At 42.7% G+C, this 59,611-nt stretch overlaps 1 protein-coding gene across 2 annotated transcripts; it reads left to right on the top strand.

Moving 5' to 3' along the window:
- The first annotated feature begins 9,472 nt into the window (after window positions 1-9,472).
- LOC141106428 (collectin-43-like) lies at window positions 9,473-53,986 on the top strand. 2 transcript variants are annotated; one of them, XM_073597204.1, is made up of 8 exons: window positions 9,473-9,599; window positions 25,367-25,568; window positions 26,511-26,609; window positions 30,737-30,808; window positions 32,201-32,272; window positions 37,384-37,428; window positions 52,251-52,334; window positions 53,196-53,986. In XM_073597204.1, exons 2-8 carry the CDS (start codon window positions 25,385-25,387, stop codon window positions 53,573-53,575), a joined length of 936 nt encoding a protein of 311 aa, XP_073453305.1. In that variant the 5' UTR covers window positions 9,473-9,599; window positions 25,367-25,384; the 3' UTR covers window positions 53,576-53,986. The 2 variants fall into 2 exon arrangements, with proteins under 2 accessions (XP_073453305.1, XP_073453306.1); XM_073597205.1 differs by lacking the exon at window positions 9,473-9,599 and adding an exon at window positions 12,130-12,230.
- Window positions 53,987-59,611: the final 5,625 nt, after the last annotated feature.

Genomic DNA, 59,611 nt, shown 5'->3' with positions numbered 1-59,611 from the left:
CAACTAGAGTATCTGTGAGGGGTTACAGTGTGGTGGCACCACCACCAGTGTCTAAGGCCCAATTTTTCTGCCCCTGTTTAACAGGGGCATGTAATTACAATATTTGCTCTAATATTTCACAGCAGTGCCAAATCCTGCGCTCAGCAAGAGTTTCTGTGAGGCTTTACATTGTTGTGCCACCACCACCACTGCCTGAGGCCCAATTTTTCTGCCCCTGTTTAACAGGGACATGTAATTACAATATTTGCTCTAATATTTCACAGCAGGGCTCGTTCCTGCACTCAACAAGAGTATCTGTGAGGGGTTACAAGTGTTGTGCCACCACCACCACCGCCTAAGACCCAATTTTTCTGCCCCTGCTTAACAGGGATGTGTAATTACAATTTTTGATCTAATATTTCACAGCAGGGCCCGTTCCTGCGCCCACCAAGAGTAATTGTATGAGCTTACAGTGTTCTGGTACCACCAACACCTAAGGCCCAATTTTCCGCAGAGTGTATAGGGCAGGCTGCATAGTATACAGGCTGTCCTCTATTTTCAAAGATTAAAATTACAAACGATTCCTATTTACAAACGGAGGGAGACAACAGGAAGTGAGAGGAAATCTACCTCTAGGAAGGGAAATTCTCTCTTGTAAGAGTTAATATGGGAAAAAGGTGTCTCCACTGATGCTTTATCACCAATCCTTGTTTCTACAACAACCCAACATTTTTCAAATACAATTCTCATTGGGACAGAAAGTGAGGTTAAATCTTCTGAGCAGGGGCACAGACAGCAAAACAAATGCTACGGGGGTGATGATGACCCTTCCCTATGTTATCGAAAAAGCTTTTAAATAGATTTTTTGGCTGGAGCTACACTTAAAAAATGTACCTGTTCCAAATTACAAACAGATTAAACTTAACAACAAACCTACAGTCCTTATCTTGTTTGTAACCTGGGGACCTCCTGTATACTGCTGCTGTTCAGAGTATATAAGGCCTGGGGGCCCCACGCCTTTTTTTTTTATTTGGGTGCGAGGTTCACCTTAATATCTATACCAGACCCAAAGGGCCCATTAATGGGCGGGGGGGGGGGGGGGGGCAACATTACATTACAGCCACAAGCAGTTTTAAATGACTTTTTTCCTTTAGAAATGTCATTTTGTGCAGGGACTGTTCTAAGTACGGGAAACATGCGCCACTTTACAGGCATACTATAGACACCCCCCAGGTACGATATTTAAAGGAATATTTCTTTTATTTTTTCACTTTAGGCATTATTAAAATCACTGCTCCCAAAAAAAAAAAACGTCCATTTTTAAAACTTTGTTTTACATTGATACATGTCCCCTGGGGCAGGACCTGGGTCCCCAAACACTTTTTAGGACAATAACTTGCATATTAGCCTTTAAAATTCGCACTTTTGATTTTTCACGTTCAAGTCCCATAGACTTTAACGGGGTTTGCGTGTTCGCACAAATTTTTGGTCTGTTTGCATGTTCTGCCGCAAACCAAACCGGGGGGGTGTTTGGCTCATCCCTACTCCGTAATAACATTTTGGGTTTGTTTAAATAACCCTCTAGAGATATTTAAAGGAACCTTCAGGTGTTCTGACTCAGAATTACCTTGGGTTGTTCTGGTGTGACATATTCAGTACTGTATTAAGGATTGCAGAATTTGCTGTTGACATTGCCCCTGTAAAATTTCAAATCAAGAAGAGCTGATGTCAGACCTACAGGAGGAGACTTTAGAATTGTTGCTGCCATTTCAGGATGTGCAGTAAGAAGAATGTGTTTAGCTTAGTTGCTGTCTTAGTTGGTCATCCTGACCAGCACTTAAATTAATCCTGTATGCCTTGCGCAGTCTTCCTCAGGCTGTAATAATGTCTCCTCAGCTAAAAACGAACTGTTTGTACTTCTGAAAAAAAATCGTATGCTAACAATTATGTCATAATATAAACTATTGTGATTATTGTTATTACTGCTGATGGGGAAACCCCAGAACTCAAGGGGTTTCAATAACATGTTGACTGCTGAAGCCACATTAAATAAAAGATGGATTTAATATTCAAGCCTGTACTTGTAAGCTACAGCCAAGGCATTTCAACACAACCAAGACAGCTGTTATACAATATGACTTCTAATGAAATATACATCCAATATATATATATATATATATATATATATATATATATATATATATATATATATATATATATATACTTGATCCTAAATAAATGTTTGATGAAATAAAATTGCTATTCTATTCACCCTATCAATCCCATCTCTTGGCAAAATTAAAAATTGGCCACACAACTAACAAAACATAACAGCGCTATAACAAACAATTCATACACTGCTTGTAAACAGTTGGGTTCTTGACCTGAGACTCTGACTCTAAGACAAGCACCATGGCAGCTGGGAGTGGCATCTCAACTGAAGAAGATGATAGGGTGCGCACATTAAGGGGGGGGGGGGGGGGGTGCACAGCTTGACATCTATACCCTGGGCACTAGATGAGCTTTCCCCAGCACTTCCTCAAATCAATTGACCTGAAGTGCTCCTGCAGGACAACTTAATCTGAAGAACATAAGTTATATTACAAAACATAATTGTATAACATGCTTGTCTTTAATCCTTTGCATTTTAGGAAATGTCAACTTTTTACATCGCCCACTTCAAAAAAACAATGGGCACTCCATAAACTTTTGTATTGCACTTTGATAGTGGTTTGTCTTGGCATGATGGCATGTCAATAGAGTTCTTTGAACAATGTCAGCAATTTGTATTTATTGCCAAGACAAACTTTTATTATAAGACAATACAAAAATATGCACAAGAGTATTGTAAAAGGATGTCGTTGTCACAATAGCTCAGAGCAGTGGTCTCCAAACTGGGGCCCAGGGGTCGAATGTGGCCCTTTGCTTGCCTTTATCTGGCCCTTGGGGCACTATTCCTCCCACTGACAATAACAAGGGGGTATAATTCCACTGACACCAACATTGGGGCACTATACCTCTCACAGATACCAATAATGTGACATGATTCCTCTTACAGACACCAACAATGGGGCACTACACCTCTCACAGATACCAATAATGTGACATGATTCCTCTTACAGACACCAACAATGGGGCACTACACCTCTCACAGATACCAATAATGTGACATGATTCCTCTTACTGAAACCAACAATGGGGCACTATTTCTCTTGCGGACACTGATGATGTGACATTATTCCTCTCACTGACACCAACAACGGGGTAATATTTCTCTCACAAACACCAATGATGGGACACTATTCCTCTCACTGACACAAATGATGGGATACTATTCTTCTCACTGACACCAACAATGGGGCACTATTCCTCTCACTGACACCAACAATGGGGCACTATTCCTCTCACTGACACCAACAATGGGGCACTATTCCTCTCGCGAACACCAATGATGTGACACTATTCCTCTCATGGACACCAAAAATGGTGCACTATTCCTCTCACTGACACCGACGATTGGGCACTATTCCTCTTATGGACACCAATGATGGGGCACTATTCCTCTCACTGACACTAATAGTGGGGCACTATTCCTCTTATAGACACCAACAATGGGGCACTATTATTTTCACTGACACCAATGATGGGGCATATTTCTTTCATGGACCCAAACAATCTGGCACTATTTCTCTCACAAACACCAATGATGGGGCAATATTCATTTGATGAAGATCAATGATGGGGCACTATTCCTCTTATGGACACCAACAATGGGGTACTATTTATTTCACTGATATCAATGATGGGGCACTATTTCTTTCACAGACACCTATGATGGGACACTATTCCTCTCATGAACACCAATGATGGGGCACTATTCCGCTAACTAACGTCAATGATTGGGCACTATTCCTCTCATGGACACCAATGATGGGGCACTATTCCACTCATGGATACCAACGATGGGGCACTATTCCTCTCACAGACATCAATGAGAGGGCACATATCCTCTTTCTGACACCAATGCATTGTTCACTCCCACCGTAGATTAGAGCAGTGGTCTCCAAACTGCGGCCCAGGGTTTGAATCCGGCCCTTTGCTTGTCTTTATCTGGCCCTTGGGGCACTATTCCTCCCACTGACATTACCAAGGGAGCATAATTCCTGCCACTGACACCAACAGTGGGAGACGTTTCCTTTTACTGGTACCAACAATAGGACACTATTCCTCTCACAGACACCAATGATGTGACACTATTCCTCTCACAAACACCAATGATGTGACACTATTCCTCTCACAGACACCAATGATGTGACACTATTCCTCTCACAGACACCAATGATGTGACACTATTCCTCTCACAGACACCAATGATGTGACACTATTCCTCTCACAGACACCAATGATGTGACACTATTCCTCTCACGGACACCAATGATGTGACACTATTCCTCTCATGGACACCAATGATGTGACACCATTCCTCTCATGGACACCAATGATGGGGCACATATCCTGTTACAGACACCAATGATAGGGCACCATTCCTCTTATGGACACCAACGATGGGGCACTATTCCTCTCATTGACACCAACAATGGGGCACTATTCCTCTTATGGACACAATAATGGGGCACTATTCCTCTCACTGACACCAAAGATGGGACACTATTCCACTCATGGACACCAATGATGGGGCGAAAACTATCACCGATCCAGGAGCATTTAGCAGACCAAAAGTGAATCGATCTTGGTTCGGAGACCGTAGGTGCTGGCTAATGCTGATAGCGTTGGACATTTCTGGACAGCCGCACTCATAGATAGCCTTGTTTATTTAGAAGGTGCACATCAAATACAAAAATCACAGCAGACAGGGAAGAGCTGACGTTTCGCACTAGCGTTAGTGCTTACTCATAGCTCAATGATGCGGTGCACTATGATGGGGCACTATTTCTCTCACGAGCGCTAATGATGGGGCACTATTGTTTTTATGAATACCAACGATGGGGCACTATTCCTCTTATGGACTCCAACGATGGGGCAATATTCCTTTCACTGACACCAATGATGGGGCACTTTTCCTTTCACTGACACCAACGATGGAGCAATAATCCTCTCATGGACAACAACAATATGGCACTATTACTCTCACAGACACCAATGATGGGCCACTATTCCTCTCACTGACACCAATGATGGAGCACTATTCTTCTCACGAGCGCCAATGATGGGCCACTATTCCTCTCACTGACACCAATGATGGGGCACTATTCCTCTCATTAGTGCCAATGATGGGCCACTATTCTTCTCACTGACACAAATGATGGGGCACTATTCCTCTCTGAATTCCAATGAGAGGGCACAATTCCTCTTTCTGACACCAATGCATTGTTCACTCCCACCGATGCCAGGACATTTTCTACTTCCACTGGCTGCAGTTCAGTCCCTCAAAAGTCTGAGGGAGAGTAAACTGGCCCTTTATTAGAAAGTTTGGAGACCATTGGTTTAGCGAACTGGTGGTCAACTTACTTTATATAGAGGGTTGATGTGCGGCCCCTGACATCACCAAAGGACTGCACATAATCTTCAGTGTATGTAATGCTGCAGAAAATGGCAAGTACATGGTCATAGACTATGGGGATGCTAAAAGAGATGGTCAAAGACAATATTAATTGAACTGTATTGACATGCCATTGGCAAGTTCTGTATTTACAGAATGGTTTATCAATAAATGTATTATCCTTATTGATTGATCTCCATGGATACAAAGTTCTTCATGACTGAGTACCTTGCAGTGACCTTTCACTAACTTCATCTTAGGCCTGGATGTCCAGTGGACAATGAGCCAGAATGTTTGTTTTAATTTTTGGTAGAGGAGTGAAGTATTGGTACCTGTGTTGGGTTTTCATTGCTGTTGCTTGTTGAGATTTTCTTTCACTTCCTGGTCCTTTGACATTGAATAGAAAATCAGGACAAATCTTCCAAAGGAGATACAGATGGTTAAAAAATTCTAGCAGATACAAAAACACTTCCAACTGTATATTTTAACCACTTCTAGCCCACGGACGTCATATGACGTCCTGGGCTTTGGGCGGGTATATCTGAATGATGCCTGTAGTTACAGACATCATTCAGATATTGCTGGTTTCAGCCGGCAAATCTCTACACCACCGCTTGATCGTACCTATGGGAGGCGAGAGGGGACGTCCCCCCCTCCTGCCGCCCTCCGATGCTTGCTCCGACTCACTGTTACGATCGGTGAGGCGGAGAGTGGATCCGCCGGCGCCGGATGTAGATCATAGAGATTTCCGGCGGACCAGATGGTCCCCGGAGTCTCTATGATCGTCGGAGGCCGGGCACGATGTTATGATGTCACGCCCGGCCTCTCCATTCAAAAAAACGGCGCCGCTTCAGCTGGGAAGCGGCGATCGTTTTATTTTTTATTTTATTTCAGGCTTCCCAGCCTAGTGGTGAGATATGGGGTCTTATTGACGCCATATCTCACTATTAAGAGCACCTGACATGTCATATTGCTATTACAAGGGATGTTTACATTCCTTGTAATAGGAATAAAAGTGATCAATTTTTTTTTTTTTTTTCAAAAAAGTGTCAAAATAAAAAAAATAAAATATAATTAACAATAAAATTTTTTTTTAAAGCGCCGCTGTTCCCGTGTGCTTGCACGCAGAAGCGAACGCATACGTAAGTCCCGCCCACATATGAAAACGGTGTTCAAACCATACATGTGAGGTATCGCCGCGAATGTTGGAGCGAGAGCAATAATTTTGGCCCTAGACCTCCTCTGTAACTCAAAACATGTAACCAGTAAAAAAATTTCAAGCGTCGCCTATGGGGATTTTTAAGTACCGAACATTGGCGCCATTCCACGAGCGTGTGCAATTTTGAAGCGTGACATGTTAGGTATCTATTTACTCGGCGTAACTTCATCTTTCACAAAATGCAAAAACATTGGGCTAACTTTACTGTTTTGTTTTTTTTTTTAACACAAAACAGTTTTTTTCCCCAAAAAAAGCGTTCAAAAATTCCTGCGCAAATACTGTGTGAGATAAAAAGTTGCAACAACTGCCATTGTATTCTCCAGGGTCTTTACTAAAAAAACATATATAATGTTTGGGGGTTCTATGTAATTTTCTAGCAAAAAAATGATGATTTTTACATGTAGGAGCAAAGTGTCAGAATTGGCCCGGTATTGAAGTGGTTAAGTACCAAAAAGCAGCAAATATTCATTTGTTGATTGTTAGGTTTACGTACAATTTATGCAATCATGTTCCCAATCTTGCCCAATGCTCACAGTGATGGAACATTTTGTTTTGGAAGTCTCCCAGGTTCCAGATATACCTATTAGGTTATTACTACTGGGTGTGGTGAGATAAGCCTGAGTTTGGGAGACGCAAGAGGCATTGACTTGGTACCCAAAGGGTAATCAGGCAAGGTTCATATCAACTGATAAAGGTGAAAAAAAAATCATTTTACTTCCTTGGTTTGGGCTTTTCACAGTGCATTGGCTACCTGGATCCTGTTCCTACCAACCCGAGTCTCAAGCCTCACACTCACCAGGGCTGTTACTGGTTCCCTATCTTTCCAGGGCTTCACTAAATATATGTGGTAAACCTGATAAAACTTCCTCTGGTGAATCCTGTAAATTCACATTCCCTACTTTAGCCACAATCTCAAATGGACCTTTCCACCTGGTCAGAAACCTACATTCCACAATGCCTTCTGGACAATTTCCATATTCTCCCTGACCAGTAGCATTACCGCTCCTGCATCTGGAAGACATATTCTAAAACACTCATGAGCGATGGACTCACTCTCTCTCTATTTCTTCACCAGGTCAAACAAATCCTAAATTCTCTGTTAGGGATGAACATTGGTTTGGCCAGGGCTGGTGTAAGAATTTTCGTCTACTGTGAAAGTGCTTTTTTGCCCCCCGTCCATCCCTCCATCCATCCAGCACACCCTCCCCACACCATCTTTCCACCACACCCACCATTGTGACAGGATGACTTACTGAATGACATCTTGGTATGGATGTCACACCACTTTCTCAAACTCAGTCTTTCTTAAACGGAGCTTGTAATATTTCCTCCTTCCCGGTCCCCCCCATGACTTTACCATTAAGATCAACAGCACAACCATTGGTCCCTCCACACATGCCAGGGTGCTGGGTGTAATCCTTGACTCTGACCTCTCCTTCAGCCCCCACATCCAATCACTGGCTAAATTCTGCCACCTTAACCTCTGCAACATCTCCAGAATTCGACCCTTCCTGGCTAATGACACCATAAAGCAACTTATTCACTCCTTGATTATTTCCCGCCTTGACTACTGCAACTCTCTCCTTAATGGCCTACCCTTACGCAGGCTATCCCCCCTTCAGTCTATTATGAATGCTGCTGCTAGACTAATACACCTCACGAACCAATCCGTGACTGCTGCTCCTCTCTGCCAATCCCTTCACTGGCTTCCCTTACCCCACCGTATAAAATTCAAAATGCTAACTACAACATACAAGGCCATCCACAACATTGCCCCCAGTTACATCATCAACCTCATCTGCAGATATCGCCCAAATCATCCCCTCCACTCCTGCCAGGACCTCCTGCTCTCTAGCTCCCTTGTTACCTCCTCTCATGCTCATCTTCAGGACTTCTCCATAGCCTCTCCCATCCTTTGGAATTCCCTGCCCCTGTATATTCGATCAGCCCCTAACTTGTCCACCTTTAGGAGATCCCTGAAAACTCACTTATTCAGGGAAGCCTATCCCACACCCACCTAACAACCCCATCAAATCATTCCCCGCATCTATTACCTTTTGTACCACCACCCCCTTCCTTTAGAGTGTAAGCTCTATGAGCAGGGCCCTCCTGTTCCTTCTGTATTGAACTGTACTGTAATTGTGCTGTCCCCCCTCTACATTGTAAAGCGATGCGTAAACTGTTGCCGCTATATAAATCGTGAATAATAATAATATAAGGAGCATAACAATTTTCATCTTCATTGTTCTCAGAGGTTTTTCAGGAGAAGGGTGTGATCTTTATTAACAACAATGCAATACTCCCAACGCACACGTACCCGCACAAACGGCTGTATCTTAAATTGGGTGCTGAAATGACCAACGGCTGGAACCGACTGCAATCGTGAGAAGGAAGTGTCGCCATCACACCAGGATCTCCAAAATTGGGTCAAAAATTTGAATCATAGTATCAAAAAATAAATAGAAGCGACATTTCGGAGCCACGCAGGACTCCTTCATCAGGCAGGTCACATGCCTTATGAAGGGGTCCTGCTTGGCTCCGAAACGTCGCGTCTATTTTTTTTTGATACTATGGGATTAAAATTTTGGACCCAGTTTTGGAGCTGCTGGTGTGCTGGTGACACTTACTTCTCATCTTTATTACCAAGGACACAATAACACAATCAATTTCATACTCTAGAACATACTTCCTTACAAATATTTGCATATTGAGTTTGTACATATTTGTCATCAGTTCATTGTTTAGTTGGATTGTGCAAGTAAGGCAATATCCTATCAGTATATATAGAGGCATTTTGGATCTATTGCACTACACTTGATTCAGATTTCTAAGTGCTGGTCGGTGAGTAAAATAATACTATCGGGTACTATTTGAATTATATTTTTAGGATTCCATTTCTATATACTTGCAACACAGGATAATTTCTGCAGCCTCTTTGTAGCCACTTCAACAAGCACTCCAACATGGCATTTTCTCAGGATAGGTTTCAAGATGGTAACAAGAGTGGACTATACTCTGTTGGAACCCCATGAAATGGGGTGACAGAGCAGGAGCACAGAGACATGGGCTAGCACAGGAAGTGTTTAAACATGGACCTTCATGACAGAATTGTTTATTATTGCTGATTTAAAAAGATTGGAAATTACTTTCGAAATGACATTAACATGTTAACATTTTATATGATACCTTAGGAATTGGGGTTACATCAACTGTATTTTTTTTCAGTTTATTTATTTTTTACATGGTTAAGTTAATTTGAAATGGGCTTAAAGTCAACATATCCTTTTCCTGGCTCGAAGTTGATCTGGTTGGAGCTCACACAAGGACAAAGATTGTAAATATCTGTGGTGAGGCCCCATAGCCAATAAAATTAAAGGGGCCCCCAGCAATCTCTATCTGGAAAAACTACGCCTCTAGTAATGCAGACTACTAACTGTTATGATGGCAGTTGTATATAGCAGTCGTTCTCAACCAGGGTTCCTCCAGAGATTGCTGAGGTTTTCTTGAGCTTTGGCTGATTGTCCTTCTATCTGATTTTGCATGTATAGTTCCAGGTCCAATGCCACCATGTCCAATGCAATTTGGCAGAATCAGCAGTATGACACCAATTAACTTTTTTAGCTGTTGGTAAGTGTGTCATTGTGACCACCAATTTAAAGAGCATGCTTCTCACTGACCACCATTGTAAGGGATCTAGAGGTTACTGGGGTTTCCTTGAGCTGTGGCTGATTGACCTCCCATCTGATGGTGCCTGCATAGTTGCTGGTCCAATGTAATTTTGCAGAGCCTGTGGCATGATATCAATGATCTTTTTTAAGCTGTCGGTGAGTGTGGCATTCTGATCACCAATATAAGGAGCATTCTTCCCTCTGATTACCAATGTAATGAGAATTCTTCCCTCTGATCACCAATGTAAGGGACATTTTTCTCACTGACCACCAATGTAAGGGACATTCCTCCCTCTGATCACCAATGTAAAGAGCATTTCCCCACTGATAACCAATGTAAAGAGCATTCTTCCCTCTGATCACCAATGTACTAAGAATTATTCCCTCTGATCACCAATGTAATAAGCACTCTTCCCTATGTTCACCAATGTAATAAGCATTCTTCCCACTGACCACCAATATAAAGGTGCATTCTTCCCACTGACCACCAATATAAGGTGCATTCTTCCCACTGCGCACTTGCAACAAGTGAGATAATTGACTACTGTCCATTAAAATTTTTTTATTTGCGCTAACGTCCAAATTTTCTGGACAAGCTTTCAGGGTGTGCCTCCTTCTTCAAGATCCAAGCAGTACTCAAGTACTGTACTGCTTGGTCCTTGAAGGGAACACACACAGAAAACTTGTCATAAAAAATGTGGATGTTAGCGCAAATAAACAAAGTGAAATCATTGATCTTAGAGTGTATAAAGTGGGTGTAGCGCTGTAGATTCAAAGTGATGTAAAGTAAATATTAATAAATAATATTACATGAACAATTTTAATAAATATATAAATGATAAGTGTCCATCGTGGTTAAGTCAAAATAGTCCACAAATAATCACCACGTGAGTTTTATAATGAATACCAAAAGAGCTAAATAGTCCACCAAATAATGGAAATAGAAGATGAATGTTGGGTTTCTAGATGGTGGATGCTGTATAGGCTTTACAGTCTGGTAGCAACCGTGCCAACCTTGGTGACCTTCTCCGGAAATGTAATAAAACAGATAAGGATGTGCAGATACCACCACCCATATAAATGGAGGCTTACCGGAAAGCTAGGACCCAAACCAGCATACGCTGTATGAGTCGGAAAAGCTTGAAAAGTTGCCCCCTGGCAGATGGTAGGGAGATCCCACCGGTACGTTGGAGTCCTAGGGATGCCTCATCGGGGAGTCTTTTCAGAGTAGAGGTTGGAGATGTCCTTGAACAAACCCCATATGGGATAGAAAAAGGGCCAAATAGTGTAATTCCGTAAATATATAAAATTTAATAAAAAGAAACACACTTACATATTAAGAAGAACAAATCAAGCGCTTGTAAATAAAAATGGCGGCAGTGGAGTCCTCCCGACGCGTTTCGTCTCATGGGAAGAAGTCCAGAATGGGCTCCTATTGGTCATTTCACATATAATTCATTCTGTGTCCACTCTGTTTGGAATGTATCTATTTACCTATGCTGATTTACTTGACTTACAGTATAATGCCATCCATTAAATGTAAGAAGCATAACAATTTTCATCTTTGTTGTTCTCAGAGGTTTTTCAGGAGAAGGGTGGGATCTTTATTACCAGAACACAATAACACAATCAATTTCATACTCAAGAACATACTCCCTTACCAATATTTGTATATTAAGTTTGTACATATTTGTCATCAGTCCTTTGGTTGGATTGTGCAAGTAAGGCAATATCCTATCTGTATATATAGAGGCATGTTGGGTCTATAGCACTACACTTGATTCAGATTTCTAAGTGCTGGTCAGTGAGTAAAATTATATTATCAGGTGCTATTTGAATTATATTTATAGGATTCCATTTCTGTATACTTGCAACACAGAACAATTTCTGCAGCCTCTTTGTAGCCACTTCAACAAGCACTCCAACATGGCATTTTCTCAGGATAGGTTTCAAGATGGTAACAAGAGTGGACTATACTCTGTTGGAACCCCATGTGATGGAATGACAGAGCAGGAGCACAGAGACATGGACAAAGCATAGGAAGTGTTTAAACAAGGACCTTCATGGCAGGATTGTCAGGGGTTATTTTGCTAAAAATTGCTAAATTAAAAGATTGGAAATTACTTTAAAAATTACATTGACATGTTAAAATTTTATATGATACCTTAGGGATTGGGGTTACATCTTTTTTTTTCAGTTTATTGAATTTTTGGATGGTTGCATTAGTTTGAAATTGGCTTAAAGTCAGTATATGCTTTTCCTTGCTCCAATTTGAGCTGGTTGGAGCTTACACAAGAGCCAAGACTGTAGGTATGTTTGGTGAGGCCCTGTAGCTAAACCATTAAAGGGGCCCGCAGTAGTGTCCATCTGAAAGACTATACCTCTAGTAATATAGAATTCTAACTGTCATTGTACATAAATGAGAGTTTTGGGACTTTAAATGAGGGCACAATAAATGTACCTCCATCCCTGATTCAGGTAAATAAGAAAGGATTGTGGACCCCAAAATGGTTGTCTATTCTGGAGCTGAGGTAAGGAACCCTGCCCCGGCCAAGAAAACATCCACATAGCATGACCGATCGCCACAACACCTTCCACATGTGTGGGAATGATTGCAAATATAGTATTCTGAAAAAAATGTATAAAAATATGTGAAAAATATGTAAAAAAGTGAAAAAAAAGTGAGTAAAAGTGAAAAAAAATGCTGAGTGTTTGGGATGAAAAAAAAATGGAATAAGTGTTATGTATATATTTATATAAATGGGTATGTTGCATGTGTCAAAAAAAAAAAGAGAGGGCTAGAAAAAAATGTGCATAACTTACGTGTGTGTGTGTATCCAGTGAATGGGCTGTGTGTGCTACCTCCTTGGTGTAAAACACATAGTGAAATGGTAAGGTAATCAAGCTCACCTGCTTATGTAATCCAGGTGTGGGGCGGGTCCTCAACCAACTTCATGCACAACGTCGAATGAGAATAGGAGTTGACAGTGAGATCCACCACCGGCGCAATCGTCAAAGTGGAGCCACTCCAACCCCATCTCCGGCGTGAGATGGACAGAAGACGTCCCTGCATCGCGGTGTCAAAAGACGCCACAAACAGGTCGTAGCATGATACCGATGCGTAGGAGGGGCCCCCGCCAATATCTCAAGAGAGACACAGAAGGGAAGCACTGCTACACATCGCACCTCTGGAATCAAGACAAGGAAATGGTGCCCCCCATCCCCAACCCAGACCAGCCTCAGTGTGGATGAAGTTATATAGAACAACAGAGGCCCACTAGGAAAATATTTTGGTATGTAGGTAAATTGTAATTAGAAAAAACGGGCATTGGTATCAAATGGTATAAAGGCATTGGCAGGTCACTATATAGAAACAGGTGTCTTCCACCCAAAATTGGTGAAGAAAAAGAGATATGACCTGCCAAACACCATAGCGACAGAACCTCCATCCCTATTATATATACAGTGCCTTGCAAAAGTATTCACCCCCTTGGAATTTTTCATGTTTTGTTGCCTTACAACTTGGAATTAACATGGATTGTTTGAGGATTTGCATCATTTAAATTACAGAACATGCCCACAACTTTGAAGTTGTTTTTTTTTTTTTTATTGTGAAGCAAACAACAAATAGGACAAAATAACAGAAAAAGTCAGTGTGCATAACTATTTACCCCCCCTAAAGTCAATAATTTGTAGAGCCACCTTTTGCGGCTATCACAAATCCAAGTCGCTTTGGATAAGTCTCTATGAGCTTGCCACATCTTACCACTGGGATTTTTGCCTATTCCTCCTTCCAAAACTGCTCCAGCTCCTTCATTTGGATGGTTTACGCTTGTGAACAGCAATCTTTAAGTCTGACCACAGATTTTCTATTGGATTGAGGTCTGGGCTTTGACTAGGCCATTCCAACACATTTACATGTTTCCCCTTAAACCACTCAAGTGTTGCTTTAGCAGTGTGTTTAGGGTCATTGTCCTGCTGGAAGGTGAACCTCCGTCCTAGCCTCAAATCATATACAGAGTGCTACAGGTTTTGCTCAAGAATATGCCTGTATTTAGCACCATTCATCTTTCCCTCAACTCCGACCAGTTTCCCAGTCCCGACTGCTGAAAAACATGGTGGTGGTGTTATTTGGGTGATGTAATGTGTTGGGTTTGCGCCAGACATAGCGTTTTCTTTGATGGCCAAAAAGTTCAATTTTAGTCTCATCAGACCGGAGCACCTTCCTCCATACATTTTGGGAGTCTCCCACATGCCTTTTCACAAACTCAAAAGGTGCCATTTTGTTTTTTGCTGAAAGTAATGGCTTTTTTCTGGCCACTCTGCCATAAAGCCCAACTCTATGGAGCATACAGCTTATTGTCGTCCTATGTACAGATACTCCAGGCTCTGCTGTGGAACTCTGCAGCTCCTCCAGGGTTACCTTAGGGCTCTGTGCTGCCTCTCTGATTAATGCCCTCCTTGCCCAGTCCATGAGTTTGGGTGTGCGGCCGTCTCTTGGCAGGTTTGCTGTTGTGCCATTTTCTTTCCATTTGGTTATGATAGATTTGATGGTGCTCCTAGGGATCATCAAAGATTTGGATATTTTATTTATAACCTAACTCTGACTTGTACTTCTCAACAACATTGTCCCTTACTTGTTTGGAGAATTCCTTGGTCTTCATGGCAGTGTTTGGTTAGTGGTGCCTCTTGCTTAGGTGTTGCAGCCTCTGGGGCCTTTCCAAAAGGTGTGCGTATATATAATGACAGATCATGTGACACTTAGATTGCACACAGGTGGACATCATTTTACTAATTATCTGACTTCTGAAGGTAAATGGTTGCACCAGAGCTTTTATGCGCTTCATAACAAAGGGGTTGAATACATACGCACATGCCAATTATCAGTTTTTTTATTTCTGAAAAACCAAGTTAGACTTACCGGTAACTTGTTTTCCAGAAGTCTTTCAGGACAGCACCTGAGAGATAGCGACTCCACCCACCGGAAACAGGAAACACCTTCTTCCTCCAAACTTTAAAGGGAGGCGCCTCCCTACCATACCTCAGTTGTAGTAGAGAAGACCTCCGGCCCCGGCTGGAACACATAAACACATACGTTAGTCACAGCATAGTATATACAATACAATAGGGCGGGATGTTGCTGTCCTGAAAGACTTCTGGAAAACAAGTTACCGGTAAGTCTAACTTGGTTTTTCCCAAGGCGTCTTTCAGGACAGCACCTGAGAGGATAACAGAGACTTACCCCCTTAGGGCGGGACAACAGCTTGCAGGACCTTTCTGCCAAACGCCTGATCATTAGCAGATGTGAGGTCCAGCCTGTAATGTTTCACGAATGTGTGAAAACTTGACCAAGTTGCCGCCTTGCAGATTTGTTCAGGGGTGGCACCAGCTCTCTCTGCCCAAGTGGCCGCTAATGCTCTTGTTGAGTGTGCAGAAATTCCTGCAGGAGGAGACACGCCTGCATGCGAATAAGCCTCTGAAATGGCTAGCTTCAGCCACCTTGCTAAAGAGATTTTAGAAGCCTGGCAACCTTTCCTGTTGCCTGAAAATAACACAAACAGAGAATCTGAACGTCTAAAGAGCTTTGTCCTTTCCAGGTAACATAACAAAACTCTTCTAACATCCAACATGTGAAAACAAGTCTCCTTCTCCCCTACTGGGTTGGGGCAGAAGGTCGGAAGTACAATGTCCTGAACACGATTTTGTACTGAAGCTACCTTTGGTAAGAATTTCTGATCTGTTCTAAGTATAACCCTATCTGGGAAGATAGATAAATAGGGTTCCTTAACTGATAAAGCATTAAGCTCACTGATCCTTCGTGCAGAGACCATGGCAATCAGAAACACAGACTTAAAAGTGAGATATCTAAGTGGCGCTTCTTCCAAAGGTTCAAAGGGACTCCTTGTTAGAGCCTGGAGGACTATCGACAGATCCCATTTGGGAAACAACCTAAGTGGTGCTGGTCTGGATCTCGTAAGGGATCTGAAAAATCTGGTTACCAATGGATCTGAGGCCACAGATCTTTCTAGGAACACTGCTAGCGCAGCCACCTGTACCTTCAAGGTACTAACTGCTAGTCCCTTGTCAGCACCAACCTGTAAAAATTCCAGAATGGTAACGAGACTCCCTGGGTCCTGGTCAGATGAATTACACCACGTATTGTAAACCTTCCAGACCTTGGAATAGATATTTCTAGTCACCCTTTTCCTACTGGATAATAGCGTAGAGATTAACCGGTTGGAAAAACCTTTGCTCCTTAAGAGCTGCTCTTCAGATACCAAGCAGTGAGCGCCAAAGTGGCTACCTCTGGGTGATTTACCGGTCCCTGAAATAGTAAATCGTGCCTGAGGGGCAGATGCCAATAAGGCCTGACCGCCATTTTCAGAACGGTTGAAAACCAAGCCCTTCTTGGCCAAAAGGGCGTGATTAGGACAACCGGTACCGTTTCCCTTTGAATTTTTCTTAATACTAAGGGAATTAACTGAAATGGGGGGAAAGCGTAGCAGAGATGGAATCTCCATGGATACGCCAAGGCATCTGTTCCTAGTGACCCGTCGTGATTGCTTAGGGAAAAAAATTGCGGAACCAAGGCATTCTCCTTTGAGGCGAACAGGTCCACCTCTGGCAGCCCCCACTTCTCGACAATCATGGCGAAAACCTCTGGGTTCAGCGACCATTCTGCTTCCCGAATGGGGTTTCTGCTCAGGAAATCCGCCACTCCGTTCAGGGATCCCTTTAGATGGACTGCTGATAACGACAGCAAGTGTCCTTCTGCCCAACGGAGAATGCTCATGGCTAGTACTTGCAGCGATTTGCTCCTTGTACCTCCCTGCCTGTTTATGTAAGCCACTGCCGTGGCATTGTCTGTTAGTATTTGAACATGCTGGGCCTGAAGCCCCTGAGCAAATGACTTCAGAGCCAAGTCGATCGCCTTGAGCTCTCTCCAGTTTGAGGACTTGGTCGCCTCTTTCCTGGACCAGTTTCCCTGAGTGAAACCTTTTTCTAGGTGGGCTCCCCAACCCCAGGAACTGGCATCGGTTGTCAGCCTTTTTTCGATTGGAAAGGCCCAGACCAACCCCTCCGATAGGATATCCTGCCTTTTCCACCACCATAGTGACCTCTTCACTTGGGTTGGAACTCTTACCTCTGAGTCTAGGGATTCTAAATTGTGATCCCAAGATCTCAGAAGAAAAGCCTGCAGATGTCTGAAGTGTAGTCTTGCCCACTGAACAGCTGGCATTGACGAAGTCAGAACCCCCAGGGCTGACATGACCAATCTTACCGTCAGCTGCTGGTTGGTCTGCAAAAAAGACACTGTATCCTGGATTTTTCCTTTCTTCTCTGAAGGAAGAAAAATTTTTTGGCTTACCGAATTTATTATATACCCTAGAAACCGAATCTCCTGAGATGGTTCCAGGGAAGATTTTTGGAGATTTAGGATCCAACCTAGAGACTCCAAATGGCTGCATGCTCTGCTTAAATTGCTCCTCAGCTCCTCTCTTGAGGGGGCGAAAAATAGCAGATCGTCTAAGTAAGGAATTACTGCGATTCCCTGAAGACACAGCGGAGCTAGGGCCTCTGCCATTACTTTGGTAAAAATTCGGGGTGCGGATGATAGCCCGAAGGGTAGGGCTCTGAATTGCAGATGCTGAATTCTGCCTTCCAACCTTACCGCCAACCTGAGAAACCCCTGGGACTGGGATGAGATTGGAATATGCAGGTATGCATCTTTTAAATCCACTGACGCCATGAAACAACCTGGAGTCAGAATATTTCTGGCGGTGAAAATTGAGTCCATCCTGAACCTTCTGTATTTGATGGCTCTGTTTAGTGGCTTTAAATTTAGAATTAAACGAAATCTTCCTGTTGGTTTTTTTACCAGGAAGACATGTGAATAGAAGCCCTCGTGCCATTCGTCTGGTGGCACTGGGATTACTACACCCTGTTGCATTAGTTCCTCCAGAGAGGATTTCATGGCCAGGGCCCTCATTGGATCTCGAGGAGCATTTGTTACCAGAAACCTTCTTGGGGGGCTTCTGGCGAACTCGAGAGTATAACCCTGCGAGAGAGTGGTCAGAATAAACTGATTTGTAGTTATCACTGACCACTGCGGAAGAAACTCTCGTAATCTTCCGCCGACCCGCAGAGATGAGTCATTGTGAGTTTTCGGCCTGTGAAGGAGGACGGAAGAGAATTCCACCTTTGCCCTTCGCCTTTTGCGCAGACCAATTTTTCCTCCTGCCCTGAAACTTACTTTCCTGCTGTTGCTGCTGAGTTTTTTGAGGTCGAAAAAGACGTTTTGGGGTCTGCTTTTTCTTTTTGACCGGAAAGGACTTCTTCTTATCGGCAGTTCTGTCTAGGATATTATCTAGATCTGGGCCAAAAAGAAGGTCACCTGAAAAGGGGATACCACAAAGTTTACTCTTTGAAGCTGCATCACCTGGCCAGGTTTTTAGCCATAAAGCTCTTCTCGCAGCATTTGCTAAAGCTGCAGACCTAGCTGACATCTTGATAGCTTCAGCCGAAGCATCAGCAATATAAGCAACCGCAGAAATCAGGGTAGGAAAGGAATCTAAGATCTCCTGCTTGGGGGAATCTGCCACTATATGAGATCTAAGTTGGTTCACCCAGTATTCCAGATTCCTGGCTACACAGGTTGTGGCCATTGCTGGTTTTAAATTGCTCATGATTGATTGCCATGATCTTTTGAGCAAAAGATCCATGCGTTTGTCCATTGGATCCCTTAGAACACCCATGTCTTCAAAAGACAGGTCTGTGGATCTTGAGACCTGTGAAAAGGCCGCATCCAACCTGGGCACCTTATTCCACACCGCAGAAGGGTCCTCCTCAAAAGGGAAGCGCCTTTTGTGGGCTCTGGAAAAAAAGGGCTTTTTCTCTGGATCTTGACATTCTTTAGTAATGGCGTCAGAAATGACCGAATGAACTGGAAATGTTCGCCCCTTAGGCTCATTTAACCCTGCATACATGCGGTCATGAAGAGATAACTCCTTCTTTTCCTCACTTAAGCCAAGTGTAACATGGATAGCCTTAAGGAGTCCGTCTACCTCCTCTAGGGAAAGCTTAAATTTGGAAGGAGCCACCTCCGCTTCCTCACCCTCCTCCTCTGAATCCTTAACGGAAGGAGTAGGGGACTGCTCTTCCCTGATAGGGGGGCCTTCAGGTAAAACTTCTACCATGGGGAAAGAAATAGAACCCTGGGAAGCCTCAGAAGTGGATGGCTGACTAGCAGCTGGATTAACTAAAGAGTCACGAAAAGTCTGAATCGTGGCGTATAGTTCCTTCTTTACAGAGGCAACCAGATCATCACAAACCGAAGCTGATTCCTCCTTAACTAAAGAAGTGAAGCATGTACTGCATAAGACTTTTTTCCAATTTTCTCCCATTTTGGCCCTGCAAGAAGGACATCTCTTTTTTGGGTCAGAGCTTTTAGCCTGTGAGAGAAAAAACAAAAAAGGGAAAAAAACCAGGGGACCTTTTAGTGAGACCCGGTCTCAGCTACACAAGAATCACCCACAGGTGCACTAAGAAGAAACCAGTCAGCCTCCAGTGCCCAGACAGGCCCCTTGCCACTAGGGGGTAAGAAAAAAGAAAATAGACCAAACCCAGGAAAAGGAAGAAAGGCAGACTTAAACTGCTGCTCCTACCTGAGCTTTACTGGCGCCTGTGCCTGTCCCCACCGCTGCAGACGCTGAGTCCTCCATCTCTGGTGTGCAGCTCTCCACCTGTGGCTTCATATGCCGCTTCCGGACTCCCATAGTGCATCTGCACCGGACCGGAAGCGGAAGTAGGCGCCAGTTCCTGTCCTCCCTCCTCCCCTCTCGCATCCACGCCGGAAATGACGCTTCTGCTGACCCAGTGACCCGCCTTGTCACTTCCGCCGCGCCTGCCGGCCAAAAAAACATGGCGGCGGCGCACGCGCACCGCCGCTCCTATGACCGCGCGGATCACCGGGTCTACGGCTCTCCCCGAGCACCAGGAGGGGAAGAGGAGCCCGATTGCTACCGCTGCCAAGGCTTGGGTAGGCCGGGAGGACAGCGGGTCTCCAAAAAGGAGGAAAAAATGAAAAAGAAGCCCTGTCTCCCAGGCATCTGAGAGACCTTGACTCCCCTTCAAAAAGATGTTCCCTCCGGGCCGGAGGAAACACAAAAACTGAGGTATGGTAGGGAGGCGCCTCCCTTTAAAGTTTGGAGGAAGAAGGTGTTTCCTGTTTCCGGTGGGTGGAGTCGCTATCTCTCAGGTGCTGTCCTGAAAGACGCCTTGGGAAAAATAGTTTTATGTATATATTTTTCTAATTTTACTTCACCAACTTAGACTATTGTGTTCTGATCCATCACATATAATTCATATTAAAAAAAACATTAAACTAAAGGCTGTAATGTAACACTATAGGTAAAAAGCCAAGGGGGTGAATAGTTTTCAAGGCACTGTAATTATAGTATTATATAAAAAGGAAATTAGTGGGACTTTAAATGAGGAACGTCACATTTTTTGTTAAAAAAATTAAAAAAGACCGAAAGTTTAAAAAAAATATACAAAATCGTTTTATATTTTGTTAATAAATTTTGCAAACAGGTAATTTTTCTCCTTCATTGAAGTACGCTGATGAGGATATGATAGGCTGCACTGATGGGCACCGATAGACTGCATTTATGGGCACTGATAAGGCGGCACTGGTGGGCACTGATGAGCTGGCATTGGTGGGCACTAATGGGTGGCACTGATGGGCGGCACTGAAGGGCATTGATAGGTGGCACTGAAGGGCACTAATAGCTGGCAGTGATGGGCACTGATAGGTGGCAGTAATGGGCACTGATGGGTGGCAGTAATGGGCACTGTTTGGCACTGGTAGGTGACACTGATAGGCAGCACTGCTAGGTGGCACTGATGAGGCACCGATTGGCACCACTGGTGGGCATTGATAGGTGGCACTGATTGGTGGCACTTATGCACTCATTCGTGGCACTGTGTGGGCACTGGCAGGTGGCACTGTGGGCATTGGCAGGTGGCATTGGAAGGAGGTATTGGTGGGCACAGATGAGGTGGCCTTGCCTCTTTCTCTTTGGGACTGATGTCCCTTGCACTGAAGTCGGTGATCGGCTTTTTTTTATCCTCACGCTGTCAGCCATGGTGGTTCCCAGCCGCGCCCTCATCAGTCAATCCTGTGCTTATTTAGCGCATGGAACACTTGAACCTTGATAATCAACCCATAACCTGTCCCCCTAAAAAATTTCATTGGAGGTTAACATTTCAGCACTGATGACAAAGTGAAGCAGGCTGTCCTTGGATGATTTAGGCATACTGACAAATGTTTCTATGCCAAAGCGTTAAAGGCATTAGTTAAACACTGAGCTAAGTGTATAAATGTAGCAGGTGAGTATGCCGAAAAATAAATGCAGTTTCCACTCTTTGAAATTTCTTGTTTTATTATAAAAAAGCAGAAGTCACGGTTTGAATGTTACCCCTCGTAACAGTTGTATAGAGCTGCCATTCTCAGGCAGGGCTCCTCCAGGGGTTACTAAGGGCTCATTGAGCTGTGGCTGATTGACCTTTCATCTAAAGGTGCCTGTGTAGTTCAAGGTCATTTGGCAGAGTTAGTGACATAACATCTTTTTAGCTGTTGGTAAGTGCGGCATTCTGACCACCAATATAAGGCATATACTTCCCCCTGACCACCAATGTAAAGAGCATTCTTTCCACTGATCACCAATGTGAGGGGCGTCCTTTCCACTGATCACCACTTAAAGAAGTATTTTTTTCCTCTAACCACCAATGTAAGGATCATTCTTCCCACTGCTCACCAATGTAAGGAGCATGCTTCCCAAAGACCACCAATGTAAGGGGTGTTCTTCCTAATGATCAAAAAATGTAAGGAACATTATAACCACTGGCCACCAATGTAAGGTTCATTCTTCCCACTGACCACCAATGTAAGGGGCGTTCTTCTCACTAACCACCAATGTATGGGGTGTTCTTCACAATGATCACTAAAGTAAGGGGTATTCTTTCCACTGACTTCCAATTTAAGAAGTGTTCTTTCAATTGACCCCTAATACATTATTTTAATAGGGGTTCCCTGAGACCTGAAAACCAAAGGCTAGTATGGAGGATCTATCTATCTATCTATCTATCTATCTATCTATCTATCTATCTATCTATCTATCTATCTACCTATCTATCTACCTATCTATCTATCTATCTATCTACATATATACACACACACACAGTGGATATAAAAAGTCTACACACCCCTGTTAAAATGTCAGGTTTCTGTGATGTGATTTTAGTTTTACTTCCTTCCACCTAAAAGATTTCAGTTTGTTATTCATCTGAGTTGTACAGTTAATAGGTCACATTAAAGGTGAAAAAAGTTCTGAAATTACTTATCTGTGTCTTATTTTTAAGATCACAGAAACCTGACATTTTAACACGATAGTGTAGACTTTTCATATCCACTGTATATATACCTGTATCTCTCTAGAGATAGATATATAGTATGAAGTCATTTTTCTGCTTGTAATATGCATGAAGATTTGGCGTAAAAAAAATATTGCAAAGATTGAGATTGCATCTCCTATAATTATATATATATATATATATATATATATATATATATATATATATATATATATATATACATACACACACATATACACACACACACACACACACATACATACATACATATATATACACATACATACATATATATATATATATATATATATATACACACACACATACATACATATACATATATATATATATATATATATATATATATATATATATATATATATATATATATATTATACACATACATACATACACAGTGGGGACGGAAAGTATTCAGACCCCCTTACATTTTTCACTCTGTTATATTGCAGCCATTTGCTAAAATCATTTACTGGTAAGTTCATTTTTTTCCTCATTAATTCATTAATGTACACACAGCACCCCATATTGACAGAAAAACACAGAATTGTTAACATTTTTGCAGATTTATTAAAACAGAATAACTGAAATATCACGTGGTCCTAAGTATTCAGACCCTTTGCTGTGACACTCATATATTTAACTCAGGTGCTGTCCATTTCTTCTGATCATCCTTGAGATGGTTCTACACCTTCATTTGAGTCCAGCTGTGTTTGATTATACTGATTGGACTTAATTGGGAAAGCCACACACCTGTCTATATAAGACCTTACAGCTCACAGTACATGTCAGAGCAAATGAGAATCATGAGGTCAAAGGAACTGCCTGAAGAGCTCAGAGACAGAATTGTGGCAAGGCACAGATCTGGCCAAGGTTACAAAAAAAATTTCTGCTGAACTTAAGGTTCTTAAGAGCACATTGGCCTCAATAATCCTTAAATGGAAGACGTTTGGGACGAGCAGAACCCTTCCTAGAGCTGGCCATCCGGCCAAACTGAGCTATCAGGGGAGAAGAGCCTTGGGGAGAGAGGTAAAGAAGAACCCAAAGATCACTGTGGCTGAGCTCCAGAGATGCAGACGGGAGATGGGAGAAAGTTGGAGAAAGTCAACCATCACTGCAGCCCTCCACCAGTCGGGGCTTTATGGCAGAGTGGTCCGACAGAAGCCTCTCCTCAGTGTAAGACACATGAAATCCCGCATGGAGTTTGCTAAAAAAAATACCTGAAGGACTCCAAGATGGTGAGAAATAAGATTCTCTGGTCTGATAAGACCAAGATAAAACTTTTTGGCCTTAATTCTAAGCGGTATGTGTGTAGAAAACCAGGCACTGCTCATCACCTGTCCAATACAGTCCCAACAGTGAAGCATGGTGGTAGCAGCATCATGCTGTGGGGGTGTTTTTCAGCTGCAGGGACAGGACTACTGGTTGCAATCGAGGGAAAGATGAATGCGGCCAAGTACAGGGATATCCTGGACGAAAACCTTTTCCAGAGTGCTCAGGACCTCAGACTGGACCGAAGGTTTACCTTCCAACAAGACAATGACCCTAAGCACACAGCTAAAATAACAAAGGAGTGGCTTCACAACAACTCTGTGACTGTTCTTGAATGGCCCAGCCAGAGCCCTGACTTAAACCCAATTGAGCATCCCTGGAGAGACCAAAAAATGGCTGTCCACCAACGTTTACCATCCAACCTGACAGAACTGGAGAGGATCTGCAAGGAGGAATGACAGAGGATCCCCAAATCCAGGTGTGAAAAACTTGTTGCATCTTTCCAAAAAAGACTCATGGCTGTATTAGATCAAAATGGTGCTTCTACTAAATACTGTGCAAAGGGTCTGAATACTTAGGACCATGTGATATTTAAGTTTTTCTTTTTTAATAAATCTGCAAAAATGTCAACAATTCTGTGTTTTTCTGTCAATATGGGGTGCTGTGTGTACATTAATGAGGAAAAAAATAAACTTAAATGATTTTAGCAAACTGTTATATTTCAGCCAAGAGTGAAAAATTGAAGGGGGTCTGAATACTTTCCGTCCCCACTAATAGATATAGATATACACACACACACATATATACACACACACATATACATATATACATGCATATATACTGTCGAATAAGTAGACCTTACCCATGAAGTGGAAGGTCTGTTTCAAATACATCAGCAGAAGTGTTTTTACACCTAGTATAGAAAGTGGCTTATGTGCATGAAACAGGGATATTTCAGTCCCTAAAATCATTGTAAATACACTCAGGCAAACAAATTGCCAGTGAGACTTTAAAGAGATATGTCATACAAAAAAGTAAACCTTTCTTAAAAAAGTATTACATTTTATTCAATATACATATCATTAAAATAGATCCATACCAATATACAAAATCCTCTGATATACCAAAAATATTTTTGTCAGCAATTAATAGGTGCAATATAGCAATAAACAAGGGAGATGATCAAACAAGGCAAATGTTTTTTTCTTTCTACAGAACAGATATATTTGGAATATGTCAATTGTGAAAGTTCTTGGTCTACTTTTGCTCCATGTGGCATTAGTGACTCCAGGAACACAGATATGCCAAGACCCTGATGAGAATGCCTACTCAATCATCACATGTGGAGCTCCTGGGAAGAACGGTCTACCAGGCATCAATGGGTTAAATGGAGAAAAGGGGGAAAGTGGTGAACCAGGTAAAACGATTTTTTAACTTATGTGTGTGTATCAAGTGAATGGGCTGTGTATCTAGTGAAAGATCTATAGCCCAATACTTCACCGGGTGGTTTCTGGAGGTCTGGAAACCCCCCAATATTATACCAACATGTTATTTAGCAGGCTCATACTTAACAATAGCCATTTCCAATCAAGAAGAGCTGATGTCAATAGTACAGGAAGAACCTTCGGAATTGTTACACAGATCCCCTTTGCAGGTCGTGCACTAAGAAAAATTTGACTACCTCTCTTTATAGTGTAGGTATATTGTCCTCTGAGATTCTGGCCAGCAGTAAAATTTACTCTGTATGACTAATGCAGTCTTCCTGAACAAAAAGTGATCTAGAGTGATTCTCCTCAGTTAAAAACTGAGAGTTGTTTGTAGTTCATAAAAAAACCTCCACAATTTAACCTTTTTGGATCATGTCCAGTACATACAAAGTGGTTAAACCATTCCAGTTTTGCTCAGCAGGCTCTGAGCTTTTTGTTTAAAAGTGATTTGGGCAGCTGTAGAGTTTCCCGACCACTGTTAAGTTCTTGCAGAGCATAGAGTAAAAAAGGTCCCTCATTAATGGTTAATAAACTCATGAGTTGTAGTTACCTACTGATCATTTTGACTTCCATAATTTTTTGCCCTTTCAGAGGCATTGCGTTCATAGATTTTAGGCTTGACATGTTTGGAATCTATTTACTAGACAGTACCTCTTATTTTGTAAAAAATACATTTGGACTAAATTATGTTTGTGTGCATTAAAACGTATTTTGGGTATTAGGTCACTGGGGGGGCCCCCATCAAAATTTTGCTGGTGGGCCTCATGAACATTTTGCTCTGGGGTCCTATGATCAGTAGTTACTCCCCTGCTTAACATGAAACAATATATCCGATGAGAGATTTTAACTCTTAAGATGTATTCCATAACTAGGTCTGACTGGACCACCGGGAAAAACTGGACAAACTGGACCAAGAGGAGAGCAGGGGCCAGCAGGACCAAAGGGAGAAACAGGAGACAGAGGAACTTCAGGTAATCTCTAAACTGTAGAAAAACATAATAGATTTCCTGCCTATTCAAGAATTGACTCCATGCTATAAAGTGTACAGTAGTGGTCTTCATTGGTTGAAAACAGGTGAAACATGACAAGATATTCATGTAAGAGTGTTGAGCCGAACACCCCCCCGGTTCGGTTCGCAGCAGAACATACGAACAGGCAAAAAATTTGTTAGAACACGCGAACGCCGTTAAAGTCTATGGGACACGAACATGAATAATCAAAAATGCTCATTTTAAAGGCTTATATGCAAGGTATTGTCATAGAAAGTGTTTGGGGACCTGGGTCCTGCCCCAGGGGACATGTATCAATGCAAAAAAAAAAGTTTTATAAACGGACGTTTTTTAGGGAGCAGTGATTTTATTAAAATGCTTAAAATGAAACAATAAAAGTGAAACATTCCTTTAAATTTCGTACCTGGGGGGTGTCTATAGTATGCCTGTAAAGTGGCGCATGTTTCCCGTGTTTACAACAGTCCCTGCAAAAAATGACATTTCTAAAGGAAAAAAGTCATTTAAAAGTACTCGCGGTTATAATTGTCGGTCCCGGCAATACACACAAAAGTCATTAAAAAAAAAAAACGGCATGGGATTCCCCCACAGTCCATTACCAGGCCCTTTGGGTCTGGTATGGATTTTAAGGAGAACCCCGCGCCAAACTTTAAAAAAAAAAAATGGCGTGGAGGTCCCCCAAAAGTCCATGCCAGACCCTTATCCGAGCACACAACCTGGCAGGCCGCAGGAAAAGAGGGGGGACGAGAGAGCGCCCCCCCTCCTGAACCGTACCAGGCCACATGCCCTCAACATGGGGAGGGTGCTTTGGGGTAGCCCCCAAAGCACCATGTCCCCGTGTTGATGGGGACAAGGGCATCATCCCCACAACCCTTGCCCGGTGGTTGTGGGGGTCTGCAGGCGGGGGCTTATCGGAACTTGGAAGCCAACTTTAACAAGGGGACCCCCAGATCCTGGCCTCCCCCCTGTGTGAAATGGTAACGGGGTGCAAATGTATGGGACTTCCCTATGGCTTCCCCGTAGCAACAGAGGGGGCGGGGCCACTCAGTTACGTAAACAGGTGGCCCCGCCCCCTCTGACGCCCCAGGAAAGCCATAGGGAGGTCCCTGTGCGTTGGGGTCACCCGGGAACGTCACGTGTGGCCCCGCCCTCAGTTATAAAAGAAAAGTCAAAGCGAAGATGCGTCATACAGCGGGAGCCTCCCATGGAGGTGGGTCGGTTGCGTTTTTTTTGTTTTTTCTTTTTCAGTCCATCGGCGGAGCAAGAGAAGAACATAAAAAGACTTTGTGGGACATTTTTAATTTTTTATTTTTTAATAAAGGACTTGTCCCAAGCCATGTCATGTAATTTTTACCATTTTCACACTTTTTTGTAAAATGGTAGGGGTACATTTGTACCCCGTTACCATTTCACACGGGGGGAGGCCGGGATATAGGGGTCTCCTTGTTAAAGGGGGCTTCCAGATTCCGATAAGCCCCCCACCCGCAGACCCCCACAACCACCGGGCAAGGGTTGTGGGGATGAGGCCCTTGTCCCCATCAACATGGGGACAAGATGCTTTGGGGGCTACACAAAATCACCTCCCCATGTTGAGGGCATGTGACCTGGCACGGTTCAGGAGGGGGGCACTCTCTCGTCCCCCCCTTTTCTTGCGGCCTGCCAGGTTGAGTGCTCAGATAAGGGTCTGGTATGGATTTTTAGGGGGAACTCACGCCATTTTTTTTTTTTTTTATTTTGGCACGGGGTGCCCCTCAATATCCATACCAGACCTGAAGGGCCTGGTAATGGACTGTGGGGGAATCCCATGCCATTTTTTTCAATAACTTTTATGTGTATTGCCGGGACCGACAATTCATTATAGCCGCAAGTACTTTTAAATGACTTTTTTTCCTTTAGAAATGTCATTTTGTGCAGGGACGGTTGTAAAAACGAAAACATGCGCCACTTTACAGGCATACTATAGTCACCCCCCAGGTACGAAATTTAAAGGAATATTTCACTTTTATTGTTTCACTTTAAGCATTATTAAAATCACTTCTCCTGAAAAAACGGCCGTTTATAAAACTTTTTTGCATTGATACAAGTCCCCTGGGGCAGGACCCAGGTCCCCAAACACTTTTTATGACAATACCATGCATATAAGCCTTAAAAATTAGCACTTTTGATTTCTCCCACAGACTTTTAAAGGGTGTTCCACGGCTTTCGAATTTGCCATGAACACCCCAAATTGTTTGCTATTCAGCCAACAGGCGAACACCCGATGTTCAAGTCCAACTAACGTTCGACTCGAACATCGGGCTCATCCCTATTCAGTAACAGGAAACTATAATGGTTTTAAGTCAAATTAGTTTTAATTTTTCTAATTTTGGTTTACAATTTTTTAAAGCAAAGTTTTATATCTGAGCTTTTTTCTTTTGTTTTCTTTTTTTTTTGTTTACAAACGGTTTTTATTGTAGAAAAGGTCATGGTACAGATATATATAAACACAAGAGAAATACAGGATCTGAGCTTTTTTTCACTATGTATATAAAATATTTGTTTTAAGATAAAACATCTAAAACAGTGTTTACTCATGACGCAAAGCACTATGGGTCTTTAAAAAAGTACAGCAGGAGATGTTTGCTTTCAGACACTTTGCCTGACTGAGACTCTAAAGAGAGCTGTCTGGTGGGAAGGAGCCCAGAGGGTTTTGTTAGTAAAGCAGTTAAAGCTGAATTCTAGTAGTACCTTTGGTCTTGCACATTTGTACAGTCTCCTTTCTTGTATTGAAAGTACATACAGACACTGGTGACTTAATGCAACAATCTTTGGGGAGTATGGATTCTTACTACACAAAAAGCCAATTATTTATTAAGTTAATATTCTCAGACAGGAAGCGCATAGAATATGTAAAGAAACAAAATCTACACATGAAGAAAAAAAAAAAAAAAAAAAAAAACAGAAATTTGGTCAATTTCCACTAACTGAAAAGGGAGAAAAGCAAAAATATACTTTACCATTATGTGTTTTTCTGCTGGTGGGAGCACACCGAACATTCCAGCAATCTGCCTTGTTTAGCACAAGCTCCTGATGAATTACAATGTTCATTTTCCCAGTAATTTATAGAGGTAGGGATACAGGACAGACTCAACCCAAGGCCAATCACAGCTGGAGGTGTTAGCTCACCTACTGTGAGGAGGGTTCTTGTTTCTTGATTTGCCTGGGTCAGAGTTAGGATTTCTGAAACCGTTGGATTAACCCGATCCTGCAAGCCCAAACACAGCTTGGCTGCTGTTAGTAGAGGAGTCTACCCAACCCTAGGTAGCTCTGTACAAATAAGACATCATTTTGCACCTGCATATTGGTTATAATGTGTACTATCAGAAGGGATCATTTTTGATTGGTATTTAGATTTTTATTAGAGATGAACATATTCATTCTGATCTTTTATAAAATGAGCGGTGGTTCCCAGACAGATTAGAGTCAGTCTGTAAGGACCTCTTCCTTCTCACTGCTTGTGCAACTGTAGGGCTTTTTGTCAGAAACCATGAATCATAACAAGACAGAAGTGTAGTTAAAAGCACACTTGTTTATTAATAATAATAGTAAAAAGGTAAATAGAGCAACGTCAAATCATAGCCAGAGTTCGGTATCCGTAATGGATAGTCAGACAAGCCAGAACATTAGGGAGCCAGAGATCAGCGTACTACAGGACAGGCCAGGAAATCAGCGTAGTTGAACAGCAAGCAGGATCAGGAACTAGAGGGGATGTCAGCCAAGCAAGTCTTCAACAGGTACACAGGAGAGAGTCTCTAGATGTGTTGACCAAGGCGAAGGCAGAGAGGGACTGAACTGAACAGTTTAAGTAACCAGCAGGACTGACGAACAGGATATCATCATCAGGTGAGTCACTGCGGAAAAGATTGGAGCTGGAAATTAACTGACAGCTGAGCGGCCTGCTCTGAGAAGGCAGGGCTGAGCCCAGCCCTGAGACTTTGAGGGTTTTGAGGGTACAGGTCCTGTTAGAAACTGGTTGAGGGTGAAGGAAGAACCAGGGAAGTCAAAAATTAAGCAGGTTAAACTAAAGCTTTTATTCTTACTTGACTAATTAGGCCCTCCTGGATTACAAGGAGTTGCTGGACCACCTGGAGCAAAAGGGGAAAGAGGAGCCAACGGGGCAACAGGTAACTGGGAACTTAAAGTGAACCCTCTGTGCTTACATGAATGATTTGTATGACTTTAAATTAAACCACAGGAAAGAATATATGTACCATAGCTGAATGTGAACTGGTATGACTAGGTTTTCGATATAGGGGCCTAGGTGTAAGGAAGTTCATATTAGAAGTAATTTAGTAAAGGGGCTGGGTGTGCAAAATTGGCCCTTGAGCATTCATGTTTATGAGAGCTATTATTATGGATAATATGGTAAATAGGGGCCATTTTAGGTCTACAATAGTGCCCATTTGGCAGCTACAGTATATTCTAAGGGCAATGTGGTAAATAGGGGCATCTTTATTAAAAGTGTATTTCACTGCAAAAAAAAAAAAAAAAACAAACATACAGTGCATCTCTGCAATACATACACATTTCCCCAAATGTATTCCCTTCAAAGACTGTGCAAGCAGAAAAAAAAAATATCTGTAGATGACCACATAGAGAGAGAGTATCACCGCTCCAGGTGGGTCAGATCAAAGTAAAAGGCATCTCCTTCAGTCTAGAAGTCCAGGTGCTGGCAATGTTGTAGCAGTTAGACATCAAAGAAATCCTGGACAGCCGCACTCCAAAAATATTTGCCTTTATTCAATAAAGCGTCATCCAAAATACAGGTCACAGCAGAGTGAAACAAATCTTACGCGTTTCGCACTACACAGAGTGCTTAGACTAAGCACTCTGTGTAGTGCGAAACGCGTAAGCTTTGTTTCACTCTGCTGTGACCTGTATTTTGGATGACGCTTTATTGAATAAAGGCAAATATTTTTGGAGTGCGGCTGTCCAGGATTTCTTTGATGTCTAACTGTAGATGACCAAATACAGTAAGTGTGTGGACTGAATGGTGTCAGCCCTACCCAGCTGTCTTTTGATAAACCATTCAAGCCTCCCCAGGCTCTTATTATCCACAACATAGAAACAAATCATTCTGTAATCCCAAGATGAAACACTTTTAATTGCATTTTTAACATGCCAAAAGAGAAGTTCATTTTAGGACTTACATAATTTGAGAGATCTCATATTAGAGGAAATATGATAAATAGAGGCAATTTCTAGGTCTGCAATATACAGTAGGCCCTTAGGCCCCAATGTTTATGGGAGGCTTATTCTAGGGGTAATGTTTTAAAAATGGCTATCATTAGATCTGCAACATAGTTCACTGACCAACAAACTAGAGTTGGGGGTGGATAGGGGCAGCCAAAGTTTTGTTATGAGGTCCTGAAATTTGTAGTTTGCGTTTAAGATTTTTTTGGTAAATACTATTTTAGCGATCCTTATATACACGTACATCCTTGTTGTATCAAAATATAATTCTATATGTTGTTCTATCTTCAATTAATTTGGTCACTGTATTACTGTATTTTTAGGAGCACCTGGTACACAAGGGGTCGCCGGACCAACAGGTCCAAAAGGAGAAAGAGGAAGCAGCGGGCCTTCAGGTAAATAAGGAATATATTGTTTTTGTACATGAAGGAAATTAAGACTCATTTTTGCTCTGGTCTGCTTTTCAACCAAAGCTTCCATTTATGGTATCTCACCAAACTCTGCTGCAACTAAAACCCAACTTCAGCAAAAAAGCTTTTGCTTTGGATAGAACAAGGGAAGGTTAGTGTGACATACACACACTGTCAGCCTAACTGTACAAATAGTATTTCCCGCTTGCACGACACCAATCTAAGCACCAGCAGATTGAGAGTGACCGTCACTCGGAAAGGTAGGCTGACCAGTTAACCCTTTACACATACATAGTAGCCACCACTACATATTTTAATAGAAACATGCACCATTCACTGCATCCACTACTGCAATTCTTACCTTTAACCCCTTCATGCTGACGTAACAGTAACACACATATGTGGCCTCACTGCATTAGGCTTTTTCACGTGGGGCCGTATATATGCGTCTCTCCCTTTGTGCTTGAAGTCTCACCGAGAGGCCCGGGCCCTGTTCTAAGCCTCCAATTGGCTACCACATTGATCAGTCACTGTGAAGCCCGCCCCTGTGTTTTTGTTTTCTTTCTGTGGATGGAGAAGAGAGATACAATGTACTGTACCTTTCTCATTCCTTGCAGAAAGAAAGAAAGAAAGACAAACGTTTTTTGCAAAAGAAAAATTAACCTCCACACGCTCATGCTATAGCTGAAAGATGGCTACAGCATGGGCCTAAATTGCCGGGAAGGCGTCCATGTACGTCCTCCCATGTATGAGCTGCCTGCATGCACCCTGCGGGGCGTGCACAGCGCACTCTGTGATCAGCGAGTCAATGAGACTTGGCTGATCACAGATCGGAGTAAGGGGCTGATCCCGGCCCCTTACCACATGATCAGCTGTCAGCCAATGACAGCTGATCACATGATGTAAACAGAAGATCGTAATCAGCTTTTTTTCCCCCTCATGCTATTAGCGTGAGGAGAAAAACAAAGCCGATTACCGGCTTCTGTCATAGGTACATCGGACACCCACTGCTGCTAAGCAGTGCCCACCAGTGCCACCTACCAGTGTCCACCAGTGCTGCCAATCAGTGCCACCTATCAGTGCTGCCTATCAGTGTCACCTACCAATGCCCATCAGTGCCACCCATCAGCGCCAATTCTCTACAGCACACATCTATGAAGGAGAAAAATTACCTGTTTGCAAAATTTTATAACAAATTATTAAACTGCAAAAAAATTTTTTTTCGAAATGTTCAGTCTTTTTGTTTTTTAGTAAAAAATTAAAGAAACCATCAGTGATTAAATACCACCAAAAGAAAGCTCTTTTTCTGTTGCATGACCCGTGCAATTGTCATTCAAAGAGTGACAGCGCTGAAAGCTAAAAATTGGCCTGGGCAGCAGGGGGGTTTAGGTGCCCCGTAAGCAAGTGGTTAAAATAAATTAATTATAAAAAAATTTAATAAAAATGAAAAAAATACCTGTGTTTTAGGTAGGACAAAAAAAAAAAAAAAAAAAAAAAAAAGCAAAATGCGCACCATTGCTTCTACAGCTACAAACAAATAACATACACATGCAGTACAGTATGTGGTATCGCTGTGATCGTTAGGAGCAGAATTTATTTTGGGTTGTTCCTTGGTGGTAGGTTATGGTAGTAACAAGAAATATAAAGCTAAATTTAAATTTATCCAATACCATTTACTACTAAATGAAAGCTCAAATTGCCCTGAAAAAAAAAAATAAGGTATAATCCACCTGGATGCACAAAGTAGTTGTGATGACAGTTATGGTTTTACTAACACATGTCAAAGTTGCAAAATTGTGCTTAGGCATTTCGATTTGTTTTACCCTTAGGTATGAAGGGTTTAAAGCAGGTCTGTGTCACTTGATACCATGCCCAAATAGGAATGTAACAGTGTTTGCACTGCTACACATGTGCTCAGGAGTTGAGTTGGAGAGCATGGTCCAGGAGGGAGAAGGGCGACCACCCCTCCTCCGTGGAGGCTGTCCTACAGCCTTGGGTGGTTGATCCAAGGGCCTGAAGTCAGAGAGGAGCTGAACCCAGAGGTCCTGCAGAGCTGACTAGAAGGGGGACACTAGCAAGGATCTGATTCTGCCTACAGTGAGTACAGATCTGTGTCTTTTGGGCCTGTCCTGTGAGGGCCACCTCTTCAGCTAGAAGAGTCAGTGGATGGGTGTCAGTCAAGGGGATGCAAGAGAGTATCCTGAAGGCAAAGTAGTTGCATCAACACTGCTGCTAGAGAGAGCAAGAATACTTAATTCTTCTATACATGTGGCAGTATGGTAAAAGCAATGTGTCTGCTTCCACAAATCTTCTAGTAAGGCCAAGTGAGAGTTGTCCTTATCTACTGTGAATAGTTCAAGTTGGAGTATCCCACTCATCCCTTCCCCCATCCAAGTTCCAAATAAATATACAAAAACAAATACCCTGTAGTAACGAGCAAGCAGGAGTAAGGGCTGCAGCCAATAAGAGGGAGGCCTAAGAAATCAACAAACAGCAAGCCCTACAGGGACAGTGCTACAATAATAACAAATTTTAGGGAATCTGAAATAAACAAAATACATTTTCCGAATTCAAATTTAAAAATGAATTTGAAAATGAATTCAAATTAAAATGGAAACCTATTGTAATAAAGTAAGGTATAAATGTGAAATAAGATAACAATTCCTACCTAGGCTGAATTATAGAATAGAAACAAATATAATAAAATAGAATTGAATATAATGGAATATATAAGAATTGAATAAAAGAGAATAGAGTAATATAGAATGGAAAATACAAAAAATAGAATAGAAAATAAAATAGAAAATAGAATATAATAGAAAATAATAGAATAGAATCAAATAGAAAGAATAACCTCCTTTTAAAATTCAAGTTTTTAAATAGAATAGAATGAATATATGTCTCCCGGAATTCTAAATTTGAGTAGAGTAGGACAGAATAGAATAAAATAGAAATACTGTTGCCTCCTGAAATTAAAATTTTGAATAGAATAAAATAAAAAGAATATATCTCTGTCTTCCAAAATTCAAAACAGAATAGAACCAGTTATTCTTCACAATTCAAATCAATTCTATATTTTCGAAAAAAATTGAATCCAGTCGAATATGAATAAACAAAACTAAACAAATTTTGTTACGAATGCAACAAAACTAAAATTAGTAAAATTAACAAAATCGATCCGAAGTGAAAATAAACACATTTTTCCGTTCCGCACATGTCTAGTGAGAGGAAATCTCCCCAATGGGGTCACCGCTAGAAATAAAAATGACAATAGTTCAAGTGAGGAGGAGTGCTGAATAACGAAGTTTATATTCGTAAGACTATGAAGTCCAGAGTCATTCTATTTAACCACTTCAGCCCAGGAAGGTTTTAGCCCCTTAATGACCAGACCATTTTTTGCGGTACAGCACTGCATTGCTTTAACTGACAATTGCACGGCCATGCGACGCTGTACACAAATAAAATTGATTTTATCTAATCCCATTTTCTCCCACAAATCGAGCTTTCTTTTGGTGGTATTTTATGACCTCTGTGGTTTTCATGTTTTGCGCTATAAACAAAAAAGACCGTCAAGTTTGAATAAAAAAAAACAATATTTTTTACTTTCTGCTATAAAATGCATCCAGTAAAAAAAAAAAAAAAAAAAAAAAAAAAAATTCTACAATTTCTAAAATTTCTTCACCAATTTAGGCCACTATATATTGTGCTACGTGTTTTGGCAAAATGTATAGCTTCTACAAACGGTGGGATATTTTCATGGAATATTTTTTTTTTATTTTTATTTAATAGTAATAGTTATTTTTTTTATTTTTTAATTTTTTTTAATAGTAATGGCGGCGATCAGCGACTTATAGCAGGACCGCGACATTGCGATTGACTAATCGGATACCCAACTGACACTTCTGACACTTTTTTGGGAACCATTGACACCAATACAGTGATCAGTGCTAAAAATATGCACTGTTATTGTACTAATGACACTGGCAGGGTAGAGGTTAACATCAGGGGCTACCAAAGGGCTAAATATGTTCCCTGGGAGTGCTTGCTAACTGTGGGGGGAATGCTCTGACTAGGGGAAGACAGAGATCCGTGTTCCTGCTTAGCAGAAACACAAGATCTCCATCTTCTCCCCTGTCAGAACGGTATTCTGCCATGTTTGAATAGGCAGACCGCCATTCTGCCTCTTTCGGGAATGGTCACGGGTGGCCGGTAGACATCAGATCCGCCAGCCCCCTGATTGGCTCCCCTCTGTCCAATCAGTCTCCAGTGATGCGGAAATGACATACAGATATGTGATTTTGCACAATAGAGACACTTTGCCGCAGTAAATGTATGTTACGCAGTCGGCAAGTGGTTAAAATTACCAAGCAAAGACCAACTTGTTTCAGGGGATTTAAAAAAATAAAAATAAAAAACACAACACCCTTCCACAGAGTTGAATGGGCTGTAGAAAATGTGATCTACACTGAATAATATTAAACAGAAGCAGAGTTTATTAGGAACAATGTAACTGATATTAGTGTAGCACATTTATTTTTTGCACCTATTGAGCAGATACATATATCATTGAAAGCATTTTGTTATATTGTAAACAGACCAAAAGCAAGCAAGATGACAAAAGATGGTCACCAGCATGGCCTGTGATCTCTCTGTGGCTGATCTTTTCCTATTACTGACTTACCAGGCAATGTTCTGCACTGTGTCTCTGTATGGAGGCGGCAATCTTGGAAGAGGCAGAGCTTTGCTTTCTTATGTCAGAGCCTGCAGCAAGGAGTGAGTAGCACAGTGGTGACATCTCCAAATCTCAATCCACATTCTCTGCCACAGTCAGGGGCAGCAGTGCCTTAGACCTCACACTGCAGATATACAGTTATTGGGCTGTAGGTACAGGCATGCCTAGACACCCTCACACGTCCATTAGGAGGAAAGTAAACAGACAGACTGTCATCAACACCTTTGTTTAAAATAATGATCTTCGACCAACAGATATGCATAGGCCTAAATTTATTTTGACCTTCTCCTGCACAGATAATTTAAAGTTTTAACTGTATGGGTTTTGTTTAACTCTCCAATTAAATATGTTCTATAACTGACAGGACCACCAGGACCGAAAGGGGAAAGAGGAGACAGCGTGGCTCCAGGTAACAGGCCATGTCATTTGTTGCTTACATAATGACATATTACATCAATTTAATTCAGTATTAATGTTAAACTGTTAGGCTAGGATCACACCTATCTGGTATGCTTATTTTAGTGCATTTTGTAATGGTCTTTGTTGCATGTCTACACACCTGTAAGAAGTGGTCTGAGTAGCATCTTCCAGTGACTAGAGTTATTAAGACTGGATGCCTCCCCTTTGTGGTGCCAAGTGTGCCTTCCCAAACTAGGTGCTTGCTGCATGACCTGAGCACACACTACCTCCCCTGCCTTTCTTTCAATAGTATTACTGCAGTTGCCCATCCTGCCTCTTCCTCTTTCTGGGTAGGACTTTGGTTCTCTCCTGTAGACACAATATAGCAGCTATCATGCTTCCTGGGTTGCTTTGGACTCCCTCTCTACTGCTGTGGAGATTATGAATAAACCTCTGGAACCCATATATTCACAAGCATGGCAGATCTTAAGCACAAGGAAAAAGGGCAGATGGTCTTGTTAGCTCAGCTCTTAGCTCTAATAGGTGTGGTAGTTTATTCACTCTGGACCCTTGTATTCAATTGTATCTGCTGTTATGAGGACACCCGATGATAGTTAGACATTACCATGCCCATGGCTTACATCAACCACCAAAGAGGCATGAATAGTCATGCCTGATGCCGTACAAAAGAAAACAGAGTTGGTCCTTTCTTGGACAGATCTGCAGGGTTCAGCCACAGCCGTAGTCCACATTGCAGTCAGGCAGACTTTTTCAATCATCAGCATTTAGATCCAGGAGAATGGGCTCTCCTTACAGAAGTATTTCAGGGCCTTCGCCACAGGTCGTGGGCGAAAGACATAAATCTGCTACTGTTCAGATTCAACATCAAACTGGCCAGATTTGTTGTCAGGTCCAGGGACCATCAAGCCTTTGCAGGGGACTTTCTGATGACATTCACTGGTTCAGCCTTTCTATCCCTCTAGGTCTGTGGTCTCCAAACTGCAGGCCCATGAGCTATATGTGGCCCTTTGCCTGCCTTTAACTTGCCCTTGGGGCATTATTCCACCAACTGACACCAATGATGGGGCACCATTCCATCAATTGACATCAATGGGGTACTAATCTCCTCCTTGATATCAACAATGGGGTACTATTCCTCTCATTAAAACCAATGATGGGGCACTGATGCCAGGGCATTTTCAACTCCCACTGGTCACAGTCTGGCTCCCTAAAGCCTGAAGTATAGTAAACTGGCCCTTTACTTAGAAAGTTTGGAGTCCCCTGCTCTAGATACTCTTGTCTGCTCTGCATTGGAAGGCATTCTGGGGATACTTATTGCATCAACTTGGCCCAGAAGTACGTGATAGTCAAACATACTCAGGCTTTTGACAGGCCCTTCCAAATCATCTGGACCTTCTGCCCCAAAAGAAAGTGTTTCATCTTGCTTCTCGGTCACTGGTTTTAACAGAATGGCTGTGGAATTTATGGTCCTGAGAGACGGAGATCTTTTTAGACTCGGTCATCCCTACTCTTGAAGCCTAGGAAAATCGACTTCCCACAAAGTCTACCATCGCACCTGGAATGGAACCATCATTCCAGAAAGAGCTCTGTGGGATGGATTCTGTCTTTCAATTAGTCTGGTCTGGATCAACACCTGGCTTTGAGTACCTTTAAAAGGTCCAATCTGAGCATTGGCCTTTCTCTTTCAGAGACCTTTGGTCTCTCATTCTTTTGTATAGTTAGTAGATAAATGTCTCCATCTGTGGACCTTCTTGTGCCCCCTTGGGACCTTAATCTGGTTCTCTTAGCACTACAGAAGTCAGAGGGTCCCTAAGATAGCGGCTTTATCTTGTAAGGAGCTGTTCTTAGTATTGGAAGATGGTAGCAGTGGACACTGTAGCAGTGACTCCGGGCAAAGCAGATGTTCTGGGCGCAAAAGTTTTCTCTCCCAGCTCGCTGGGCCTGGAAGTCCTATGGTGACACAGATCTGGACACTGCAACAAGGTCCCACCTAAGCAAGGAGATGGGTGGCAGTCTCTCACCAACTGTGGTCTGCAGCCATGACCTTGTGGGTGCCTCTGGGGGTGGTGGCCTCTGGTTAGGTGTAGTAGTGCAGCCCCGATCTAGAAAACACATGTAAGCACGGGTACTCAGCAGGATCACCAACCTGAGCAGCCCAGCTTTCTCTCTCCTTGGCTCTCCATGCAAAACTTTAGCAGGTACTTTCAGAAAAACACCAACAGAAAAAAACCCTGGAACCGTGAATCCATCTTCTATCACTTCACCTTTGTACCTTATTGCAAATAACGGAAGCTGCGTGTTTAGTGGACTCACTATGAGAACTACCGCTGGAATGCTCCATAGAGCCAATACTAGTTGATGTACTGTTGGAAAATAATTTGCCTAACTGATCCTGAGCAGTAGATCCTGCTTTCCAAGTAGACTGCCTGTAAGCATCTCTCCGCCCAGCAAAAAGGTTTATGTTGCGAAAAGTAAAAAGAAAAAAACATTTGGTACCCCCTTGGTGGGCAATGTAGGCTGCTGCTATCTTGTTGTCAATCAACTTCACTCGGGCTCCTTGGAGAAAAATTCTGAAAGGTTTGCAATGCTAGAAAAAACTGCCTTCTATTTAAGACAGTCAGAGCATCTGCATTTCACCAGGCTCCAATGGCCTTGCACTTGTCTCCTCAGACTGGAGACAGCCTGGCATCCAATGTCAGAATTATTCCATCTCCTGGGCAGAGAGGCACGCCACAAAAGAGGCACACTGGTCATGTCCAAAACTCCAGTTCTTGCTAATTTGTGCAGACACAAAGATCTTCTGATCCATAGGCAGCCCATCCCTTTGACTTAGGAAAGCAAATTGAAAAGCCCCCATGTGCCACCTGGCCCAAGGCAACACTGGAATGGCTGCTGTAAAATGGGGACAAGGCAATCCTTCGCTGACATAAATGCTGTTTCTATTACTCTTTGTGCGCAGCTTTTAATTTTGGAAATTTTTGCAAAAAAAAAAAAAAAAAAAACCTTGACTTATTCAAGCATGAAATGCTACTCCAAGGGAAGGCGCATGCGCAGAGTTCCCAAAGATGGCCACATAGCAACGGAGCTCCGCACCCTTTGATCCCCACTGCAGCTGACTGCTCCACCGCAGATCGATCAGGGACAACCCGATGTCAGGGTGCCCCGCTAGGAGGGACCTCTCCCGTCAGCTGGAATCAACTCTGCAGCAGCCTGGCTTATCCAAGATTGCGGCCGCAGCTACACGAGGTACAGACATGGGGACAGACGAATCCATTGCAGATCAGGACGCTGCTCCAGCACCTGCCTCCACACTGGGGAACGCCGCAGTGACTACACCTAATCTGGCCATACTATCACTGGCATCTACTGAATCCCTAATAAGCAGATCAATGGGAAACCTTCACCTAACCCCCATGAGTGACTTGCTGGCCACCCCAGATAACTGATACTGAAAACCACACAACTCCTCTGCTGACTTGCCTGCTATGATGGCTGCATTCTCAAACATGTTGTCCAGGGGACTAGCTCAAAAAGCAGTTCAAATCACCTCAGCTACACATGCGGATCTTCAGAATATAGGGGCATGGATTGAACATATTGAGAAGAAAATTGATCAGTCAGCAGCCAGAATTAATCAAAATACAGCCAGAATCCAAGACATTCAGGATCAACTTGAAATGGCATTATTCAAAATTGATGACCTTGAGAATAGATCCAGACGGTACAACTTTAGAATCCGGGGCCTCCAGGAAATCTGTAAAAGATTTGCAGCTGACAGTCTGTTCCCTCCTCAGGGACCTCATTCTGGACATTCCAGAACACAGGTTAGAACTGGACAGAGCACAGAGCACAGAGCACTACGACCTATGCGGAAGGATGGCCTCCCCAGGGACATAGTCAAGCCCCACTTCTACGCAGTTAAGAAAGAGGCGATGAAGGGTTCGCAGAACTCTGATAAGCTCTTGATTCAAGTACATCATATTCAGATTTTTGCAGATCTGTCTCCCTATACTGTTGAAAAACAACGATCTTTGAAACTTTTGCTCCAGATCCTAATGCAAAAAGAAATCACTTACAGATGGGACTTCCCCTTCCGCCTAAATTTCTCCCACCAAAATAAGCCCTATGGGTTCTCATCCTTTGCTGAAGGGGAACGTCTGCTTGTACATCTGGGACTGATCACTGAGGAGATACCACCGCCGCCCACCAACAAAGGACCCCCTTCAGCCAAACGTCCATCTCCGCCTAGTCCTCTAACACCTGTCTGGGAGAAGCAGCAGTCGAAAAGATCTAAGGACTCTTGCCCACCATAACGGGTAGTACAACAAAGCTGGAAGTCCTGCTCTACTCAGTTCCCATCGGGACTGTCCTTTTGAATCTTAGTGGATTCCACCCGAGTCTACTTGACTATTCACTTAAACCCCTCCAGGGGAGTCGGTTCTCAACTTGATTGTTCTTTAACAACCTCAGCCTTCTACAGGTTTAGTTTTAAAAATTTTGTTTTCTATTTTTCTTTTTTAGTTTTTCCCTTTGCAGGTTGTTTCATATGACACGTCACACGGCCTGAAGCTAGTTGCTCTTTTTGGACACCCTTCCCCACCTGAATTCCCCACCTTTGTTCCCCCATGTTACCAACAGTTGGGGACCCTATCATCCACAAAATCTTCCCTTCCTAATTCCTCTTTCACTGTTCTCCTAACTGAAGGTTAGAGCAACAGAACGCTGCAAAGTCTTGGAATATATTGAACTGCTTAGGAATATATTTTCAGATTTTGTCAGGTAGTATAGGTGGGCGATCACAGTTGTTTCCTGGGGAGCCAACAGGGGACACCATGGTTTTGGGGTTCACCGATGGGACCGTAGGTCTCCTGGGGAATGGCCCCCCTTGTTTCTTCTTTAGGTTATCTAGGTTTTATTCATGGGAGTGGGGCTCTGTCTAACAGTAGTTAATATGATTTTTTGGCGGGGGGACCGGAGAGGTTGCACTGCACCTCACTCAGTCACTGAGAGGATGTTGAATGACTTTCGGAGACAGACAGACTGATTACCCTGGGGTGAGGGAGGAGCTCCCTCTCTTGGGATCAGAGGGAGAAGGGGCTGGCCCTTTCCCCTCTCAACCTGTACGCTTGATTACCATCTTCATGTATTGTCTTAATGATTTTTTTGGTTTCTATCCCTCTTTCTCTTCTTTTTCCCCCCTTCTCTCCTTTCTCCATCCAGTTTTCACCAAGACCATTCACGGGAATTTCCAGCCTCAACTCACAAGCTTGGGAAACCAGGTCCATGTGAGCATACCAGGTTACCTCTGTTTTTGGGGAAAACAACTGTTAAATGTAGAGCATATTCAATTCTCTGATCCATGACTGACTCCACACCCCCAACTTGAAAGTTACTGATCCTCTCTCACAACACCCAGGGACTGAACTCCCCAATAAAACTGCTCCAACAGTATCATACCTTAAAGGGCGGATATAATCTTCCTCCAAGATATGCACTTCCCTTCCTCCTATAATCCACCATTCCTTCAACAGAATTTCCCCCACTTCTACCTAGCTAATGCTGAAAACAAAACTAGAGGTAGTAATAGGCTTCTCAAAAAAATTAAACTTCTCAACATTAAAGGTCATCAGAGATCCAGAGGGCCAATACTTGCTGACTGAGGGAACCATAGATGGAGGGTCTTATACTTTTATCTCATATTATGCTCCTAACAAGGGTCAAGGAAAATTCTTTGAATCCATGATACTTAAACTACGACCATTCTTTAAAGGGAACAGTCATTCTAGGGGGAGACTCGAACCTACTGTTTGACCTCTCCTTAGATAAATTCAGAGCAAAGAAACCCCAAAATGTACGTCCTCCCAGACAAAGCCTACAAGTAGTGCATCAACAAAACACCTTAGGCATGGTGGATATTTGGAGAGGACTCAACCCTCGAGAAAAAGATTATACTCACTATTCTGCCCCACACCAGACCTATGCCGGGATAGATCACATTTTCTTACCAGCCTCTGACATCCCTTTTGCCATTTCCTCCAAAATTAGGGACACGTCCCTATCGGATCACTCTATCATGTTTCTGAACATAAGGTGCCCTCTAGAGAAACCCTACAAATGGCGTCTCAATGAGTCGCTACTGAGCAACCCAGTGCACTGCACTATTCTTAAGAAATCCCTGCAGGAATTTTTCAGTGACAACGACATTGGTTCAGTTTCTCCTTCAACACTTTGGGGGGCCCATAAGAGGGAAACTTATCCAGCTAGCCTCTAAATGAAAAACGCAAGAGTAAAGCAGAAGTTCAGAAACGGAGGAATTCCTCTCAATAAGCAAATCACATAAAAACGTAATCCTACGCCTGATTCTTTATCCAAGTTACCAAGTTAGAGATAGCCTGGGTACAACTCAATCTAGCCCTGAACGGGGGGGGGGGAATAAACACCTTAGATGGATAGGTGCTAAGGTTTATTACCAAACAAGATAGGAGTTAAACTAGCGACAAAATGGAGTCCTAAAACACGCACCTTGTCATTCCCTAAGATATGGACAGCCTCGGGCGACCTGACACAAAACCTCATCTGCATCACGAAATCCAGGACTTCTACTCTAAATTGTACACAGATGGTTATCCTCCTTCCCCTAACAAAATAGACTACTTTCTCCGAGATATACCTCTTCCTAAGATCATGGATAGCCAAAGGGAACTCCTCGGCAAACCCTTCTGTTCAGAAAAGGTCTTGGAGGTGATAAAATCTCTTAAAACAGGGCTCAGCCCTGGGCCCAGACGGTTTTTCAGGTGGCTATTACAAAAAATTTGGCCCCTTACATGCCACGTTTTTTTAATTCTCTACGGGATGGAGCCCCCTGGACAAAGATTTAAATACAGCCTTTATATCAGTAATCCCTAAGCCGGGGAAAGATACTAGCGAGGTCGGGAATTATCGGCTGATATCCCTTATAAACAATGACATCAAAATAATTATGAAAAAATTCTAGCAACAAGAATGTCTAGCTTTTTTGTGAAGTACATATACAGGGACCATACCGGGGAGACAGGGCCTGGACCAAATCAGAAGGGCCATAGATATGAATCTTTGCTATGATCCCATTGGGACGGTGGAACTCCCCAGAAAGGTCTGCTGATCTCAGTTGACCTGCAGAAGGCTTTTGACTCAGTTTTATGGCCCTACCTATTCAAAATTTTGGGAAGGTGGGGATTCGGTCCTAATTTTATGGGAACTATTCACTCTCTATATTCTACCCCCAGTGCACAAGTCTGGCTAATGGGTCATTACTCTGACATCTTTAACATCCGAAAAGGAATAGACAGAGATGCCCCATATCGCCTCTCATTTTTGCAATAGCTATCGAAACTTTAGCAATAGCTATCAGATCAAATTCAGATATTAAGGGGGTTTCCTGTGGCCACCAAGAACACAAATGCGCGTTATTTACGGACGATATGTTGCTCTTCATAACGTCCCCATTTATCTCCACCCCCATTCTGTTCCGCACACTCCAAGAGTTCGGTACTATCTCGGGCCTCAGAGTCAATGCTTCCAAATCACTCGCTTTAAATATCTCGATCCCCAAACGTTAATCGACCAATCGAAACACCACTTCCCCTCTACCTGGGCCTTCGGGATCAATACCATATTTAGGAATCAGGCTCCCCAATAATGTAAACAAACTGTATGTATCTAATTACCCCCCAATGTTCCAGAGACTGGAGGAGGACCTTAAGACATGGTTGAAGTGTGGTCTGTCCTGGCAGGATAAACACAGTAAAGATGTTGATGCCCCGTATCTCTACCTTTTACGATTCCGCCCCATCCCCATATCCAAAAAGTTGATTACTAAATTTCAATCTAAAATCGTAGGTTTTGTCTGGGGAAAGAAGGGTCACCGATGCTCTAGAGTCATTCTCTTCAAGAATCAGGGAGGACTAGGACTCCCAAATATTTGGTGGTATCAGACGGCACAACTAGCCCAGATCTCCACGGTCTATTAGAAGGTGCCCAAACTGGACTGCATTAGAGAGACAGGCTGTCCCTCACCACACAATAGACTTCCTTTTGTGGAGTCCCCCAAAACAGAGAAACCCCATCTTGGCTCCCACCCTCTCTCATTCTCTGATGCTTTGTGATATACTCCACAAACAGGCCATCCTAATATCAACAATAAAATCCCTCGCCCATCTTTTCCACAACTGAAACTTTCAGCGAGGGGTGAATATTCTAGCCTTTAAAATGATGGTTAAACAAAGGGTTATTTAGAAAGGTCACTTCTTCACCTTGTCAGGTCCTATCACACTGGGATATTGTTTCAGCAAACTGGCGATGCCTAAGGCTGAAAAGCTCAGATTTTCCAAGATCAGGCATTTTCTACACACCTTATGGATAGATAAACCTGCCCCTCCCAAACCCACTATCTATTAACAATGGTGCTCCAACCTCATGGATCAGAGAGGTGGCATTACGACCATACAGTATATGCCTTGTTGGCACAAAATCCAAACTCATCCACTTATGCTCAAGCTTGGGAATCAGAACTGGAACTTCAACTGGAACCTGAAAAATGGTTTCTCTCCTTCCAAAGCTCCTACAAAAAAGGTATTTTGAACATCAGACTAATTGAAGCAAATGTCAAGCTGCTCACTAGATGGTACTATGTCCTTACCAGACTAGCAAGGATTTATCTAGATGCCTTCCCCCTGTGTTTTAGGGGCTGTAATCAGATGGGCTCTATGTACCACATTTGGTGGACATGCCCACGCATCAGAAGTTTCTGGAACAAATTCTTCAATCTAGTATAGAAGGTCACTGGTATAGCAGTTTCCCAGGACCCAAAAATCACTCTGTTGAATCACAGAATAGACAACACACCCAAACACAATCAAACTTTGATTTTTTTTATGTTTTTGGGAGCTAAAATTCTCTGGCGGAGGCTTGGAAGAAGCCCAGGGTCTCGATTCAGGTGACAAAGTGCAAAATCTCCTGGATCATGACCCAAGAACAAATGACAGCAACACTTTTAGACAAAGTACAGAAGTTTGAAGCCATTTGGGAACCTTGGGCGTTATATATCAAAGTCCCTCTCTACCCGGGTCATATCACTCTAAAAAGGAACTCTACTGGATGCCTCCCCTTCTCCTTTAATCCCCCTTCCTATACTGCTACTCTTTTTGCTTTATTCTCACCTCTATTCTTCCTGTCCCACATGGCCCTGTCAAGTTTGGACATTAAGGCATTATTACATTTTACTACAAGTCCATATAGTAATACCTTGACATATTACTGTAGCTATCCATGGGAAGAATGGTTATCCCAACATATGCAATAAATGCTCTTCAGGAAGCTAGAGGATGGTGATATATCCCACCCCTGTATTGGCAGAAGGGGGTAAGGCGTCGATTCGGGATGCCTGGTCGGCCCCAGGTGTACCGTGTGGGCCACAGCGTGATCCCTTTGGGGTGGCCTACGGGGCCTGCTGGGGCTGTGGGGGTCTGGGGTTGGCTCGACAACATACACACACATACATATACATACATACATACATACACTCTGTTCATTTCTAGCATATAATGTTGACTGTATATCTTACATGTATATGTTCTCCTCGATTGGCCATGTTGGCCTTTGTTATGAGCCAATGTCTGTATTGTTACTTTATGTGCCTTTATTGCAAATCTCAATAAACACATTAAAACAGAAATACTACTCCAAGATCCTTCATAGATTAAAAGGAGGAGTTAACTGCTTTCCCTGTTTGTTAACTAGTCGACCAAACTTGGAAAAGGACTTCTAGGACAAGATTGTGATGCTTTGCCAGCTCCTGGCTTACACATGTGGCAATCAAAACGTTGTCCAAGTAGTGGTAGAGCCTTATCCCCAAATACGAATTACCATCACCACTGCGAACAAAATGTTCGAAAAGATTCTTGGTGCAATGCCGAAAAAATGGCAAACACCTGAACTGGAAGTGACAGCCAGTCACTGCAAATCTCACATGTCTCTGGTGTTTCACACAGATTGGTACATGGAAGTATATGTCAACCAGGTCGATTGACACTAACCGGTCTTTATGCTGAACTATCACCATGACTGTTTCCACGGACTCCATCTTGAACCTTTTGGTGTGTATGTACCCATTCGATTTCTTCAAACCCAGACAGTATGGAAAGCTCCTGATGCCGTGGGTACTAGAAAAGAATATCCCAGATTTTGTTCTTTTGGTGACACCAGCATTATGGACTTGTTGCAGTATCATTCTTATATGTAATCTTGCAATAATTCTTTCTTCTTGACATCTCTTGGTCATGAAAGGATTTTGTGATTGCACTCCCAGGTAACTGTCTTTGATGTTTGTCGCCCAAACCCTCCAAAAAAGGAGGCTATCCTGGCTTCCACTGGAAGACACTGGTTGGGCCCAACTTCAAGAGACTTTCCAGATGTCTAGCAGCCTGCTTTGGATTTGATTCCTTGTAAACAGCAAGTCTTAACCCCCTTCACTGTTATCTGGTAAATTTCATCCTGGCCTATAAGATTTGGCCTCCTGAACCCTTCTGAAGATTGACCGACTTAAATGAAAAGACGACTGCTTCCTTTTATTAGACTGTGACCACAGTCTGGACATTTCTTCTGTCACTCGCTTCATCCAGCTTTTTTTTAAACAACATCCTTCCATTATGGAGAATGTTACAAAGGGCTTGTGTGGAAGCTTCATCCACCCTCCAGTGGTGCAACCACAAAGCTCTCATGGCTGTGACTGAATGCGTCAGCGCTAGAACTAGGTCTGTTGAAACCTCTGCCAAAAGTCAGCAGCCAGGTTCAAGTCCTCCAGAACCATGCCCACTCCTGTAGGTTCCACTTGAATTAAAGACCATTTCTTAATGCTTTAAACATCATAGTTAATGTTGTTGCTAGTCAACAGGCAAAAACATGCCACAGTATAGAGTTTCTACAAGTCTGAGGGCCAGTTCACCACTATTTAAATTGAAAGGGTCTTTCTGCATGCATGTTTTTGAAGTGTTCAGGTGCTTTCTCAATGTGTTTTGCCATGTTACAGATGTGTTCCATACAGAAAAAATGCAACATGTTCTTCTTTAGTTGACTGTACTGACACACACTCCACTGGTGTTACGTAGGCCCTTGGAATCCATGGTAAACACTGTTCATGCATTTTTGACTCAAATAAACTTACTGTAAATTGGTTTTCTCATCAGATCTCTCACATTCTTCAACAATGAGCTTTTAACTCTCTATTATGGGAAAAGAAGGCTCCTCCTTTTTTCACATTTGGAAAGATCTGTGTGTGTTTTGCGATAGTTGGGCCAGTGTCTTGCCTGTGGCATGGATATTTGCTGCATACTTCCACTACAGCCTCTAGGCTTTGAAATTTGTGCATCTGCTTCCTTATCCATTGTCATTTGAGGCAATCCATGCAAATAATTTTCCTGTCACTGCATGCAGGTCCAACATTCACCCTTGTTTTAAATGCATGTGAGCCATTGAACCATGTGAGCTGCTTGAGGAGTAGGGATGAGCCGAACACCCCCCTGTTCGGTTCGCACCAGAACATGTGAACAGGCAAAAAATTTGTTTGAACGCGCGAACACCGTTAAAGTCTATGGGACACGAACATGAATAATCAAAAGTGCTAATTTTAAAGGCTTATATGCAAGTTATTGTCATAAAAAGTGTTTGGGGACCTGGGTCAAGCCCCGGGGGACATGGATCAATGCAAAAAAAAAGTTTTAAAAACGGCCGTTTTTTGGGAGCAGTGATTTTAAAAATGCTTAAAGTGAAACAATAAAAGTGTAATATTCCTTTAAAAATTTCAGACCTGGGGGGTGTCTATAGTATGCCTGTAAAGGGGTACATGTTTTCTGTGTTTAGAACAGTCTGACAGCAAAAGGACATTTCAAAAGGAAAAAAGTAATTTAAAACTACTCGCGGCTATTAATGAATTGCCGGTCCGACAATACACATAAAAGTTCATTGATAAAAACGGCATGGGAATTCCCCACAGGGACACAAAGACGTGGGGGGTCCCCCTTAATTCCATACTAGGCCATTCAGGTCTGGTATGGATATTAAGTGGAACACTGGCCAAAATTAAAAATAAAAAATATGGCGTGGGGTCCCCCTCAAAATCTATACCAGACCCTTCAGGTCTGGTATGGATTTTAAGGGGAACCCCGTGCCAAAAGTTAAAAAAAAAAAAAAAAAATTGGCATGCGGTCTCCCCAAAAATCCATAACAGACCCTATCTGAGCATGCAACCTGGCAGGCCGCAGGAAAAGAGGGGTGGATGAGAGAGCGCCCCCCCCTCCTGAACCATACCAGGCCACATGCCCTCAACATTGGGAGGGTGCTTTGGGGTAGCCCTCCAAAACACCTTGTCCCCATGTTGATGGGGACAAGGGCCTCATCCCCACAACCCTTGCCTTGTGGGGGTTTGCGGGCAGGGGGGCTTATCGGAATCTGGAAGCCCCCTTTAACAAGGGGACCCCCAGATCCCGGCCCTCCCCCCTGTGTGGAATGGTAAGGGGGTACAAAAGTACCCCTACCATTTCACAAAAAAAAAAAAAAAGTGTCAAAAATGACAAGAGACAGTTTGACAATTCCTTTATTTAAATGCTTCTTCTATCTTCCTTCGGTTTCTTCCTCCATCTTCTGGTTCTTCCTCCGGTGTTTTGATATCTCCCATAGACTTTTAAAGGGTGTTCCGCGGCTTTAGAATTTGCCGCGAACACCCCAAATTGTTCGCTGTTCAGCGAACTGGCGAACAGCCGATGTTCGAGTTGAACATGAGTTCGACTCGAACTCTAAGCTCATCCCTATTGAGGAGCATGAAACCCATCTTGTGCAAGAATGTGAAGAATGCAGATTTTCATGGTCAGGGGATGACCAGTGGCGGGTCTTAGAAGCAAAATAAAAAAGGTGTTTGCGTTTAGGGCTTCTGCGCCTAAATTAATGCAAAACACCATATATTGGATTTCTTGAGCATTCCTTAAACACGTCCCATGTTGCCCGTTCGTCCTTTGCTAGTCTTCTGTGCCACTGACAGGTGTGGTGAGCTCATATCCGCAAAAAAATATGGGAAAAAAAAAAAATCATAATTATCTCACCAAGAAAAACAGGTACACTGTCCCTTCAAGACCCATCTGCTTTCATCCACTTACTTCAGAAGCAGCAGCAGAGCCAAGGCAGCCCTCCCAGAGGCAGACAGGAGAGACAGAATCTTAAAAAAAAAAATAAAAAAAATAAGTCAGACTGTCTAACTCCAGGAACAAACAGCATAGTAGGGGACCAAAGAGGAACAAGTCTGTTTAAGCTGCTGCTTGGCGACTGGCGGTCACTACCCCGCGCCACCCCGTTTCCTTGCCCTCCGTGACATCATCCACCACCGTTCTCAGACTGAAAACAAAGCCAAGAGAGAAGTGTGTCACGCTGCCTATACAAGACAGGAAAAAACCCTAAGGGAGAGGCCAGTAGTGACATTGCAAAGCTTACTTATACCACACCTGTAGAATATTCATGCTGTTTAAGCAACATTGCCCATGGCACAGGACACAGGGCACCCAATTTCAGGAGGGTTTGCCATCCAACAGTCAGGGTCTTCAAACTCCAGGAGAGGCTGAACCTTGAGGGGCTGTACTTGGATATACTTGCAGCAACCAAACTACTTACAAACTGAAATCAACAGGTAGCCTGGAACATGACAAAAAAAAAAAAAAAAAAAAAAACACCCCCACACACTTCAGTGGGGGAGGGGCTGTCTTTTATTTAGCTAAGAAGAGGTGGTTCTGTGGGTTTCAGAGGAGGCTTTAACCCATTGTGTGCAGACAGGAGGTAGGGCCAGGAAAGGGAGATGGTCCCTGCAATCCTCTTTGTTTGTGTCTAATCACCTGAAGGTAAATGTATAAAACCCAATCATAATGATTAAAGAACATGTGTCACATACCATATTCCTCAAAATAATGGAACCAATAAATAAAAAAAATCCTATTTTTAATGTCTGGTAAATGCTAGAACGGTAAACCCTGGACACTGTTATCCATCTCTCGGAAACTCCGTTGGTGAGATCTCCAAGTTACTGGGTGTGCACTTCTGCTGCTATTATGAAGGGCTCCCACCACCGTTGCTGGATTTGTATTTATTTTATTTTATATTATGGAGAATGTAACAGGAGTAGCTGGAACACTACAGGGGGCAGAAACACCCAAAACTTCCAGGGGGAAAGGATCAGAATTGGGAATTATGACATGGAGATCTCATTGGCAGAACATCCAAGACATTGCTTTTGGGTTCAAGGACCTTTTTTATTTTGGAGGACCATAAAAACTGACCAAAGTAACTACTTATTAGTATCTATAAGTATGTTCAGGGATAAAAAAACAAAAACAAAAATAAACCGCAAAGTGGACTTATACTTTCACTGCTGATGTTAAAGCCCTAGGAACACATGCAGTCCATACAATGGTCAATCTTAGGAACCCCTAAAGTCAAATGGAATAGTTGAACTTAGTCAATGTTTGATAGACTAGACTTGTCTATAGGAGGTTTCTACTTTGAGTAAAATAGTGGAACTGTTCCTTTGTTTTAGCCATCGGTCAATTAAAAGCACATTTTTTTTTAGGGTGCCAGGTCCAATCACTGGAAAACTGGAATGAAAAGTTTTAATTCTCAATGTCTCGACCAAAAAGAAGTAGAAACATTTTTGATTTTTACTCCTGAGCATATTGAAGAAAGAAACAAATGATTTAGCATGTGATATATTCACTTTAATTATGTCAACTCTTTTCTTAGCAATCGAAAAGCTTAAATTGCAAATGGCTGGTATGGATATACGGATAAGAGATCTGCAATCAAACCTTGAGAAGCAGGGAAAAGGTTAGCTGGATGCTTTATACGGAGGTTACTTTCACCAGGGTAATGTATATCTTGTGTTTGGGGCCAATAGGTAGGTAGGAAGAAGAGACACTTGCCTTGGACTCTTCAGCGGGGAATGAAGCGCTAAAAGGATTGGAGGTCCAATCTCTGCTGCTGAAGAAGATCACTATGTAACTATGTAAGAGCTCTTAGTCAGGAGCAGTCTACAGACCAAACAATACAAATGCTTAAAATTAGTGCAGCAAGCCTAAAGTCCAGCAGTTTTGCTTACCCAACCCTTTGCTCCCCCATGCTCTGGCAGTGGACTGTTCCTCAATGTCCTTATGTCCACCCCTTTTTTAACGCTTACTGTTAGATAGGTCAATTTGGTTGTCTGCAAGCTGGTGGTAAGTAGACTTTGGCTTTTTCCTGGGCATTCCCCAGACATTTGTTGGGTCCTTATGTCCACTGCAGAGCTACAATGTGGTCCCTGCATTGGTCTTTTTGAAGTCAGAAGACCGTAGATTGCAGAAGTATAGGAGAGAAGAGGCTGCCAGGATTGCTCTAGCAGTGCAAAGGAATTTGCAGGAGAGGAGGATCAGGTTAGTAAAATTGTTTTACCAAGTCCTTTAGTCTTTTAGATTTTTAGGTTCCTGGAGTGCATCTTTAGATGAACAAGACTACAGTTTAGGCATCTGGATTTTAAGCAGCTGAGCCCTCTAAAATGACATTTATTAGATGGAGATCATCAATGGGTGCCACAGTTGTTCACCTACAGAATTCCTTTAACTTAATAGAAAGTGGCAGATCTGTTTGCGATGTGTTCAATGAAGTCTTGTGATGAAAATTGTTTTTTTTTTTCTATTCTTCCCACTATTACAGCTCTTTCATTTACAAAAGAAGTCACTAGAAGTGGCAACAAATTCTATATTATAAATGGTGTTGAAGCCACTTATTCTGAAGCCAGAACCAGCTGTGCCAATGGCGGAGGTCAGTTGGCCGTACCCCGGACCCCCGAAGAAAACCAAGTCATCTTCTCCCTCCGAAAGCAGGTCAATCAGCACACATTCATGGGTATAAATGACTTGCAGAAAGAGGGTGATTTTAGAGACCTGTCTGGAGAAGCCATCAAATACTTTAACTGGCGTGCAGGTGAACCCAACAACCGTCGTGGCAATGAGCACTGTGTGGAAATATGGGATGATGGAAGGTGGAATGATGAGAATTGCTCAAGCAAACGTCTTTTTGTTTGTGAGTTTTAAGTTAGAGGAAGTTCATCATTTCTTTGTATCCATGTGCCTCTTGTATTCTTTAAAGGCACATTTTAATGCTTTTATTCTTTTGTGCACCTCCAATTACCAGGCACTAAAGTGGTTGTAAACCATTATGTTTACCCTGTGAAGTGACTGACCTCAGATGATACACTGATATTAAACAAATCCTCCTACATAAGTTGTACCTGTTTATTTGCAGTCTTCTTTCTCAGCTGTCAATCATAGGCTGGATCTCCCTCCCCATCACCTTTTTAGCTCTAGAGGGACATGCTTTGTTCGTATTTCTTGTTAGAGGTTTACAAACACTTTATATTTTCATGATTGTGTGCAGTTACTGTAATTGCCTGAAAAACAATAAACACATGTAACTATATTAAAAATACCATCTTATTTACAGTTTATCATTGTATTTCCAGTTTTTTTTTTCCTCAAATAACAGTTTTATTAGTTATCTCATCAGGCAAATGAACATAGACTGAACACAGTAAGTTCCAGGCATTACTAGAGCAGGAATATAGCTCGTATAGACATTGTAGCAGCATTTGGTGCAGGATCATTGCTAAATCATACTATAAACTGTTAGATACTAATTGAAGTTTGTCATAGGCCAGTGATGGCAAACCTTGGCACCCCAGATGTTTTGGAACTACATTTCCCATGATGCTCATGCACTCTGCAGTGTAGATGAGCATCATGGGAAATGCAGTTCCAAAACATCTGGAGTGCCAAGGTTTGCCATCACTGTCATAGGCTATGTGAGAGCCTAAGGAGTGTGAGATGAGACGTAAATGAAGAGATAGAAAAGAGAAGGGGTAAGGAAAGTTGAAGAAGTAAGGTAGATAATATGGGAAAGAAAGGTAGTAGCTCAACCATCGGCTCCGGGCAGGTCCTCCCGGCGATGCCTCTCCTCCCAGACCTTGTCGTGCATTTCCAACCTATCCTGTAATCTAGCTGTAATTTTTTTCCATTAGCTCCACATCTTTTATTCTGAAGTACAGATCTTCTTGGGAGGGTGCGGAGCGCCGTTTCAAGTTGAGGGCAACCAAGCATAGTGCAGCTGTCAGGATATGTCTAAGTAGCTTCTTGGATGCTTTGGCAATTTGTAATGGTGATACGCCAAGTAGGAAGAATGTTGGCGTCATGGAGACCTGTACCTCAAGGAGGTGGGTTGACAAGTGCTAAGTCCCCATCCAGAAGGGTACTATCTTGGGGCAGCTCCAATAAAAGTGGTAAAGGGTGCCTTTGTCTCCCTGGCAGCACTGATCAGAGCTAGAGGGGTAGATAGCGTGGAGTACATCCGGTGTCAGGTACCAAAAGTAAAGAATTTTATAAGCATTCTCTTTGTAGAGCGTACAGAAGGAGCTTTTAGCCACCTGGGACCAGATTGTCTGCCACATCATCTCAGGGATTTCTTCTCCCAGTAGCTTCTCCCAACGGAGCATGTAGGTTTGTTTACCCCAATTTGGTATAGAGTAGGAATTAAGTAGTCGGTATATGTCGGAGATCAGACCTTGGTGTGCGGCGTCCTCTAATATTAAGCTCTTGAAGGGGGATGGCGTTAATAAGTGGAGATTTGGGGCAAAGGATTGGGCATAGTGGTGTATTTGCAGATATCCATAGGACACCTGGCGAGGCAAGTCATTTTTTCGTGGAGTTCAGTGAACGTTAGTAATTTACGTGATCTAGGGTTTACCAAGCGGCCAAAGTGGAATAAGTTCCGCGTTGCCCAGTGTGAAGACATCTGGTGAGTGAGACCAGGAGGCATCTTGGGGTTGCAGAGGAAACAAGTTAGCAGTGACTTTTCTGAGATGAGCTCATCTGCGGGACATTTTGCACCAGAACGATCTGAGTTGAGACATAGACCCCAAAAGCGTACCAGGGTCCACCTCCGGGTTCGCATCCCAGAGTGAGCTATTTGGGTGTATAGGAACGAGCCATATCTTTTTAATCTCTATCCATTTACTAAAGGATCATTGGGGGAACCAGGAGGTCAGGACACGCAGTTGAGTCGCTTGATAATATTTTTCCAGGTCAGGAGAAGCTAGCCCCCCATCGGAGCAGGACGCCATCAAGACCAAGCAGGGTATCCTGTGTCTCCTGTAGTTCCAGACAAAGTGTATCAAATCTGCTTGAAGCTTTCTTAGTTGTATATAAAAAAGGGACAGGGATAGGCAGTGTCTGGAATAGATACAGGAGTTTAAGGAGAATGGTCATCTTCACAGAGGCCACTCTCCCCAGAAGGGATATATGGTGGGTCTTCCATTTTTGCAGTAGATCTCTTATGGAGCGAAACAGGGGCGGGAAGTTTGCTTGGAAAAAGGTGGCAAAGGTCGGGGTGATATGAACCCTTAGATATTTCTGGGCTGAGGTCTTCCAATTATAGGGGGAAGCACTGTTGCAGGTGGTACACTTCGGCTGTTGGGATGCTGATTGGGAGTGCCTCCGATTTTGGTTGCATTTATTTTATATCCTGAGAGGGACCTATAGGTGTCGAGTTCAGCATGCACGTTAGGCAGGGAGATCCTAAGTTGGGTCAGGGTGAGTACGTATAAATAAAATAAAGAATGGGGTGAATGGCGCTCCCTAATTGGGGGGTATGTGAACTGTATGCGCAACACCAGTGCTACCAAACCCCCTGTAAAAGTATATCTATATCCAAACAAATCAATCAATTCTGAAAGATAGTGATCAATCGTGCCATAAAATATAAGATGAAAAATAACGTGTAAAACTGAGTGATATAAGGTTATATGCAATGCTAGGCATATGTGCAATGCTGTGCCAATTACAAAATGTGCATCATATCAAGTCCAGTATGATAGATTTAAAAAAAATTATTTGCAGTAAAAAAGTGAAAACTCTGCAATATTCCAAAAAAAATTGTTGTATCAAAAAAAGTTCAAGAAAAGTTCAAACAGTCTGGTGACTCTTGTGCTCAAATGGACCGGCGACTTCTGTGCTCCCCCTATGGCTCCCCACTCACCAGCTCCTTATACCCCTACAGGGGTGACAGGCAATATGGAACATCATAGGTAGTCTTCATAGATGGTTTCCTGTGGTCCCTCTTGCAATGGATCGTGCTTCCACTAAACCAGGACATCCGGATCGATCAACCGCACATCACAGCCTCTGCCACCATATCCAGAAAAGGGATCTTCAAGGATGAGTCTTTTCCTTTTCAATCTGCAGCCAATGTAATTTTCTGAGAATACAGTGCAATATGGCTACCTGGAGTTTTCTGTACACAGAGAACTCCATCCGGATGTCCTGGTTTAGTGGAAGCACGAGCCATTGCTAGAGGGACCACAGGAAACCATCTATGAAGACTACCTATGATGTTCCATATTGCCTGTCACCCCGTCACCAAAAAGCAGGGTGCCTTTTGCCAATTGTGGATGAGGAAAAATTACTCCTGCGCTTGTGAGGGTCTGATTTGGTTTTGAAAAGGGTAGTATTGTGAACTGTAGCACAGCTTGAAGAGATGGTATTGCTTGTCCCGCTGCCCAGAGAGTGACCCCGGGGTGGTCAGGTAAGGCTAAGTGGAGAGTGGTGGATGAAGGGCGCGTGATCAAGCTTACATCAAAACATATAAAATTTATTTCGGAGGAAATAAAGAGCAAATAAAAGCAGTTGAATAATACCAATACTACATATCATGCAAACAGGTGACAAAATATAAAAAACATGAAAAATTAAAAATGGGTTAGGAATATCATGAGCCCATGTTGAGGCAAGTATTTAGAGTTGGCTAACGCGTTTCGAGGATGACCTCTTCATCAGAGCCTATTATAGAACCAGAGTGCAGTCTCTATATGCCAGTAGGCCAAAAGTGTGTACATCATCTTGATGGCTAGTTGGAAAAAACGGCCTGAAATGGAAGATGCGATTTTCTGTGTTCCATACCAGTCCACGTTCAAGCGTTCTAGGTGGAACAGAGGTCAGAAAAGAAATATATATATATATATATATAAATATCTATACATATATATGCACACATGTGTACGGATTACAGACGCGTGTGCACCTGTGTGCAAATGCACAGGCACACACGTATACACAAAAGTATAAAGAAGAACATTTATACATGTGTACAAGTCGTACATACATATAGAGAGACAGAATATCAGCTGAAAATGCAGTATGGAGCACATGGCGAGAGAATGCAACAAAAAATCAAATAAACGAAACAGAAAACGCATGATGAATGAATATGCATAAAACAAAAGCACAATCGCACAATAAGTGAATATAGATGGATTGATGAATGAATGTGATAGACTGGACACACAAATGTGTACAGAGAATTGGTAAAGTAACAATATCTATCCCAATTGGATATGGCATGGTGTTTAGAGATAACAGACATGAATGGTCAGAGAGAGAAAAAAATATATAAATGAAAATAATAATACATATATACGCATACATGTATGACTCAAAGGGGTTTATTTAGGGGGTGGTTGTATTTGTGGGAAGACATATATATTGGTGAGTAAGAAATGATAGTGGGGCTGGTGCCTTATCATGTGAAAAACACACCTACCTATGTAATAGTAGATGGTGTGTAGGTTCTCCTTTAAGTTAGTAGATAAATGGTTATGGGGTGGCGTGAACCTGGAGGAGGGGGGAGGGAGAAAGGGAACATGATGTTAGAGGAGGGGGGGGGGGGGGGGGGGACCCCCAGGACACTGGCAGACAATTGTTTTAAGGTATATAGCTAGATCAATAGATGGAAGAAACTGTGTACCTGTCACTGGCTGGGTGGAGGGGAGATCTTTTGACTTGTAAACTCCTGGTGGGATGCTGTCCAAAAAAATGGAGGATGGAGGAGGGTGAAGGTCTCACGAGAGAATGCTGCAGCCGTGTGTGTCCGCAGCAGTCACTCAGTCTCAGGTGAAGGAGGATGGCAGACGAGGAAAGCTTCTAATAGAGCCGGTTGAGGGGGCGGGCCTGAGCTTGGGCTGTAGGAGGATTGGATGAGTGGGGGGTATGTGAACTGTATGCGCAACACCAGTGCTACCAAACCCCCTGTAAAAGTATATCTATATCCAAACAAATCAATCAATTCTGAAAGATAGTGATCAATCGTGCCATAAAATATAAGATGAAAAATAACGTGTAAAACTGAGTGATATAAGGTTATATGCAATGCTAGGCATATGTGCAATGCTGTGCCAATTACAAAATGTGCATCATATCAAGTCCAGTATGATAGATTTAAAAAAAATTATTTGCAGTAAAAAAGTGAAAACTCTGCAATATTCCAAAAAAAATTGTTGTATCAAAAAAAGTTCAAGAAAAGTTCAAACAGTCTGGTGACTCTTGTGCTCAAATGGACCGGCGACTTCTGTGCTCCCCCTATGGCTCCCCACTCACCAGCTCCTTATACCCCTACAGGGGTGACAGGCAATATGGAACATCATAGGTAGTCTTCATAGATGGTTTCCTGTGGTCCCTCTTGCAATGGATCGTGCTTCCACTAAACCAGGACATCCGGATCGATCAACCGCACATCACAGCCTCTGCCACCATATCCAGAAAAGGGATCTTCAAGGATGAGTCTTTTCCTTTTCAATCTGCAGCCAATGTAATTTTCTGAGAATACAGTGCAATATGGCTACCTGGAGTTTTCTGTACACAGAGAACTCCATCCGGATGTCCTGGTTTAGTGGAAGCACGAGCCATTGCTAGAGGGACCACAGGAAACCATCTATGAAGACTACCTATGATGTTCCATATTGCCTGTCACCCCGTCACCAAAAAGCAGGGTGCCTTTTGCCAATCATGGCTCAGGGGGATTATGTCCACAGCCCACACTATATAAGGATACCTGCACGTCGGCCTCGTGTAGTGTGTCGTTGGCGTGAACAGAGAGTGTCATTTAGATTGAGCAGGCAGGCAGATTATTCAGTTAGCTGCAGTGTAAAATTATATTATATATATATATATATATATATATATATATATATATATATATATATATATATATATATATATTTATTTATATTTTACACACACACACAC

This window comes from Aquarana catesbeiana, linkage group LG08, assembly GCF_042186555.1.
Source record: "Aquarana catesbeiana isolate 2022-GZ linkage group LG08, ASM4218655v1, whole genome shotgun sequence".
NCBI classification, from domain to species: domain Eukaryota; kingdom Metazoa; phylum Chordata; class Amphibia; order Anura; family Ranidae; genus Aquarana; species Aquarana catesbeiana.
Note: the sequence above shows the minus strand (reverse complement) of the source record. Positions and strands in the feature narration are given on the sequence as shown.

Bases quoted from the DNA above. Each gene is read 5' to 3' on its own strand.
- LOC141106428 (XM_073597204.1), top strand. From the start codon at position 25,385: ATGTCAATTGTGAAAGTTCTTGGTCTACTTTTGCTCCATGTGGCATTA. The intron at 25,569-26,510 runs GTAAAACGATTT...TTCCATAACTAG, and splicing joins GGGGGAAAGTGGTGAACCAG to GTCTGACTGGACCACCGGGA. The intron at 30,809-32,200 runs GTAACTGGGAAC...CTGTATTTTTAG, and splicing joins AGGAGCCAACGGGGCAACAG to GAGCACCTGGTACACAAGGG.